At 39.3% G+C, this 72,089-nt stretch overlaps 1 long non-coding RNA gene across 1 annotated transcript; it reads left to right on the plus strand.

The window, feature by feature from the left end:
• The first annotated feature begins 1,601 nt into the window (after positions 1-1,601).
• On the plus strand, positions 1,602-13,040 carry LOC144218675 (uncharacterized). Its single transcript, XR_013331218.1, has 3 exons — positions 1,602-1,676; positions 1,772-1,885; positions 12,953-13,040. It is a non-coding gene; the product is annotated as an uncharacterized LOC144218675 (long non-coding RNA).
• Positions 13,041-72,089: the final 59,049 nt, after the last annotated feature.

The following is a 72,089-nucleotide window of genomic DNA, read 5'->3' on the forward strand; positions in this document are numbered from 1 at the left end:
TGCAGAAAACTTCCTTTCATCATATATTAAGAAATGGGGGGCAGGATTGGAGAACTATGACTGGGTGTGAATGAGGACATAGATCCTATAGATGTGGTCATTAGATCAGCATGGGTCTCAGATATCCAGGTTCAGAGGGCATTGAGGTGAAATCAGAAGTCTTAATAAACTCTTGTTTCTTTTATCCCAGCCTTTTTATCTTTATTTTTGCTATGATTGGAAGGGCACTATTACTGTGTTCCAACTTACATTTTCCTCTGCCTGACATGCAGGTGGAAATCCAACTAATAAAAATTAGTTTGATGGGGGAAAAAAACTGTTTTTATGCCTAAAAATGGAAAATAAATGTAAAAGTAAGGGAAGCAGCCTTATAAAAAATACTGTTTTAGCTCTTTTGCAATACACATTGGAAAATATGATGGTCTGGATTATTTGAGGAAAAACCTCTAAGCCAATTGTTTAAATATGGACAGTGGTTGAGAAGATTAATTTCTGGTTAATAATGTCAGAGGTTATTCTCAAGATTCATGGATAAACTGAATATTATCTTTAAACAATCATTAAGATGTCAGATTGACACAACAGGCATTTGACAACCAACACCAAGTTGCTGCTGCCTTGAGAGAACAAATGTAATTGCCATGTCCTTTGGGTAGATAAGGAGGCCTCTGGTCTCTTTTGATTCAATTTGATGAAAAGGTCACCTGAATCGCTTTAGTCAGAAAGTTCACCAAGGCCAGTCTTAGAAGGAGACACAATTGGTGATTATGAATGTCATGTAGGGGCGCCTGGGTGGCTCAGTCGGTTAAGTGTCCGACTTTGGCTCAGGTCATGATCACACGATTTGTGGGTTCAAGCCCTGTGTTGGGCTCTGTGCTGACGACTAGCTCAGGGCCTGGAGCCTGCTTCAGATTCTGTATCTCCCTCTCTCTCTGACCCTCCCCTGCTCGCACTGTCTCTCTCTCTCTCTCTCTCTCTCTCAGAAATAGATAAAACATTAAAAAATTAAAAGAAAAAAAAGAATGTCATGTAATTCTAGGATTGTCCAAAAGGATTCTGTTTGCCATTGCCTCTTCCTGCCCAATCCCTGATGCCTGAAATCTCATCACCGAAGCTTCATCCAGTTTATTTAAAACTTTGACTTTCATCAAAATCAAATAGCCATTGAAAGAGTAACATTAGAGCTGTAATCAAGCATGTCTACTGGTGTTTTTCAGAGGTCTGCAGACCCAGGGAAATTCTCACATAAATGTATTTCTGCAGCCATTTGTATTTTTGTGTTGTAAAGTCAAAACTCTTTTGCACTGGTGATTGATATCCATTTCTTTGGAAGGAAGTGAAAATTTTTTCTTTTAGAGAGAATTCTTATGTTTTTCAAGTTTAGAGATATAGAGCTGCATGCCAGTGTCATGCGATGGTCTGACTGTAGGTTTTGCTAGAAGGCAGAGGAAGGTGTCTGGGAGAAAAACAGAGGAAGTTGTCTGGGAGAAAAAGGCAGTGAAGACATTTGTCCTTCCTTTGATGCTGAACACAGGATGGCCTTTGAGGTAGAGCTGCATTCTCTGACTGCTGCAGATAGTGGGCTGAAGGCAAATGGAAAGCCAAGCTGGTGGTGAAACCAAGAATACAAAGGGTGTATTCTTGTAGGAATGTAGGACAAAGGGTGGGAACAGAAGGTAGGAAAGGAACCATCCATCATGGAGGGCCTAAAAGCAGATCCTTGGCATTGTCTTTCCTTTTAAAAAAATCATCAATGCTGTCTCTCTTTCAGCAAGCTGTTTATCTTGGGACTTCTGCACAGCCAGCTGAATGGAACATGGGGCCAAGAAAGTGGAAAGGCTGAATCACCAAAGATTGTGTCACTTGTCCAAGATCACACAGGAAGGTAACGTAATACCAGAATTGACAGACCACAGAGTTGTCCTGGCTTCTTGCTTGCAGCTTTGGCCCTCAGATGTTTCAGTATCTTCATTTCCATCTCAGGCATGCACTCTGTGCCCCCAGGATTATCTGGTCAGATCAACAAGGAAGGGTTCCACACTTTCAGATGTTCTTAACATATTTCTCCCTGCCTCTCACTTCCTTGCAGATTTAGATTCTTACTCTTCTTATTTCATTGTGCATTTTTTTCTTTTTAAGGGTGGAAATACTGTATAAATCATCTTTGTCTTCAAACTTTATATAGAGATCATAACTGAATAGGTGTATCAAGATCCTCCTCTTTGGCCCATCTAACACACAGAAAAGACCTATTGCCTTATGACTCTTCACTTCCACCTACAGTGTTTCTTAACCTTGAAAGCCGCTGATACCCTAGGCCATCTAATGGAACCTATGGACTTTTTCTCTGGATAATGTTTTTTAGTTTATTTTTTATCTTAGAGAGAGAGAGAGAGAGCATGAGATGGGAAGGGGCAGAGAGAGAGGGAGAGACACAGAATCTGAAGCAGGCTCCAGGCTCCAAGCTGTCAGCACAGAGCCTGATGTGGGGCTTGAACCCACAAACCATGGGATCATGACCTTAGCCAAAGTTGGATGCTTAACTGACTGAGCCACCCAAGCTCTCCTTTCTCCGGATAATGTTTCAAAATGCTTGACGTAAAACACAAAGAATGACGTAGTTTCACAAGGGAAGCCAATTTTATTGAAGTATAGTTTTCAAAGCATTAAAACACCAACTTTTTGATATAGCCATATATGTACAGATCCTGCATCTGTACTCAAGTCACAAGACATAGCAAGCTGGGTCATTACGGTAGTTTCAAAATGGCATGAGAGTAAGTGGTATGTGAAGATATCTGTAACTACTGCAATGTGATAAAAAAGTATCTGTGATTCTGTTCCTGGTGAACCATAGTAATGTGGTTTGTTGCTTACATTCATAAATGAAGGCAACAATAAATTCCAGTTTGAGGTTAGTGAAAATAAAGTTGTCTATCTTTTCGTAAAAATTGAAAATTTTTATTTTATTTTATTATTTTATTTTCAAGAGAAAGAGGGCTCCAGCATATCAGAGGCAGAGAGAGAGAGGGAGAGAGAGAATCCCAGACAGACTCCATGCTGTTAGCACAGAGCCTGACCTGGGGTTTAACTGTGAGATCATGACCTGAGCTGAAAGCAAGAGTTGAAGATTTAACCAACTGAGCCACCCAGGCACCCCCAAGATGTCTATCTTTATTTTTAATCCAAGTTCACAGACTCTCTGAATTCTATCCAAGGACCCCAGATTGAGAACCCCTGGTCTGAAAGATTTGATGAAACATTGGGCCTGCTAAATTTTCTTTTTGGGATAATTATGAGGACAGGTTTGCAAAGATTCAACTAAATTTTTAAATTCTTTCTCCCAAATGCTTTCCCCCAAATTTTAATTTTTCGTTTGTAAAGTTATACCTAAGCAACCTTTGATATCATGCCAGGAAAGTGGCAAGATTGATTCCAGTCATAACCCTATTTCCCTCCATTCTCTTGATGTGTTAAACATCAGAGAAGCTGAAATTGGTGTTGCTGCCTTAGCCAAGGTAACTGAATGGCCTCTGTCTTGGGGGCTCAATTCCCTACTTCCTCTGGCAACTCTTTAAGCAAGAGAGTGTATATAACACGCCGTTCCCACATGTTTATATAGTTTTTCTTCAAAGAACTTCTTAAAACAGATGTTGCCTTTCCATAAGAGAAGGCTCTGGATGTATCCATGAAAGCAGATCCTGCTATTTCTGACTGCATTTTGGGGAACAAAATCCAGTTCTACTGATGTTGGTTTTTCCATTGGAATTCTTGGCTACAGTGTAACATAGGTATAAGCATATGCCCACCTAATTTTGTTTTCAGTCTTCCCAAGAATCTATTTTGAGTATATTTACTTTATATTTTTATTCTAACCATTCCTACTAATCCAAACATTGTTCCACTTATTTATTCTTGCTTTATAAGAAAAGTTCTCTTATTGGGGGATATAGTCCTCGATGCCACACCTGCCACTGTGTGAGTCAGAGGCAAAGGACAAAACTCCAAAAGGTATGGATGGGCCCATAGATTCTTGAATTTTATGATTATGCAAAGTTGTTCCTAAGAAATCAAGAAATTTAAAACACTTAACAAATACAATACTTCCTATAATCACATATTTAAAAATAAACCATTTCAGGGTGCCTGGGTGGCTCAGTCGGTTCGGCTCAGGTCATGATCTCACACTTTGTGGGTTCGAGCCCCGTGTCAGGCTCTGAGCTATCAGCACAGATTTCAGATTCTGTATCTCCCTCTCTGACCCTACCCTGCTCACATGGTCTCTTTCTCTCAGAAATAAATTTAAAAAACCATTAAAAAAATAAAAATAAGCTATTTCACTAGAATATATATCTTGCATAGAAATTGGATGCTGTTGTTTATTTAAAAATACCACTACATTTTCTTTTAACCCTGACTCTAAGTCAGCGTTGCTCTTCACCATGGATGTGGGTGTTGTTTCCTGTTGTGTGTATTACCACAGCTCTCCTCTTGGTGTCCTTGTGTTATGACTTGCATGCTGTTGACATTCAGAGACAATATGTCCTGTTATTCCACACTGCTTTAGTGGGCCAGCACTCAGAGGCTTGCCAGGCCTATGCTGGTAAGTGTTTAACAACAGGCTCTCCAGGGGAAATAAAGGCCAGAGTTGTAGCGTTTGCCAATTTTTGTGGTGTATCCTCCCACCATGGATGATTTCAAGCTGCTAAAATGACTTCAGTGAATACAGAGTTGGGAAAAGATGAGCACAAGCACAAGTGAGCCAGGGCAAACCAGCTCCAGCACCTCATTCTAGATTCACTGTGGTTAAGAGCTGTATTTGTCTATATCTTCCCCCACACTCCCTGCTCTCTTTTTATTCACACTCAATCCATACAACAATACTAGAGAGAGGTGGGGATTCGGGGGTGGAGAGAGAGATTAAGACACAGAGAGAGACAGACACATAAAGAGGAAGATGATGGTGGTGAGAGTTGCTTTCCCTCTTGAAGCTTATTTCTGGCACTGCAGTTTTGGTAACAGTCAGTATTATATAGCCTCACCATAGGCAAAATTTATGTTCTGTTTTAATGTTGTTCATTATTGCTGATGTCACCTACTAAATGACTCCAGAAGCTAAATGTGACATCTGTTAGAGATCTAAGTCTTAACACTGACATCGATCCAAGTCTCACACCAGTCCTTTGTAGGCCACACGTGTTCCAGTTAACTAGAGAAGCCATAAAAAATTTCTTCTGACGAAGCAAGATCTATGGCTCTTTTTGGGTATTCATTAAAGTATTATCTAGAAGGAGATATTCTTCAAGAATCCATAAAACTTCATCTTTAAATTACTTTCAATACAGTAGAACCCTATTAGGTGAAATCAGGGTGCATTATGTCTACAGAACTTTCCCAACCTACCAAATCTGTTGAAAGGAAAATGGTGTTGATATAGCATAGACCTACATTGGCTCTTAATGGTCACCACCTTCTTCCCTAAATGTTTGTAAGCTCCTTATTCTAAAATTATAAAAAGGATGCTGGTCAATGACTTCTCTCTATTCCTTCTTTGGAAACTGGGTTGTGACCCAATCATCCTGTTTTTTCTCATGGACAAAACACTGCCCCAGATTCTAAACTCTAATTATATATTGTATATTAAGATACAATTCACATACCATACATTTCACCTATTTAGAGTGTGCAGTTCAGTGGTTTTTAATATATTCACAGAATTGGGCCGCCATCAGCACCATCAATTTTAGGATTTTTAATCACCCCTACAAGAAACCGTGTACCTGCTAGCTATCATTTCCCATCCTGCCCTCCCCACAGACCCAGGATATTACCAATATTTCTGTGTCTCTACATATTTGACTGTTCTGCACATTTCATGTAAATGGAATAATATAATGTGTGGTCTTCTGTGACCATTTTTGTTGGTAGTGGTGGTGGCGGGTTTTTTTTTTCTTAGCATAATGTTTTCAAAGTTCATCCTAGTAGTACCATGTATCAGAATTTCATTCCTTTTTGCAAAATGATTTGCAAAACTTTTCTCCCATTCTGTAGATTCTTTCATTTTCCTTGATGGTGTCCTTTGCAGAACAAAATTTTTAATTCTGATGAAGTATATTGAAAAAAATTTTTTTTCATTTGTTGCTTGTGCTTTGTGTCATTTCTAAAAATCCATGATCTAATCCAAGGTCATGAAGACTTATGCCTGTGTTTTCTTTTGACATTTTATAGATTTAGCTCTTATATTGAGGTCTCTGATTCATTTTGTTTTTTATATAGTGTGAGAGTGGTCAACTTCAGTCTTTTCTGTGCAGATGTTCAATTGTCCCAGCACCTTTGGTGAAAAGACTAGTCTTTCCCCATTAAATTGTCTTGGCACTCTTGTTGGAAACCAAGCGACTATCATTAAGTCAAATCTTGATTTAACTAAGTGGGACTTAAGAAACCCTAGGTCAACAATCAGGGATAGCAATAAGTCAACTTTATTGCCAGTTCTCCAGATATCATTGAGGTAAATTTGAATCCACATACCATAAAGGGAAGGGTAGTATCTTCATGTTAACCAGAAAGAAAGCTCTAATGGAGTGCTCCAGAATGTTGTTTTGGACTTTGTTCTGTTTAGCATTTTATTGATGACTTGAATGGGGATGCATGCTTATTAAACATTTAGAGAACTCAAAGCTTGAAAGAGAGTTATCCAATACTACATGTAATGAAATTAAAATTCAAAGTACTCATCAGAGGCCAGACAACTAGATTGAAATGAACAAAATGAAGGCAACCTGAGATAAATAGGGGAACTTAGTTTCAAAAATTAATTATATAGGGGTGCCTGAATGGCTCAGTCAGTTAGTTAAGGCTCAGGTTATGATCTCAGGGCTCATGAGTTCAAGTCCTGCTTCAGGTTCTGTGCTGACAGATCAGAGCCTGAAGCCTGCTTCAGATTCTGTGTCTCTGTCTGTCTCTTTGACCCTACCCTACTTGCACTTTGTCTCTCTCTCAAAAATAAATAGTTTAAAAAATTTTAATTAATTATATACGTATTGGGTTTTGGAGACCTGCTTGGAGGTTTTAGTTAATAGAATTATGGGTTCTAGATTTGGGAGTTGACAGTCCCACTGTAGTCTGTATTAGTTCCTCCATATATTCAGGGAGACCCTTACATGGGCCCTGAAATTCTCTTGATACTACCGTGTAAAAACTTGGCAAGAAGCTTATATACTTAGTAGGTTTTTAACTATTAATTCTGGGCAAGGTACACCAAGTCCTAAGTGCTCTTAGTAAGAAACAGGATAAGTATGTGTCTACATGCATATGTATATAAGTATACATACATAAACATGCATACATATACACTATATACACCCATGCACACATATGCATGCATATACTTATGTAAATACATAAATAGATTATATAGTTTCTAAAAATGTTTTGTTCAGTGTTTTCTTTTTGTACAATAATTATATGTCTAAAAGTTTTTGGTGGATGATAGTTTCTCTGTGTATATTTCATTTGCTTCCTTTATAGATGTGTGTGTTTTCTATATACAGATTAGGGATAAATATTTAACCCATATAAAGCTGAAAAAAAGGTAAAATGAAACTTTTACTAGGAGTTAGTGTGAGCCCTAAATTTCTCCTCTAAATAAGACTATAAAAATAACCAAGTCATTTTTTTCATCTCTCCCCAATACCACCATCATTCCAGGGTAGTTTTGTGGTGTTTCTTTAACCTAAAATAAGATCATGGGCATCCCTGTTTTGTTTTATGACTCTTCAATAACCTCAGGGACATGAAACTTTAATAGTTGATAAGCCTACACCAGATTGAGTGTGGCTAACTCTAACTTTATCCCTAATAGGGCTTGAAGGGAAAATTAAATCGTGAATATCCCTGCCTCTTGTATCCTTCAGCTTAACTAGAATTTATTGTTCAATTCTAAGTGCAAAGACACCAGAATAATACTAACAACCTAGGGAACACTTGAGTAAAAAGAGACTGTTAGACATATAGAAGATGTCAGATGAGGAATGTTAGAAAAAAAAAAAAAGAAATGGTATACCTTGGAGAAGAAAAGATTTAAAAAGATATGATGGTTATATTCAAATATTAAAGCAGCTATCATGTTTTATAGAGGAATATGTAAACCTTTTCTTTCTGACTCTGGACATCATTACTAGCTAGGAACAGTGGATTTGTATTATATTTTTACTCAGACTAATGATAACTATTCTAACAACGGCAATTGTATGGCCAGAGAAAGGTCTACCTTGTAAGGAATAAACACCAACTCTGAGCACTCTAAAGGAAAAATTGGAAGTCTACCTATTGGGGAATCTATAAAGGAGATGGGGGAAATGATAGCACAAGATCCTATTCAAATATAAATGCCTACAATTCTCCCTGTCTATTACTGCCATAAAGCTGTAAGCACATGGCTCTAAACATAGGTTTTCTTGTTCTCAGTAACTCTAGGGACTCAATGGTAATGTTATACTCTGCTCAGCTCTAAGATATAGAGCTGGGCGTCTCTTTTCTCATTTAGTCATGGTCCATATCATCATATACCATTTCTTTCCACAATGATATCAAAAAGCTTAGTCATCCTCCCCCAACCCATGTTTTAAAATTCACAGAACATCTGGTTTTGGTTTTACATTACATTCATTGGAGAAGCCATTTTCATTTTTATAAAATGTTGAACCATACTTTCAGGTTTTCTACCACTGCTTCTTCTTCAAAGATGCAGCTGAGCCTATGCGTGGGAATATAAGTCCTAAGAGCATCCATTTGCTGGCGATAGTAAAGGTTGGGTGAGCCAAATACCTGCTTCTTCTTGGAAGGTGTTACTGCATGAGAGCAAAACGCCACTATAGAACATCCTTTTTTGAATGATATGCAAGTTAGTCTAGACCAACAATGACAAATATAGTAGCAGTACATGTGTCAAAATATGTATATATCCTGGTATCAGTCTCATGTATAACCTGACTGTGAACAGAGTATAAAGAAGAATATACCCATTCTTTCTGATCCCTGGGCTTATTTCAATTTTAAACAAGGAAATTTGTGATCCTAAGGGTTACAGCAGAAGTGGTAGATATAGACACACACACATCACACATACTTGGCAATTCAGTAACAGTGTGGCTTTTTTGTTATTGTGTCTAAAATTTGAAATACCAAACTCAGAGATAGATAAATATAAAGGTTGATAAATTACAGAGTAAATTGATAAATAATAAAGTAACAATTCTTATCTTTGCCTTTTTTCATGCAACCTAACCCTTCTCTCCTAAACATGCTACACAGATGCTAGTTACAGATTAACAGCAGGAAGGAGGAAACTCTACTTATTTTTCAATGCTGTCATCATGAAAACTATAACAAAATGTGTTGTATATCTGGTGGCAGAATCAATATTGGTACCTGTCCTTCAAGTGATTTGGTTGAAAGGGGTATGTCAGTTTGTCACCTTTTCCTATCACACACACAAAAGTGTTGAGTAAGAGACCTTTTTGCATCTTTAGCCAATGAAGGGAAGAGAGTTGGTATGTCCTAGGCAATTATTCTCAAAGGATGGGTGGAAGTTTCTATAAAAGGTCCAAGTGATTCCTTCCTTCAATCTGAAAACAGCTTCTGCAGAAATATTTATAATCCACAGGGCATGAACCAGAGAGAGAGGAGATTATGCTTTGAAATATGGGAATATAAATATACATTATCAGTTTATTGGTGACTCTTAAAAAAAGAAAGTATTTTTGAAAACTCTTGGGAAAGCAACAGGGTGAGGCACAAAACTTGAATTCTCTGTTGTGGAACATGTTACTTAATCTCATGGAGTCTTAGTTTTTTCACCTGGAAAGCAGACATTCTAAATGTTACAGGGTAGGATTATTAAGAAGACTTTAGAAGCTAATATCTATAAAGTATTTGTCATAATTTTAGATTCTATAGCTGTTCACATATCTTTAAGTAATAGAAATAAATCTTTGATTTAAAAAATAAATTGGAATTCAATGTCTTGTATTTTGACTTTCTTATGGTTGAATATATCATTTTTAAAGGGAGCACATGCATTTGGAGTTCAAAATAAAAATAATGTTGTGTGGTTTTTAGAGGCTATGCATTTACAAGTATATACACATATTAATAAACACACATATAATTCATTTAATAAGCAGAAGAATACAACTCAATAACCACTGAAGCCCTCCCCATGAATGCCTTTTTTTGGTATTGAACTATAATTGACCTACAATGTTATATACCTTTCAAGTGTACAACATAGTGATTCAATAATTCTGTGCATTAGGCTGTGTTCACCATCAGTGTAGTTACCATCTGTCATCATACATTATTGCACTATTATTGACTATATTCCCTATGCTTTACTTTTCATCCCCATAACTTATTTATTTTATAACCGGAATTTTGTACCTCTTAATCCCCTTCACCTATTTCTCCCATCTCCCCAAACCCCCTCCTCTCTGGCAAACACTAGCATTAATGTCTTTTAATATCCACAAATTATCACATCACAAACTCGATGAGTTTGGACTGCGAAGTGCAAAATTTCATACCATAAACTCTACAGTCCCACTGGAGGCACAGAAAAGGCTTACATCCTGCTCCATATGGTAGACAGCCTTCTCAGGCAGCTCACTTGGAAAGGGTAACATTGGCACTTCTGCAAAGTGGCCATTAGGAAGCTTTTGCTTTGCTGACAGGGAGTGCATCTGGGGGAGTTTCAATTTTAAGTGATCTCAAATTAGTCCACACAGTCAAAAAAGCTGGAGAATGTTCAGCAGGATAAATGGGTATAGCTTTGTAGAAAGAATGTTGGAATCAGACAGAGCTGATTCAGGAGATCGGAGGTCTTGCAAGTTATTCAGCCTTGAGGGTATTGCTTAATTTCCCTATATTTCCATCCTTTTATCTCTCAATAAATGACAGGTTATTTGCCTAAAATAAAAAAGACATCTTACTTTTAAACACTTCCTTCTTCGCACAAACTTCACATTAAGCCAGGAAGGGCTCTTCCCATCAGTGTTTCTGACCTCCTGTTTTGGATCAGCTTAAATATGACCTCTTCAGAGAGACCTTCCCTGACCTGTCTTATTATTTTCTGTCTCCTATCACTTGTAATAATTTAAAATCATTTCATTTGTTTGGCTATATTGTAATTTGCTGAGCTATCTTACTGAAATATAAGTTCATTGAGGGACTGTAGCTATCTTGATCACCATCATACTCTGAGTGCTCAATAAAGTGCCCAATAGGGTTCAGTAACAGGTGTTGCAGGGATAAATTAGCATTTGTAGGATTGTTGTACAACTTCAGTAAGATAATTTATGACATATTCCAAGTTCTTGAGAAAGTAAATCTTTTTAAAAATTATTTTTAGGGGCAGGATTGGCATGAGATACATCTATTTCAATATGGTAAAGTAGCTGTCCTTAGATTGTGAAAGGAAAGTATAACCAGACCACTATCCATATGGAGTGAAAGTCATTGCTGACACACAGAGGGGCCAAGTTATGGAGGAAAACTCCCCTCAAACAGACAAGATACTTTCTATTGAAAGATATTCCTAGCTCTAGAAGCACCAGCAGACATTTTTGACGTTTTCATTTGCTAGAGACTGGCCAGGACAAGATGTTACCCTGAGCATTTGCTCAAAGATGGCATTTTCTCACCCCACTTACAGTATGGCAAAGTTGTCATTACAAATCTCATCATTCCTCCCTTACACAAGTTTAAGAGAGGTGGGATTTTCCTCTTACTTTTTCTTGGTACAAAGAAAGTTGCTTCAATGAGCCTAGTCTGTATTTTCAATAAAAACTATTATAATTTAAAACCCACTGGAAAAGGGTAGTTAAGCCATTGACGGATGCTTCTACTTTATTTTTCCAATTGATGACTCCATTCCAGGTCTCTTTAAATAAATCCAGGAAGATTATGGGAGAAAGGAAGGTTCTGCAGATGTCTTCTTAAAATAGGAAGAAAGCCAGTAAAAACTAATGATCTAACAACAAACAGCTGCCAATTCTGTGTCACTGAGTCATCTTCTATTGGGAAGTGTTTGGATTTCATTAGGCTTTTAAGTGCCGCAGGCTGATTTATTATTTTCATTTTTATTTTCTTAGTGAGTTGTCATGAAACTTCACATCATTAATATGAAGAATAAAGTGCCAAAGAAACTATAATTTCCTATATGAGTACAGTAATGATGATAATAATAATCACTGAAGGCTCTCACATTTATTTATATCAACTGAATTCCAAGATGGTACAGAAATCATCCTTCAGAATATTTAATCACCTTTCTACTTCATCTTCCAATCTCTACTCTCATTCTGATCTTTTGTAGCTTTTTTTTTTTTTTTTTGATACTCAACCTACATTCAACTTCTAGGCTCAGCCTTCTTCCTAACATTGTTCAAACCATCACATTCCTTTTAATTTTTTTTGATGGGAGTTTTCTGTGAAGTATTTACTATGCCATCTATAAGAATGCCATCATGAAAATCACAGCTAACTTTTGACAAAGGATTAAATAAAGTTACATGGAGAAAATAAAATAAGGCTGCTTCTTCCAGGACACTGGTCAGATGGGAAGTTTTAAGTACTACTTGAATTTTCGTATGTTTTCTCCAATTAGGAAAGTTATCCTCTCCTATATGTCTTCAATTAATACGTGCTACCAGTTCTCCAAATGGTCAGGCATTTTATGTTCATACATGCCTACTTTCTCAGTGATGAAAGATGCTGCTAAAGTAAATTATTTCATGATTTTTGGGAAATCCTCTATAAAGCCCTTTTACTCATGATGAAAGATCTCAAAGAGAAATGTGTTGTGCCCCATAATCTAAACAGCACGATTAATTACTACCTCATGTCTCAAGAGTTGAAACACTTAGATTATGATTTTTTTGTTTGTTTGTTTTAGGTATGCAACAATAGAAATACTGGATAGATAACTTCAGAGAATATCGAAACATAAACTCGTGGAGATTTCAAACCTTCTTCAGCAAATGCAATATGATTCAGGTGAATGTTTAGGCGAATGTTTTTTTGAAACTATGACTTGAAGTACGAAGTCGATATAGGCTTCAAAACGCACAAGCACACACATCATGGCTAAAACTAAGGTTTCATGATATCATACCCTCATTGGATATGAGAGGTGAGTGTGCTTGTCAGGTTCAAGGGCATAATAAAGAGTCAGCGTGTTTGAAGCAGAGTGAAGGAAGGTAGTCGGAGATGAAATCAGAGGCATAAAGAAGCCCAGGTGATGGAGGGTCTTGTAGGCCACTGTAAGGCTTTCAGCTCCTATTCTGAGTGTGTGATGAAATCTGAGAGATTTTTAGATGAAGAGGGACATAGTGTGACTTGGCTTCAACAGGATCATCCCAACAGCTGTGTCATGAATAGGCTGTAAGGGACCAAATGTGGAAGCAGGGAAACCAACTAGGAGGCTTTTCTGATACCATGGATGAGGAATGATGGTGGTCAGACCAAGGCAGTGGTGGTAAAATGGGTAAAAACAAAACAAAATAGTCTGTCTCTGCATATATTGTGAAGGTGGAGCCACCTTGTGAGGTTGGATGCGTGATATGAGGAAAAGGCATATGAGTCAAGGATGACTGCCAGGCTTAATCTGAGCAATTTGACAGATGGGGTGCTACTTACTGAGACTGGAAAGATAAAAGAAGAACATATTTATGGGAATAAAACAGTTTAGTTTACATTTGAGCTGTTTCTTGGATATCAACCAAAATGTCTCAAAGGCTAGAAATACTAGTCTCAGATTCATGAGAGAGGACCCGGCTGGGTGTACATATTTGGGAGTTGTCAAAAAATGTTGATGTTTAAAGAACCAGTACAAGAAATACCCAACTGCCAAATGAGTCAACATTAACGAAGAAAGAAAAGATCGTAGTTTTGATTTCTCCTGAAAACAACCTTACGACAAGCACTGGAGTGAATACAATGTAACTGAAAGGTGGTACAAGCACCGCTAAGGAAGTGGGGAAAGGAAAACAGAGCAAAACGAATTAAAGGAATAATGGGAGTGTTTATAAGCTGGTTGCCACCAAGGACAACTGGATTTCAATTCTAGTGGGGCCCCTCTGAGGGACTGTATAGAACATCCTTCAGAATTAGGCTGCCAAGGAGACAAGAATCTGCAGTATTTATTCATCCATTCCTGTCTTCATTCATTGAGGATGCTGCTGAGGCTTTTAAATCCCTGGCTCTTTGAGGCCCAAGGAGCTGGAGGAAGTCCTTTGGCAGAGAGACAGATGAACTCGGGGACATGGGGCAGGGCATCAAAAGGTTTGGCTCCAGGTCTGAAGACTGAATCCTGTTTTGAGACTCAGAGCATGAGGAGGATCCACAAAGGAGACTGAGAAGGAGGAGCCAGTGGTAGGAAGAAATTGAGAAGAATTGTGGTGACTGAAATCAAGAAAAGTTTAGAAAGGAGTGATATTGAGTCCTAGTCACTGGATTTTATATCATAGAATTTGAGAACCATTTCATTGGAGTGGCCCAGGATGAAAACCCAATAGGTTTAGTTAGGTTCAAGAGAAAAGAGAAGTTGGAAAAAAAATGGTTTGGAAAACTTACTGGAGGAGTGTTGTTGTAAAGAGGAGCAAAGGAAGGAGAAGGAGATTTGAGAAGTTGCAGGATATTCTTACTGTGAAATCCACACTAGGGGGGAATGAAAAGGAGACAGCTGATAGATGTTGAGATTTCTGGCACAACAAAGAGGCAAGTATCCATTGGTTTGACAATGCCAATAATGGAGTCTATATCTGGTCTATGGCTATATACCTTGCATGCATTTCGCTGATCACCCTTCTCCCTCTAATCCTAGAGAATGAATATGACCAAAATCATATTTAAAACTACTATTAGAGATTTTGGGGGTTTTTTAAATGTCATTTTAATATGTAGTAACTCAAGAGTTTGAAACACAGTCATTGTGCTTATAAATTAACTTAGCAGAGATAAAGATTATCCTTATCCTTAGCAAAGGATATATTAAAAGCACATAGAGCATTTTATATGAACTTAAGAATAAGACCACCATGATGTGGGCACGTGTGTTATATGTACATACATATGTGTGTGCATAAAACAATTTCCAATACAGGTAAATAAGTTCTAAAAGGCATATGGTATTATTAACCTTCTTCTTTACCCTGTGTTATTCATTGTCTGTATGCTTCTGGAGTCTGTCAATTGATTTTACAAATTAACCACCTCTGATGACTTTGGAGTTGCTTAACAACGATTTGACTTATCAGAAAGAAATTCTGCTCACGAGCCCTTGATGATAAGGTAGCATTGACATGTGGGTGTTTATGTTGTAAAACAAATGGGAAGTAGTGACATTATAAATCTTATAGATTGGAACAAGATTGTTATGAGCTTGTACAAAACATAAAAGGAGAAAAAGTTGCTTAGGAAAACAGCAAAGCCCTGGCTTCTCCATTCAAAAGCTTTATTCCATGTAGTTTTTCTTTAATGGCAACTTTCTTTCATACCATATCTGAATAAGGAACTTTATAATACATTTATTTCATAAATACTTAGGTTTTTATGACAGACAATACTCTCAAATGCCATTCATGGAGAATTTTCTGATATACACAGAGATAATGTTCAACATCAGCATGTCTAATATTGATCTGACAAAGTGATTCGAGTTCATCTTTGGAAAACAGAATCACAGAAGATGAGTCTATTCAGTTTGAAACTTAATGGAACTAGTTATGCAGAAAAGATACAAAAACAGAGTTGAAGTGGTGGCCACACCACAGATGAGTGCCTTTCAGTATAATGTTCATATTGAAAAATTAAACATTAGTTAGCATGCGGATGTTAGACATCAGCACTGTGTGTGTGTGTGTGTGTGTGTGTGTGTGTGTGTGCCTGTGTAAAACTAGTTGGAAGGTTATACAATAAATAATAGCTATTTTCAGAAAATAAATTACCATATGAAGTTATAAGAAATAATGTACTACTTAAAATTCAATTGCATTTTTCTTTTCTTTTTTTTAACGTTTACTTATTTTTGAGAGAGAGAGTATGAGCAAGGGAGGGGCAGAGAGAGAGAGGGAGACAGAGGGACCCAAGCAGGCTCCATGCTGTTAGCACAAAGCCTGATGCAGCATTCAAACTCACAAACCATGAGATCATGACCTGAGTGAACGGTTAACCAACTGAGCCGCCCAGGTGCCCTTCCATTTTTCTTTAAAAATATTTGAGTAGTACTGAAGGTGTTTATTTCTTCTAGGGGGAAAATAGTCCCCTGCTGAAAGTCTGTCTTACATTTACCATTTGCCTTGTTGTCACTGGCCCAAGGACCAAGCAGCTAACGTGGGTGCACAAGATCAGTGGGCAGAAGCATGTCAAGGGGGCAGCCCCTGCCTGGCACCAGGTGACTTCTTCCAAGCAGGAATGCGCAAAACTTCCCAATTTTTAAAGAGAAGCCCCTTTGCCCCTCTCCAAATTTGGGTTTTCATATGAAATACCTTAATTTTAAATTATGGCTCCATTTTTGGAAGACATTTTTCAGTCGGTCCACATAAATCATGTCTGAAGAGCAGATTTCACCCACAGGCAGCCAGTTTGCAAACTCTGCTCTATGCACACCATGCAAAGGCAACACGGCAAGCTCTGGGCCTGATTTTACCTTTTACGTGCCGTGTGAACTACCATAGATTCTCAAATGTACAGAAGGCATTCTCTGTCAGTAAGTTTCAGAAAAATAATTTAATGGTTAATTAAAAGTCATACACGTACAAGCCTGGAAAGAACACAAGGAGAATCTTCCAAGGTGCTGGAAATGTTCTAGATCTTGATGACATGGACCATGGGACAAGCATTTCCATATATAAAACTTCATGGAGCTGCACACTTAAGATTCATGCACTACAGGGGCACCTGAGTGGCTTATTCGATTAAGTGTCCCACTTCAGCTCAGGTCATGATCTCATGGTTTGTGAGTTCGAGCCCTGCATCTGGGTCTATGCTGATAGCTCAGAGCCCAGCCTGCTTCAGATTCTGTGTCTCCTTCTCTCTCTGCCCCTCCCCTGCTCTCTCTCTCTGTCAAAAATAAATAAACATTAAAAAAATTTTTTTAAAAAGATTCATGCACTTCACACACTCATCTGTGTGTGTGTGTGTGTGTGTGTGTGTGTGTGTGTGTATGAATGAGGAGCATGTCAAGGGGGCATGATATATATCTATATCTGTATATATATAGACATATATAGACATATATATATATATATATCTCCATCTCCACTAACAAACTACCAACTTTGAAACTTTAAAATAATAAGATGGCAATTTAAATGCAGGAGTAGACAGGGCAACATCTTCTTCCTTGGGGTGTGCACTGAGACAGAGACAGTCTGAGCAACATGAGGGTTATATTTAGTGGGAAAGAAGACTTCACAAAACAAAAAGATGAGAGCTAGTCCTGTCTAGATCCCCCCAGTATTTTCCCTTTGTTCAGCGGCCAGTAGGCTCTTCCTTTCGATTTGAGTGGAGGCTCCTTTCAGATATTTCATTAACATTTTCTCCTGAGTCACAATGGACCAGGCATTTGACTGATTGAAAGGTGCACTCAGGCACAGGGTGCAAATTCTTTTAATGCTGGTAAAGGGTACATATGATTTCAAGCATTTGTCTATAAGAACTGAGGGCAATGAGCTTCCTAGGACACTGAGGGGGTTGAATGTCCTTGAAAAATGTCCTGCTGTGGATGTTTCAGCCCCTCTGGACGAGTATCCCATCTAGTACATTAAGAAACTCCATTGTGGTCCTCTTGCAGAGTAGAGGTGAGGTAGGGGATAGGTAGATGATCTGAGTGCATGCCTGTCTCCTCACCAGGTACAAGGAACTGGTATCACCCCAACACATTTCCAAGTGGTGATCTCAAGACAAGGAGGAGATCTGAAGATCCCAATTCCAGGCATGTTATTGCTTTCACTGGCCCAAGCTTCAGGTCTCCTGGGGTGTATGACTGCAACATCAATTTCGCCAACATTCATGAATCCCTGTGGGGCACACAAAAATGGGCGAGCCACAATCCTTGCTGTATTCATTTGCCAGAGCTTCAATAACCAAGTTTCATAAACTGGATAGCTTGGAAAAACAGCATTTTATTGTCTCACAGTTCTGAAGCCCAGAAGTCTGATATCTAGGTGTCAGCAGGTGAGCCTTCTTCAGAAGGCACCAAGGAAGGATCTGTTCCAGGCTTTTCTCCCAGTTGTTGGTAGTTCCCTGTCTTGAGGCAGCCTAATGTCAGTCTTCACATGTGTCCTCCCTGAATTCACGTCTTTGTTCAGATTTCTCCCTTCCCCCTTTTTTGAAAGTTTAATTATTTCTTGGAGAGAGTGCGCGCGCACAAGCAGGGGAAGGGGAGAGAGAGAGGAGAAAGAATTTCAAGCATGCTCTGTTAACAGAGAGGAGCTTGTTGTGGGGCTCAGTCCCACAATCCATGAGATCATGACCGGAGTCAAGATCAAGAGTCAGATGCACAACTGACTAAACCACCTAGGCACTCCAGATTTCTCCCTCTTAAAGGACACCTGTCATATTGGAATAGAGGTCCACCCTAACACGGGATGACCTCGTCTTAATTAATTATCCCTGCAATGACCCTATTTCCCAATAAGGTCACATTTTGAGGCACTGGGGCTTAGGATTTTAATATATGAATTTGGATAGACACAATTCAGCCCTTACTTGTCCTCCAAAAGGTTTATGATTCAGTTAGGAAGAGAGGCACATACGTCACTGGAATTTGTTATAAATCACTAGTTACTAGGATGAAATCACACTGGAGTTTGTTCCCAGAGCAAGAATTTTTCTAGCAATATCTACCTATCAACTGTTTGTTTCACAGTTTGTCAACATGGTAAAAAAGAATACTGCTTTACAGACACTTGAGTATAATACATATACCCCAACCATGACAAAAGTGACATTGATGAAAGCATTGTGGTTCAGTTTATCGCAGTCAAGGGGGCAAAGCCTTGAACAACTCAACCTGTGGCTACATGAAAAGACAGGATGGACTTTGGTGATGACTTGTCGATGTAATCAGCTTGGACATCCACTTGGATGATTCAAACTTCAAGCGAACAGGGCAGATGTTTGAAAAAATTATTCAGAACATTAATATAAATATAGGTTTAGACCTAGAAATTAGAAGTCAGTGAAGATGGTTTTGACACTTTCCTCCTGGATTTTTCAGGCTAATGATGATCATCATAGAAATGTAGATATCTATCTACATATATATATACAGTGTATATCTCTCTCTCTATATATATAGTGTGTGTGTGTATATATATATACACACACACACAATGGAATATTAGTGATCAAAAAGAATGAAGATATCTATCTATATATATAGTGTGTATATATATATATACACACACATACACACACAATGGAATATTAGTGATCAAAAAGAATGAAATATTGCCATTTGCAACAATGCAGATGGAACTAGAATATATTATGCTAAGCAAAATAAGTCAGTCAGAGAAAGATAAATATCATATGATTTCACTTATATGTGGAATTTTAGAAACAAAACAGATAAACACAGGGTAAGGAAAGGAAAAAGAAGATAAAAACAGATAAGGAGACAAATCATAACAGACTCTTAAAATACAGAGAACAAACTAAAGATTGTCAGAGGGATGTTGGGTGTGGAGATGGGCTAAAAGTGTGATGGGCATTAAGGAGGGTACTTGTTGGGATGAGCCCTGGGCATTATATGCAAGTGATGAATCACTAAATTCTAGCCTGAAACCATTATTACACGGTATGTTAACTAACTTGAATTTAAATAAAATTTAAAAATAAAAACAAACAAAAAGAAATGTAGATTTTTAAAAAAGACTTAGGGGCACCTGGGTGGCTCAGTCGGTTAAGCGTCCGACTTCGGCTCAGATCATGTTCTCATGGTTTGTGGGTTCGAGCCCACGTTGGGCTCTTTGCTGACAGCCAGCTCAGAGCCTGGAGACTGCTTCGGAGTCTGTGCCTCCCTCTCTCTTTGACCCTCCCCTCCCCACACTGTCAATCTCTCTCTCTCAGAAATAAATAAAACATTAAAAACTTTTTAAAAAAGACTTAAGTAAAGTTAATATGTAAAATAGAGAATTCCAGGTGTGGTGGTGACGTCTTATCATAGGGACATTGAAGTGAACCCTGCATCTGCAGCTGTGACCATTGGGCCCATTATTTAACTTGCTCCTATTATTGATGGCTTTCTACTAAATTAGAATCAAGTAGTACATCAGCCAAATGCTGCTTCATTTCTTTAGTCACAGCCTATTTCCTTGGGTACATTTTGTTGCCCACTTTCTTGCCACTTAGGCTCAAACACCGGTGACATAAAAAGTTGTGTCTGGTGGGAGGGATGCTAGCTCAGGTGTTTCACCCTACACAAGAATCTCAAAGCAAAGTTGTTTTCCAAACCATTTCTATACTGTTCTATGTGCTGCTTTAAGACAAACAGCCAATGTGATGATGACAGTCCCTTGCTGAAAAGGGTTCAGTGGCTTCCTATTGCCCTTGAAGACAAGCACAAACTCTGATATGCGCTCTGAAAAGTCCCACAGGAGCTGGCCCTAGTTCACTTGTCTAGACGCAGGGAATGTTTTGTCTTTCAGCTCCCCAAACAGTCAAAGCCTCTGAGCACTGGCTCCCCTGTTCCCTGTACTTCTGTATTTTTTTCCTCATCTCTGTCTTCTTAGCCACTTCTGTTCCCCCAAGTGCTCATTCCACACCCTGCTTGCGGCACCTGGCACTTCCTCCGGAGTAGCACTTACCACGCTGCACCATCATTGGCTGCCAACTTGTGTGCATCTTCCCCTTGACTCTAACATTTCCCATGGGCTGACACTGATTCTTTCTTGTTCAATTTTGTCTGCCCACTGCCTGGTGGACAGAGTTGGTACCAGACGGTGTTTGAACAAATAAACAAACGAAAAAAAATAAAGAAATAAACCATCTGCAACGCCCCTGGGAGATGAGTAACTATCCATATTTATGTTAAATATTTCAAATACCCTTTCTATTCAAAAACAAGTAAGACTAATGTATGTCTTGAAGGTCAGAAGGGTGGTTACGTTGGGAGTATGGTCTGAAAAGAGGCACAATGCAACTTCCCGAGGAACAGAAAAATTTCCTGATCTTGACCTGAGTGTTAGTCTCATGGGCCTTTGCATATATAAAAATTCATTGAGCTGTGCACTCGGGATCTGCCACTTCATTGCATAAGAAAATAAAAAGGAAAGAAAAAACAATTTTAGACTATTTTTATCTTACTCTGCCTTTCATTAGCCCAAGAAAGTCTGGGTTCTGATTATAAAGCTAGTTTTGTAATTCTGTTTAAGATTGCAACCAAACCTCCTAGGACAGGTACCGTGGGCCAATGAAAGCCTTTCCTTCTACCTCTGGGGCCCAGAGCAATCCCAAGCCCACTAAGGGGCTATGCTTGGTCTTGTCTGAACACCCTGTGGGAATCAGCTGTTCTCCAGGCCAGCCAGCACATGAAATGCACTCTTCCCCAATTCTAAACCCATAGCACCAACCAGATTGCCCTTCCGAAGCCTGTTTGCAAATGATGGTTTAGCAAACCCTGGAATCCTTTTTATTGTTGGTCACCCCAAACCACACTCACCTCCAACAGTAATGAAGATGGCCTCTAACCAACGATGGAATTCCCCAGATTCCCCAGTTCTCACACTGACTTCTTCAGGGGGACTTCCAATGAATTAAGCAAAATTTTTGTGCAATTAAGCCATCATTCTAGCATATTACCATTCAAAATTGCTTCGAGAAAACATTCCGTACTTCTAAAGGTATGGAGTTAATTTTCCTCTTGTAAAGTGAATTAAATGTATATGTTTGTTTATAGAATTATTGAGTACCTTCATTTATAGTTACATTTGCTCCTCATTCAACTATTAATTTTGTCTGAAAATATACTTTTTATTCATTCTGATACCATATTTGAGGCCAGTTGCAACACTTCTTTTATATATATTTTTTTCTTTTATTTAATGTTTATTTTTGAGAGAGAGAGACAGAGTGTGAGTCTCATGGGGGATCTGGACAGAGAGAGAGGGAGACACAGAATCTGAAGCAGGCTTCAGGCTCCAAGCTGACTGTTAGCACAGAGCCCAATGTGGGGTTCAAACCCACGAACCATGAGATCATGACCTGAGCTGTAGTCAGACACCCACCAAACTGAGTCACCCAGGTGCTTCCCAACTGAAACATTTCTAAATTAACTTTATTCTACCTTTCTCCCCCATCAAACCTATCTGTATTTGCTATACTTCAGCCTTGTAGTACCCCAAATCCCATCTTTGTCTCAGCCATTTAGAGGGCTAAATAAGCTCTGCAAACTGACTACATATTGTCATTGCATATTGGTCTACAACATCATCCTGGCTTTGTTGAATCCTAAAGTTATTCAGTGTGGAATAATATCAAAATCAATTGCAAACTTGTAGTTGTCTTTGAGGAATATTTATTGTTGTTATGAGATGATGTACAAACTATTGGTACACTATTTATGAAGGCAGGAACATGCTTTTCTCTGAAGATCTGATCTTTTCAAGTGCTCATAAAATTTCAGACTTGCTTTTCAGCTCCATAAATACACATATGGTTGCATAGAGTTAACACAGATCATCCATCTTGCGTTTCTTTTGGTTCAGGCAGCCATGGAACTAAATTTCATATAACCTATATAAGCCTGTGTATTTAAATCAACTTTAATGGGGGGAAAGTAGTTCAACTGCTTGATAACTCAGGACAAGAAAACATTGTAACTTGAATTTTAACAATATATTCAACAAAGCTGAAAAGCCCTCAGAAAAGTGAGCTGCAGATATTTTGGTTCTGTGGGCAGTAAATACATTAAACATTTTTCAGAGGTTTCTATGGTCTGGTTTGAAGCCATGCTAATGAAGGTTCTTACTTTTAAACTTTGAAAGATAGGACATAACTGAATACTGAGTTATCTGTTTGTGTCAACACACACACATAATACAGAATCAGTACTAGATAATGTAGGTGCATAAGAAATTACTCCGGAACTTGATGGCTTAATGGGTGAAAGTAATATTTATGTTGCTCATGAGTCTGCAGTTTGCGCAAGGCTCAGCGAAGAAAGGGAATACAAGGATGCTTAGAAAAACAGGGGGGAAAGCATTATTTAAAAGCATTACCATTTGGCCATATTTTTACCATTGTAACAATTGCCCTCTTTTCCATCACCCTGTCTCCCTCCCGAACTCAAGCTCATAGCCCGGTTCTGTGTTCATATGCCTAGGGAAGTATGACTGGATGGGAAACAGAAGGAGCTAGAAAGTCTCTAGCTTCTGTGTTTTCAACTGTTTGAACCCTTTAAGGAACTCCCACTGGGTGCCTGGGATACAAACATCAGACATAGGGAATCCCTCTGAGGGAAAAACATCAAGATTAAGTGAAAGAGGAATCCCTCCTCGAAATATCAGTTAGGGTCCTGTGAGGAAAACCTAAATCTCACAGCTATTATAATTTTGGAAGTTGGCTGTCCAGGTGCCAGAGGGCTAAGAGAGCAAAGGGGTGCTCTGAGGTGATAATCTGGAGGCAGTATCATCAGGGCCTGTTGGAAGGGAGGGCCTCCTGGAAGTGGGGCTCAGATTCGGGTGATGGGAGCACCACCCAGCCATGGCTGGCTGCTGTGAGGGGGGCCCGCGTGGCAGACCCTGGGTGCTGGAGGACCCTGGGGCTGAGTCTGAGCCAGCTGCTGCTGCTGGACAAATCACCAGCCCTGGGCAACACCGGCAGAACAGGCAATAAACAGGAGGAAAGCCACTTCTCCCTTCCTCCTGCCTTCCAGGTCCTTCTGCTGCTGCCAATTGGCAAGACCAGCAGGAAGGCAGCTGGCAAAGAAGTCTGGGAAATACAGTTTCCAGAGTCCAGTCCCAACATCACAGAGCAAGAGTGTAAAAGGGGCGAGTCTGGAAATGAGAGGCAAAAGGTAAAAAAAAAAAAAAAAAACCAACCCAAAACCCAGCATATTCCTATACTTGAAGAAAAGGTACAACTGGATTTAAGAGGAAAGAAATTGGGAGTTGGTAAGAGGCAGATTTGGGTGGGTCCTGGGATTTTGTTTCCTAGGTGGAAGCATAATTGGAGTTGGGGCACCTGGCTGGCTCAGTCAGTAGAGCATGTGACTCTTGATCTCAGGGTTGTGAGTTCAAGCCCCATGTTGGGTGTAGAGATTAATTTAAAAAAAAAAAAATCTTAAAAAAGAAACAAAAATGAAAGACAAAGAATGCAATCAGGGACAGGTAATTTCTTAGTAGAGACATATGGAGGTGACTACTTGAGGACCAAGTACGCCTCTACCATCCCTTAATGTCACATTGTCACCAACCCCTGTCAACTCAGATATACCCTAGAAAGAAAAGCGTTGTCTCAAGTTAATGGAGATTAAACTCACAGGCAGAGTGAGGTGTTGCTATAGAAATGAGTTTGAGCCTTAGAAAAAACGAAGAAAGTTGATATTTCAAATATGTCTAATGATATTTCAAATTAGTCTATAAACTAATAGTTACATCCTCCATAGTATATTTTCAATTGTGTAAAAACTGCAGACACAGGAGAAATGTTGGAAAGTTAATGCCAATTATTTTTGCAATTATTATTTCTAGAATCTAGTATTATGACTGGTTCTTTTTTCTTATTGTTCTTATTTCTCCCTTATTTCCTAGTTTTCCATAATAAACATGTATCACCCTTACCATACAAATTGTTTTTTAAACGCCTGTTGATATAAATGTTAAATTGTGGTTTACTATTATGCCTACTATTTTTTATGATTTCCTATTATTACTATCATGCCTCAAATACATTTCTGAATTGGCCTGATAAAAAGACTAAAGTTCCCTTTTTATTCTCATATTTTGTGTCGAGGAGATAAGAAACTAGCAGTTCCTATGGCTTCAATTCCTCAATGTCATCTCCTAAATCTCACACACATTCTGAAGAAGACAAAAAATAAAAAAAAAAAATAAAAAAAAAAACCCCAAGGGGCGCCTGGGTGGCTTAATCGGTTAAGCGTCCGACTTTCGCTTAGGTCATGATCTCGCGGTTCGTGGGTTCGAGCCCCGCGTCGGGCTCTGTGCTGACTGCCAGCTCAGAGCCTGGAGCCTGTTTCAGTCTGTGACTCCCTCTCTCTCTGACCCTCCCCTGCTCACGCTGTCTCTCTCTCTCTCTCCTAGAAATAAATAAAATATTTAAAAAAAAAACCCAAAAAACGGTGGGGGTTGGGGGAGCTTAGTCTTCATTTCCTATTTCATTTCGACAAGAAAATATTAATTCCAATGATTTTCTAGTTTGAAATTTTCATAGGCTCTTTCTTTCACCCGTTGGCGCCATAGTCTGGCTTGATTACAGTAGCATATGACTGATGTTGAAAATGTGGCAGAAATGATTTACCGAAAACCTTAGAGAACATGTTCCAAAAGTTCAGACAGTGTCCTGTTTGTGTCAGCAAAACATGGCCAATGGGACAAAGTCTGGAAGATAAATATGATTAAAGGAAAGAAACAGAAAAGAAAGGTCAGGCACTTTACTTCGCACATATTCCTTTTCACCATAATACTTAAAGAGTAAAAAAGCTTTTATATTAAAGAGAAAAAGAAGAGAAAGATTCAGTTTATTTAACTTTTGTTGAGGCTCGACTCCCAGGACAAACAATGACCTGGGAATTTATAATCTGCATCTGCCTTTAGGCAGTGTGTCTTGAAATCTGTTGTGAATTCCCCATTTTAATGGTCCAGGAGATAGTCAGAGATAGCAAGATGCCTAAGATGCCTGTAAAAAGAAGGTTGTCTGTCTGGCGGCAGACCACAGTGGGCAGAGTAGTCCTGTTGACCCTTGATGGATATACAACATGAGCAAAATTACCTTTGCTGGTTTTTTAAAATATTTTTTATTTATTTCTGAGAGAGAGAGAGAAACAGCATGAACAGGAGAGGGTCAGAGGGAGAGGGAGACACAGAATCTGAAGCAGGCTCCAGGCTCTGAGCTGTCAGCACAGAGCCCGACGCGGGGCTTGAACCCACAAACCATGTGATCAGGACCTGAGCTGAAGTTGGACGCTTAACTGACTGAGCACCCAGGCACCCCACCTTTGCTGTTTTAAGTCCCTAAGATTTGGGGGTTGTTTGCCATTACAGCACAGCCTCGCCTATTGAATATTACAATATCCATCAGCAAAAACATTTTAAGAATCTGTGTTTGTGTTCTCCATCGGGTGAGAAAGGGCTGCTGTATGTTATCACTCAGGGCAGGGGTTTTGATATTTTGATAACTTTCCCGAGTCAATATTTGTAATACATTTTGCTTCCATTGAGTATAGATACTTCACCTCTGGTGTGCCTTTTGGAAACTACTTTTAATTTTTTTTTAATGTTTAGTTATTTTTGAGACAGAAAGAGAGAGACAGTCAGACAGAGCATGAGCAGGGGAGGGGCAGAGAGAGACACACACACACAGAATCCAAAGCAGGCTCCAGGCTCTGAGCTGTCAGCACAGAGCCCGACATGGGGCTTGAACTCAGGAATCACAAGATCACGACCCGAGCTGAAGTCAGATGCTTAGCCAACTGAGCCACTCAGGCACCCCTGGAAAATACTTTTAAAGCTTGTGTTGTCATTTATTCCTTTTCCCTTAGAGTTATTTCATAAAATCTATTTAATGAACGCTTCAGGTACATTCCCATGAATACAGATTTCTGCTTTTTCAACCATTACGTTTTAAAATTTAAGTGTCTGTATATAATAAATCTAAGCAAATTTCTCATTTCGATATTTAGGTAATTTATCTGGCAACCACACAATAACTAGAATATTATACTCTTTTTTCCTTTAATAAATCCCACAAGGAACAGAACCAGGAACAGGAAATTAGTGTTTGAAAAATCAGCCATTGCGTGGCTGTGAACAGAAAGCTCTCCCAAGATAAGACTATTGTGGCTGTGAATTAATGAAAAAATATTTAACTCTTTTCTTTAGGTCAATCTTTCCTCAAAATCTTGTAAGGTGTTCCAGACTACTAATGGTCTCCCTTTTTCAAACTTGATATTGGTTTTTTTTTTCTTCCTCTTCCTCCTTCTTCTTCTCTGTTTTAAAAATCATTCCATTTATTCAGGGGCTCCCATCAGTAGGGTGAATTTAGGAATTGTTTTTGTTGGGTGTGGCTCTTTTTGAGGGAACTGGCAAACCAGGTGGCTTTGAAGCTGCTGTTTTTGCATCAGCTGGGAGCAGTAACCTCATCCCTGCTCTATGACCAGATTTGACCTATGTGAACACAGCTTGCCTCTATCACAGGATAAGGTCGCAGGGAAGAGCTGGGCTGCCGGACCCTCGCTGAGGAAAAGGGAAGGCAGGGAGAGATAAGAACTGTGGTTTCAAGTATCCTTAATGGGAACTCTCACAGTCATTTTTCATCCGGGGCTGGGCGCTGTCAGGGCTTTGATTACAGCCTCTCCTTCCCTGGGAATCCTTTTGTTCAGTCCCTCTAGTGTCTGGACTTTGGCCAGGCCGTTTTTTTGTGTGTTTTCCAGGTAACTCTGGTCTGTCTCAGTACAGCCTGGAGTGACTCACACGTCTGTAACTGATAGACCACTGTCTGACTTTTAGCCATCCAAAGTTTCCTCACATATCCATACCCTGAAAGGCAAAGGTGAGGTTTTCTTTCCTTCTGTTTTCCTGGCTGTTGTCTTGCTGGTTTGGAAAGCCTAAAATGCATTTAAGCCAGGGGATCGGGAATGTTCATCAGTATTTTTATTGGTTGTTTTCTTTCTTTCTTTCTTTCTTCTTCTTCTTCTTCTTCTTCTTCTTCTTCTTCTTCTTCTTCTTCTTCTTCTTCTTCTCCTCCTCCTCCTCCTCCTCCTCTTCCTCCTCCTTCTTCTTTTTTAAGTGATGCCTCCTGGGGCGCCTGGGTGGCTCAGTCAGTTAGGTGTCTGACTTCGGCTCAGGTCATGATCTCACGGTTCATGGGTTTAAGCCCTACATCGGTCTGTGTGCTGACAGCTCAGAGCCAGGAGCCTGCTCCGGATTCTGTGTCTCCTAATTTCTCTGACCTTCCCCTGCTCACACTGTCTCTCTTTCTCTTGGAAATTAAAAAAAAAAAAAAAAAAAAACCATTAAAAAAGAATAATTAAGTGATGCCTCCTGAAAGTAAATCAACAGGTTAAAAAAGAAAAAGGCAGTCAGAGAAAGACATGACATTTGTTTGTGCTTTGTGATATACTGAAGGACTTGTCCCGTTGAGCTGCAGAAAGATTTTAATTAGCTGCATGACTGAAATGCCCTGTCAGTGTGGCACATGAAAGGCAGGCCATGAGTCAGCAGCAAGGGAAGAAGCACAAAGAGGTGCTGAGGCCAGCCGTGGACACAAACCGCCACACTGCCTGCTTCTGCCTGCCTCTCCACGCTGCTGACAAAAGGTAATGCAGCAAGGAACATTTTCCAATTCTTGGGTTTGTGAAGGTGGCTGAGAATGCTAATGAAGCTCTACCCAATTTTTGCCTATTCCTAATGCAGTTCCTAAAAGTGAGAATTATGAGAAACAGATTAGTTTTGAGTTCTACAACAAAGCAGATTCTTTTAGGGATTTCAAGTAATGCAAGTAGCCTTGTCCTGGCAGGGCCGCAGACCAGCCCACGGCCTGCCCTGAGCCCCCTTCCGGGTAATGGAGCAGAGTAGGTTGTGCAATGGGGCTGAGTGCACATGGTCAGAGGGGTCCAGAACCTTCATGAGATGTTCACGCACCACATTCTGTACAGCGTCCCCCAGAGCATCATCGGCACCAGTCCAATGTTGGCACCATTTCTTCAGCGACATAGTGACCACCTCCTTGTAAGTCTTGGGTGTGACCTTGCGCTCAGCCAAAACAGCTAACATAAATACTGGGTGTTGTCAGGGAGGCTACTGAAAACATAACAGGGAAGCAGCTTCTTCTTGTTCTAAAACAAGAGGTCCTTCCCCAGAGCGAGTCATGTGCTGCAGTGGGTACCACGTTCCGAGTGCCGTTCAGGAATGGGGCTGAGAATGAGAGACAGCTGTGGAAGCAAATTAGAAAAAGACCACAACTTTCCAAACTGAAGAGACGAAAGCTGACAAGAGATGTGCAAGAGGTCCCTGAAATAACACACGAATGCAACACAAATGAAAAAGATGGTGGCCCTATGTTGGAGGTTGTCAGGTCATTTTACTGGTTTCCAACACAAAAACTCCCCTCAAGCCAAGAGTGTGCCCACTGTTTCACAAACATGGCCTGCTCTTTCTTGTTACCATACTCACATTACTTGTGTCTTTGCCCTTACATATGTCTCTAGACCCTGCTGCCATGTTTAAACCCCACTTAGTAAAACAGGCCAACCTAAACCACCTTCACCAGAGGTACAATTCCCATATCCTTTCTGGTCTTCTCACTTGCTTAACAATAATCCACTGTCAGGTAAAGTCTCTCACACTGTTGTCTTGAATTATCAAACATTACTTTTTTTTTATTATTTAACTTTTTACGTATTTTCTACACAAATGTGTAAATAATGACTTTTTGACTAAAATATAAAGCTGTGTATATGAAAGAAACCATACTTTCTTTTTTTAAAAAAAGTTTATTTATTTTGAAAGAGAGAGAGCCCAAGTGGGGGAAGAGCAGAGAGAGAGAGAGGGAGAGAGAAAGAGAGAGAGAGAGAGAGAGAGAGAGAATCCCAAGCAGGCTCCACACTGTCAGTGCAGAGACTGACATGGGGCTTGATCTCAGGAACTGCAAGATCCTGACCTGAGCTGAAATCAAGAGTTGGACACTTAACCAATCGAGCCACCCAGGTGCCCCAGAAGCCATATGTTTTAAACCGATGTCATAGCATATGGATTGCATGAACTAGGTGGCTGCATAAAGTAAAAAGCCTCAGGAAAACAGTGTGACAGGGTGTTTTTTGCACTTAAGCTATAGAAGTTTGGAGATTAGGGAAAGAGTCTGGGGTCATTAAAGATGGACTCTTCCTATCTTTCTGCTCCACCATCCTAATGCCCAGCTTCTGTCTGATGGATTACTTATTGAGGCAAGATGGCGGCCCAAGTTTTAGTTATTTTGTCTGCAGTAGGTGTCAGGAAGGAGGAAGAGGAGAGGAACAAATGTCCTCCCAGATGAGTCAGCAACTTTTAAAGATGGCTTCTCAGGAGTCCCTCAGGATACTTATATCTCACTGGCTGATACATTGTCACCTGTCTATCACTGGCAGCAAGAGAGGTTGGAAAATAGCCTTTTAACTGGCAGCATTGCCATCACATATATGATACTTGTTTAGATACAAAGGAAGAAAGATGCTGGCAGTCTGTGCCACATGATCTGACAAATAATTTTGTGGTACATCCAGGATGCATCTGAGTAGTTAAGATATCAAAAAAAACCCTGAAAATTCTAATGAGTTATACAGAAGTAACTGATGGCTAACAGAACAAATTTCACCTGCAGACACATTGTATACAGCCAACACAGTGTTTATACTTTGTTGAGCCAACATTTAAAATTGGGACAATGTACATAAATTCCAGGGCAGAATGAATAAAGAGGTCTTTGAGTGACTATAGTTATTCCTCAAGGCCCCCCAAAGTGCCTCATGTGGGTCCACAAACCAGTCCAACAATACAATTGTGACCACCCAGTTTCCTCCATGTTCTAATCCCTCTTGTGCAATGACCACAAAGTCTCCCCATAACTGCATCTCCAAGGAGCCCACCTGGAAAGCACCATTGTAGCCAGGGATGATCCTAAGGCAACCAGTAACCTGGATGTTAGAAGGTTCTTTAAGATATCACTCAAAGTGGAAAAACGTGTAGCCTCCATCCAGCTGTCTCCCAATTTATTACTTCTCCCCCAGAGCAGCACTGCCCACGTCTCGTGAAGTCCTGCCTGTGTTTCTGACCTCCACCTTGCTCACACTCTCACGTATCTAATTAAAGGGCTACATCAGCTTTTGGCTCCAGATTCCCTAGCTTCCAGGGTATCGATGCAGTATAAAATGCCAGAAAGAGAGGAGTTGCTGTGCCTCCTCCCCATGCTTTACTTCCTTCCTCCCCTCAGACTGTGCCTCCAAACCAATTCTTCCCTCCTTCACTTATAAATGAAGTGGGCCCCCAGCACCCCGGTGGATGAAAATAGATAACTGACGTGGTCTGAGGGACACTGTGCAAAGCCATGTTGGAGCTCCTCCTCAGCAAGCTCAGTTGTCTCATTACTCAATGAATCCTCATCCAATCTGTAGAAAGCCTGGGTCCAGAGAATTCACTTGAGTGATAAAGAAATGTAATCACTGATTGCACTGTTTGTTTTCTAGAAAGGCAGAGACAGAAGAAACTTAAAGGCAGACCAAGCCCTTAGATTGCCTGCTCAGTGTGGCTTCCCCTGAACCATAGTCCCCTAAGCATGAGCAAGATGCACTCCATAAAAACTCAGAAAAAAATAAAACATGAAGAACACTTACTACAACCATGGCACCAAGTGTGGGGAGGCTTTTGCTCCCCAAGAGCTCATATAAGCCCAGAGAGCTGTTTAACTTAATAATGCAAAGAAGATAGGATGACTTTCGCTTTCCCTGTTCCTTCCAGACATCTGATAAGCAGGGATTAACTTTTATGTTCAGTTATGTGAGACCAAAGCAACTTCTCATGGTTACCATGGGATACCTTCTAAATATGTGCCTGATATGATTTCCCCAAATTGTTATGCAATGAAAATGACATAGCTTCTAAGTATGGTGTTTTCTCAATTGCATGCCCAGAGAAATGTGGTATTTCCTCCAAGGATTGTATTATATTGGGCTTGGCTATGTGTCAGTGGGTTTCCGTAATGGAGAATTAAAGCCTTTCTATCTCTGGGGACACAACAACCAGAGACTGATTAAGTTGGGGTTCATAATTTGAATGATAGCAACTTATTTTTCTTAACAAAGGAAATTTGCTTTCTAATGGAAAGCATAAGAAATTTTCTGCCTGGAAGATAGTTATTCATGCCGGATGTGCTCACCATACTTTGTACAGCCTCTGCCTATTGAACTTTTATATAGTGATTATTTGTTCAGTTGTCTGTCTTCCCTACTGAACACATTCTCCTTGAGGGCATAGAGTGTGTTGTTTGTTTTTATATCCCCAACATGTGATGCATTGGAGGCATCCCATAAATGACAGTTGATGAATTAATGGATGACACAATGCAGGGGTCTATATTTGGTAACAGTACTTCAAAAGAGGCCTTGGAAGACAGACAATGCCCAGGAATAAAATTTGTACTGAATAAAAGTCTTTACCACACCCACAATTTTTCCTCCATGATTAGAACATAACAAAGATTTAACTGGAACTTTATTTCCCCACAAGTATACACAAACTCAGAAAACAGACTTAGGATTGAGAATGGTTGGCCAGAATCCTAATAATCTGTTAAATTAGTCTGGCTATCTTGTCACCCTGTAGGTAATTATATTCATAGAAGAAAAGATTCCTCGCCTTATGTTTCCCCTGTTCCTCTGTGTTTCTACCATTTCCTGCACTTGCCTCAGCTATTCCCCTGCATTGTATAGCGTCCTGGTGACAGTGATTATTGTGGTATTGCTAGAAAGTGATATGAAAATGGTATGAAGGAGGAAGTAATTTTGAAAACAGACTATTCAGCCCTGTGTGTGAAAAGTTTTAGGGAGATACTTTTTAAAAGCATTACTCACTTCTCATCTCCCTTTCACATGCTGGGTGTGTCTTCTTTGAACTCTTTTTTAGAGATACATAATAAACTTCCTTGCACATAGATCTCTCTCTCCCTTTCCTCTTTTTTCGCATCTTCCTTTTCACTCCCAGATATTCTTTCCTGTCCAAGGGGAAGCACAGATCCCCAAAGCCTGTTGATTTCCATCAGTTTCAACAGGGAAACCCTGTGTGGAATTCAAGTTTGCTTTCTTATTCAGGGGAGAGAGTTAGGGACATTCTGTCCAAATCGTTAATTGCCAGGGAGGGGACACACACCTATTCATTAGTTCTATCTGGATATGCTTGAGTTCTACCTGGGCCCATCTTCAGAGTTGTGGTTGCCATGGCTTTGTAGGTTTTTACACATTCAGCTATCAGAAAGTCTTTCCTCCTTAATGCTTGCTGGTGATTATAGCCTGCAGCCATAACCCAGTTTCCCACTTGCCTGACAGTAGTTCACCCTAATGGCAGGCGAAAGAGCTCAGCATGATGCGGGTAGGGTGGGCACTACACGGTCAGACAGTGTGCGGCTCAGATACTGGCCTGTAACTCTGTGACTTTGAATATGTTACTTACTCTCTTAGCCCTTTGGTTTTCCTGTCTGTAAAATGGGAATAATATCCACTCTGTTAAATTGTCATGGATCTAAGTAAGATGACGAAAGTAAAGTGCCAGGGAAGGAGCACATGCTTTATAAACAGTGCAAAGTAAATCTACTTTTGACTCACTTCCTTCCTCTCCCATTAGTAACAGAAGCTGAAAGAGGAAGAGGAAGATGGGCACACTACCCTGCTCACTCTTTCTGTCTCCCTTTTCTACAATTCTCTTGATATAGGCGCTCTGAAGGTCTCAACAGGATGCCCGAGGGACAAAGAAAACAAAAAAGAGTTCTTAAGCAACAACGTTTAGTGTAACGGTAACACCAGTCCTAGAATATTCCTTTTCATCCAGATTTTTAAAAAAATTGTAAATGAACTTTGTATATTCTTACCACGTAACTTAATGATCTCCCTCAAAAATCCTGGATAAAAGCACTAATTTCAAGCTTTGAAATTGTGTTCTTAGGGCCACATTTTCTTAAGGGGACAAGTGGGTAGGTTGAGGGGGCAGGGAAGAGATTACCCTGAATCCAAAGGTTGGGTCAGTTTTAATCCTCAAGTTGATAACATTTGCTTATCTGGTCACACTGTTTGCTCTGTTTTACCAGCAATTTATTTGACTTCCTGGCATTACTTGTGGAGTGGCAGGACTTACAGAGCAGCCTAGACATGAGACTACCTTAAGGCATCCAGAATGTAGTGAAAGATACAAGAGAAACACCAAGCAAAGCCAATATAAATGTCCCTCCATTAGCAGATATCCAAAATCCTGTGGGGCTGGTGTGGTGTGTTAGGCCCTCCAGTTTGGCATTACTGAAGAAAGCAAAATGTGCAGAGACAATTTTTTGTTTTGTTTTGCCCACAGAGTTAGTTCTGTCATATACATATGTTAGCTCCAGCTGTATTTCCTAAATGCTGAACATATTGTTCTGGTGGTTTATATTCTTGGCATCCAGCAGCGCTGTGCTCTCCCAAGTGCCAGGAACACGCAGCACAGCAGTAGCTTTTCCCTAAAAGGCCTGTAAAGCCATGACTGGTTTATTCTCCCCAAAGATCCAAGATACTTGTTAAAGCACAAGTTCTGTTTCCACTGACATGGCTCTGAGTTAAATGTGTCGCAACACATTCTTGGGGAGACAGAGTTCCTTTGACTAACAGCCTCCATGTTTGTCAAAACTACTGTAGGTCAAAGGCTAGCAGCCGTGTCTGGCAGCACAAAACCAAATCTAGAAAGTTTAGTTTCTCTTAAAAATGAGAGCTCGGCCAGTGAGTCCAATTCCTGCTCCAGCTTCCTCTCTTCGCTTCTCGAAGTCGGAGTCCCCGCTGCCTTAAGCAGAAGCTTATAGACTACACTGGATGTGTAACAACAAAGCTGAAACCTCGGTGATTCCTTCACTGCAGGAAGGGGATGCCTAAGCCTGCTTTGAAATAGCTCTTAAGGAATGTGATGGAATTTTCAAAACATTTGTTTCTATTTACTCTATTTTTAAAATACAAAAATGAGATTTTTCAGGCAGTCCAGTTTAAGACGTTTAAAATCTCCTAGAGAGCAGAAACATTAAAAAATGCATGCTAAGATTGGATGCCGCGGGAGTACAGCGAGGGACATTAACTCAGCTTGAGAGAGAAGGGAAAGCAATGTTGAGCAAAGAGGTCAAGACCATTCCCCCAGGGACCCCAGATAACCCCACAAACTGAGGAACTGGACACACACTATCCGGATTGCCTCATTAAGCACCTTCACTTTGATGGGGCGCCTGGGTGGCTTAGTCGGTTAAGCGTCCGACTTTCACTTAGGTCATGATCTCGCGGTTCGTGGGTTCGGGCCCCGCGTCGGGCTTTGTGGTGTCTGCCAGCTCAGAGCCTGGAGCCTGTTTCAGTCTGTGACTCCCTCTCTCTCTGACCCTCTCCTGCTCATGCTGTCTCTCTCTCTCTCTCTTTCTCTCTCTCTCTCTCTCCTAGAAATAAATAAAACATTAAAAAAAAAAAAGCACCTTCACTTTGAGCCGTCACCAAGATGGGAGGTTTATTAGGCAGATCTTCTAGAGGACCTGAGACCTACATTAAAGTATAGAATATAAACGGAAACTGATGGGAATGCTTTGGGAAAGGCTAGGATGAAGTTCTCCCTTGAGGAGAATAATTCTGATGTCTCAGATCTATGTGTGTCTAACATACTAGTTATCAAAGCATCTGACACTTCAAAATACACTTGTGTCCTACCTCTGATTTTAACCTAGAGGAGAAATGAAATGCTTTGTAAGGATGGAAGTCAGGAAAAAGACAATCAGTTCCAGCAAAAGTATTTAAAATGTTGATACCTTTGGGGCACCTGGGTGGCTCAGTTGGTTGAGTGTTCAGCTCTTGGTTTCAGCTCAGGTCATGATCTCACAGTTCATGAGTTCAAGCTCCGCATTGGGCTCAATGCTGACAGTGCAGGGCCTGCTTGAAATTCTCTCTCTCCCTCTCTCTCTACCCCTACACCACTTGTTCTCTCTGTTTCTCATCTAAATAAATAAATAAATAAACTTAATAAAAAGAAAATGTCTATACCTGTGGATATAGAATTTTAACTTAAAGACATTTATCTTAAGTAAATATTAAAAGAATATTTAGTTATAAGAATATCTACCCCTGTTTTCTCTTTTTTGGTGAGAATAAAAAACTGAAGCCCATCTAAATATTTGTTCAATAATAATACATTGTATGGTACATTCATATAATATAGTAATTTATAGCCATTAAAAAGTGACATTACAGAAGAATAATATGGAAAGGTGTTAATGACATATTGTTGAGTGGGGAAAAAAAGCAAGGTAAAAGAGCATATGCTGAAAAATATATGACTAAGAGGGTAAAAAGGTAAAATATCACATTTTGGATAAAGGACTTCTATCCAAAATGTACAAAAATCTCACAAAAATCCAACAGTAAGAAAACAAACAACCCGATTAAAGACAAGTATTGGTGGGATGTGGAGAATTTAGACCCCTTGCACACTGAAAAAGAGTAACTATGCTGTGGAGACAACCGACAAACACATCCTCAGCCACGTGATCAAGGTCAACATGAACAGTGATAAGTCATATTGACAGTATATGCCCTTGATATGATGTGGTGAGAATGGCACTTTACTTCCCCCCAGTAACATAACTTCAGAGCTTTGTTGTTACACATCCTTTCTGGTCTATAATGGCACTTACCTCTCCCCAAGCAGTTCTCTTCTCCTCAAAAACATAATCTCAGGAGAAAAACATCAGACACATCTTAAGTGAAAGACATTATATAAAACACCTGACCCATACTCCTCAAAACTGTCACCAAAAATGCAGAAGTCTAAAAAATAGTTACAGTCCAAGAAGCCCAAGAAAAATGGCACTAAATGTAATGTAGTATCATAGGTGGGATCTAGTAAAGAAACAGATTATTAAGTAAAAGCCAGACAAGTCTGAATAAATCATAGGTTTCAGTTAGTAATAATATCTAATATTGTTATCAGTAATAACAGTATATCAATATAGCTTCATTAGATATGTGGCATTGGTAACATATATTAATATGTAATATTAATTATGCAATATGTAATGTTAGTATGTAATAGGAAAACTGGTATGGGTTATATCTGCACTATCTTCACAACCTCTTCAACTTTTCTGTAAATCTAAAACTATTATAAAATAAAAAATTAATTAGCTAAAGAGTTATGTGCTATAATTTCCCAAAATGTGTATATAGGTACATACATGGCTAGTTGTACACATGCATACATAAAAAAATAGTGAAAGGCTAGATATGAAAACATTAAGACTGGTTATTGCTAGTGGTAAGATTAGAGTATCTTTTTTCTTATTTTGCTCATCTATATATTTAACTTTATAATACAAAAAGAAAATTGAAAGCCTTCATTTGGGACAGAATACTTCACCGACTTAAGTACAAAAAGAGTTATCTCTCATATTTACAATTCCTAAAAATTCTTAAGAGGCTCACAGTATGGAGCAATTCTGTCAGGGGGGAAATTTAAAATTACTTTTTGATTCACAACTTTCTTCCCAGTGTATTCTTTGATAGTACCTAAGGATAAAGGTAAAAATGAATAATTATTTCTGAACTCAGAATTTGATAAACATAGTTACAAAGAGTCTCAAATTAACCTTCAAGAGGAATCCCAATTCCCCATTTTAATTCATTCATTTCCATCATTCTAATTTCTTATGTAATTTAAGATGTTTAAAACCTCTAGAGAGGTTGGCTGAGGCTCCAAGAAGCTGCTGTTAAATGTCCCATGGGTTCAATTCTGGCACACCTGCTAGAACGTCTCTCACACCGTGAAGTAGAAGATAATGGTCGTAAGCAGTATCCATTCTGGTGATGTCATTACCACCTTCTCCAGTGAGAGGTAATTAGCTACTTTAAACAGAAATGTATTCTTTCATTCCCATGATGGCTTGGTCTATTCTGCTTTAAATGATTAGATCCCTCTTTGCCTGAACTTATTTGGGTTAAGCTACCTGCATTTTTTTTTTCATGGCTCATTTCACTTCCTCATTTTCTCATTCTATAAATACTCAGGGAGGGTTTACCATTTTTCAGTTACTGTGTTAATAATTGGGAAATATGAGAGCATGAATAGTAATAAATAGCCCCATTTTAAGGAGATTCTAGGAAATAGGAGAGGTCACAGTGAAATAGATAAATTACTATACTCACAAAGTAGAATAAATACTATTGAAAGAGTTCAGATAAGGTAAAATGAGCATTCAGAGAAATACCACATCAAGGTAGAAGGGCACAGGGAAGGATCTGCCAAATGGATAACTGAGAATCGAGTCCAGGTTAACATTCCAGAGAGCTGGGATGAAGAAGCCGTTTATTCTCCTTTCTGCATGTTTCCACATGGAGGAACCTTAGCTAAGGGAACACTCCTGGTCTGTCTCCTCACTGGTTACTCCTCTCAGAGTTAAATAGCGAGTTTGAGAGTGGAAACTGAGCATGCTAAGCTTAACCCCTTCTGGTTTCTCTTCAGCCAGAGCCCATGTGCATGACTCTTACATTCTGGTCTATCTTCTGCCATTCAGTGAGAGATCTTTAAAGCATCTTTCTTCAAGTACCTTTATCAATATTATAAATGATCGTTTAATCTGTGCCTGACTCCTGAGTCTATCAGAGAAGACTTAGTAGCTCACAAGAATCCTGACAATAGGCTTGGACACATTGAGATAGAAGAAGGGGTTGTCGGGGGGAGAGATAACCAGAGGCACAGACACAAAGTTTGGAAGAACACAAAGCGCGTCAAATTGGCAGAAATTGAGCATGAATAAAGGGACATGGAAGATGAAGTAAAAAAGGAAGGTTAACGCTATGAACTGAATGTTTATGTTCTCCCAAAATTCATATATTGAAATCCTAATTCCCAAAGTGCTGTTATTTGGGGTCTTTGGGAAGTAATAGTTCATGAGAGTGAAGTCTTTATGATGAGATTTGTATCCTTAGAAAAGGAGACAGAAGAGAACTTGCTTTCCCCCCTCTACCGTCTCTGCCATGTGAGGATACAGAGAGAGGGTAGCTGTCTACAAGCCAGGAAGCAGAGTCTTATAAGAAGCCAACCATGTTGGCAACCTGATCTCAGACTTCTAGCTTCCAGAAGTGTAAGAAGTAAGTATTTGTTGTTTAAGCCATCCAGTCTATGGTATATTTGTTATAGCAGCCTGTGCTGACTAAGACAGTGGAGATTTTTTCCTAGAGAATCTTAAAAGCCAGATGTGGAGGTTTGAATTCATTCATAGTTAATAGAGAGGTTCTGGTTTTATGCAACCGGCAGGGTATCTTGCATTTGACTAACACTCGCAAAGTACACAATTATAAACTCTGACCCAAAAAAATGGAAAACAACTGTTTGAAGACACTGAGCAGTAATCAAATGCAGGCAGAAACTGGGGGAGCTTTGATCCTTGACAAAAAAGGACCCACACTATTTGAGATCCACCCATAGCTTTCTCACTGGAGGCACTTTCCAGCTCCACTGGGCTGAAAACAAAACCATACTCTTATTATAGGAATCAGAAGATAAGAGAGTTTGGGACTGCTAGTGCGGCTAGAAAGTGAGGAGTGAAATCCCTGAGAGAAGGAAATTACAGAAAGGGAACCTCAAAGTCTGCATATAAACTAGTCTTAATCTGTGGCTGACTGCTGAACTGTTCATGTGAGAGGTGAGACTCCAAGAAACTCAGCAGGAAGAACAAAGAAAAACCACCACAAGAATGCTGAAAGAGCTAATAAAAGATTGTAGCAGCTGCCCAATGCAGGAGAGCCAGAGTTTGGAGTTAAAGGGGCTTAGCAAAAATTCAATTTATCAATAATCTCTCAAAAAGCCATGCCTTGGAGAAAGGACCATGTTCCAGGACTGAGGGGCAAACCAACATTTGTTCAAGATGATATGCTAATAATTTAATTCCTGACTGGAACAAAATTCAACAGGAACAAGCACTTTCCAGAAGAAAATGACAGAATTAACATTCTCTACTATGTTCTAATCACTGTGTTCAGTATAGAATAACAAATGATTAGGCACAAATAAAAGAAAATGTGATCTAGAGTCAAGAGGAAGATTAGTCAAAAGAAACAGATTCACAGATAATGGCAGCATAACAGATGTATTGAGGAATTGCTTATAGGACCTGGAAAATGATTGAAAGTGGTACAGAGACAATAACAGCAATGTTAAATAGCACTTCCATTCCTGGAATGGAAAGAGGAATTGATGGTATCATTAATGACACAGAAAACCTTGTAGGAAGAAATGCCATGGGAAGAAAATGACACGCTTATTTATGACCTTTACAAAGTCCAAGATGTAGATGAGACCCACACAGGTGGAGATAGATGATAGGCAACTCAATATGCAGGTCTCTTCTTTTATAAAACTTACAAAATGCCAGTCCTGAAAATTTATGGTCTTTATATGACTTGTTTTCACCCTATGCTACATGTTTTACTGTAAACTTTTTAAGGGGCATCTAGGTGGCTCAGTCTGTTGCGTGTCCAACTCCAGCTTAGGTCATGATCTCACAGTTTGTGGATTTGAGCCCTGTGACCAGCTCGCTGCTGTCAGCACAGAGCCCATTTCAGATCCTCTGTCCCCCTTTCTCTCTGTCCCTCCCCTGTCCATGCTCTCTCTCTCAAAAATAAACATTAAAAAAAATTTTAAGCTTTTTAACATACTCAAGCTATAAGCAAGAAAAACAAATGTGAAACCATGGTAGTGAGTAATTGGCAGGATGGTTTGCCAAGAAGATTTTTGGTCCAGGCTCCCATGTCTGAGCAAAGGTCCAAGGCCAAAAGCCAGCAGACCCTGAGCTTCAGCCCTGCTATTCTGTGCAGACTGGCACGCTGATGTGACTCTTCAGCTGCCTGCCCATATTACCATTTGTCCTTCCTTTTTCCCTGCCTGGATTTTCTTTTGATTCTCTGAACCCACTCCCGAGTGAACCCAGAAGAATGGTAAGACTACTAGCAGAAATTAAGAGGCCAACCTTTCCTCACTTGCCTTTCTCTCTCCCCTTCCCCTTCCCCTTCCCACAGCAATTCTCACATTGAGGGATCACTTATGCACTTAGCTGTGACATGTACCACTGGAGTGATTTAGCTTTTACTACCTCCTATTCAAGTTTTCATTCACGAACCATTTTTTCTTTCCTTTTTTCTTTAATAAAATGACTTTTATTATTTTCTTTTGCTAAAGTATTTGTCATTTTAATTTTTTTTATTTTTAATTTATTCTCAAGTTAGTTAGCATGCAGTGTAGTTTTGGCTTCAAGAGTAGAATCTAGCGATTCATCACTTATGTGTAACACCCATCCCAACAAGTGCCCTCCTTAATACCCATCACCCATGTCCCCACCCTCATCAACCCTCAGTTTGTTCTCTGTATTTAGGAGTCTCTTATGTTTTGCCTCCCTCTCTGTTTTTATCTTATTTTTCCTACCCTACCTCTATGAACACCTGTGAAGTTTCTCAAACTCCACATATGAGTAAAATTATGTGATATCTGTCTTTCTTTGACTGACTTATTTTGCTTAGCATAATACCCTCCAGTTTCATCCACATTGCTGCAGACGGCAAGATTTCATTCTTTTTTTTATCACCAAGTAGTGTTCCATTGCATATATATACCACACCTTCTTTATCCATCCATCAGCCAATGGACATTTGGCTCTTTCCATATTTTGGTTATTGTTGATAGTGCTGCTATAAACATTGGGGTGCATGTGCCCCTTCTAATCAGCATTCTTATATCCTTTGGATAAACACCTTGTAGTGCAACTGCTGAGTCATAGGGTAGTTATATTTATAATTTTCCGAGGAATATCCACACTGTTATCTAGAGTGGCTGCACCAGTTTGCATTCCCACCAACAGTGCAATAGAGTTCCCCTTTCTCCACATCCTTGCCAACACCTGTTGTTTCCGGAGTTGTTAAGTTTAGCCATTCAGACAGGTGTGAGGTGATATCTCACTGTGGTTTTAATTTGTATTTCTCTCATCATGAGCAATGTTGAGCATCTTTTCATGTGTCTGTTTGCCATCTAGATGCATGAACCATTTTTCTAATTGCCCTGGAATCAGTCCTATTCTAAACCAAATTGTGAAGTATAAAGATATTTTTGTCTCTTCCATGCTCTATTTAACAAGCCTTTCCCAAATTTTGGAACCTATTACCACAGGTGACCAGCCCAATCTTACTGCCCTCCGACTGCCCAGTGACCGGCTCTGGTGCCCTCCAAATCTTCCATTGTCCATTCTTTCTCCCCTTCCTGGGTCCTCTCACTTCTGAAAACTTGAGGTTCCAGAGTGTTGCCAACTTCTGTAAAGAGTTGAAGGAAAAACAGGTTGACTGACCTGACTCAAATAATAGTGTAACTACTGAAATCTAAGCCTTACCCAGAGCACTTAAGTTTTTTTAAAAGCTCTCATGCACTTAAGTAAATCTCTAGGCCCTGTGACAAAAAGGCAAGAAAAAGTCCACATTTTATTTTATTTTGTTATAATACTAAAATAAATAGTGCTAACCTATGCTATTCATTAGAGTAAATCCTGTTTCATGAAATATTGTTTAACATTTCAGGATAAAACCCAAATATGAAATAATGAAATAATAGTATACTTATTTTACATGTGGAAAAACTACCAGACAGGTCTACTTTACCTTCATCATTCTCTTGTGTCCTTGCTTTCCTCTCATGGGAGAAATATTATGATAAGCAAGCATGTGGAGGTTCACATTTTCTCCATCTGCTTCACATACTTCTGCTATTTTAATGAATTGGCTGTCTTATTCCCTGTTTTTCTCTATTCAGGACTATTTTTACCCTATTTTCACTCTCTTGACCACTAATAAATAAATAAAACAAGTCAAAAGGGCCTACACTTTCTCCCCTATTCTGGTCCAATTTAAGATTTAAATCTAGGGGCACCTGGGTGGCTCATATAGTTAAGCCTCTGACTTTGGCTCAGATCATGATCTCACAGTTCGTGGGTTCGAGCCCTGTGTCAGGCTCTGTGCTGACAGCTCAGAGCCTGGAGCCTGCTTCGGATTTTGTGTCTCCCTCTCTCTCTACCTGTCCCCCACTCACAGTCTGTCCCTCTCTGTCCCTCAAAAATGAATAAATGTTAAAAACAAAAAGTTTAAAAAAAGACTTAAATCTATAATTATGGAGGAATTAGACAAAAGCTTGGAGAGCAGTGTCTGGGTCATTTCCTTACCCTGAAAGTAACTTTTCATTATGTAGATTGTTTCTGACCATTGGAATGTCTCTGCCCTCCTCCCTGTTCACCAAAATCCCTTCCATTCCACACAACCCATCTCCATCCTCATTTACCCTTCCAGGAAACCAAGACCAGCATCTTCTTCATCATTTTTCATAGAACTCCTTGCTAGTATCACACACTCTACACCCTACCTTCTAGCATTCCCAACTTGCTCCACACACTGCTTCCCCAATGAGACCGCATGTTTTCAGAGATCAGAACATTGTCCTATAAATCTTAAATCGTCATGAAATTCAAATAGTAAAAACTCAGTGACCTGAAGGGTTAAATTCTTTACATTAACAATGAGATCCAATGGAGAGCACTGAATGCTCCTGGAGAGACTTTAAGACATGTCTTTTGCCGTATAATGATCTGATTAGTTTTCCAAAATGCAAACCCCAAAATACACACTGAGTATAAAGCTTGACAGAATCAATGAACATGACATTGACAGTTTCAAACTCCAGATCTAATCAGTGAAGGAGTTCCACCTCCTCTCATTTAGCAAATGTTTCTGGAACATTTCCTGTGTTCAGGTACATGGTGCTGAGGGAAAGGGTGGAAGATGACACAATCCTTGGGCTCTAGGAATGCAAGTCAGAAATAATTATACAATCAAGAAATGACTAGATTCAGATGTTTTCAGAAGTGAAGAGAATAGTAAATAAAAGAAAAAGTTAGAGAGGGCTAATGAGGTTAACCCACTTCATCTTAATCACTATTATCATCTGTTCATATTTAAGCTGGTGGCCAAAGTACACAAGAACATCGAATTCACCACAGTGAGTTAAAGCATGCCAAAGAGAACACAGAAAGCATATACTTTTGTGTGTTTAAAAAAGAAAAATCAGAATTGAGATTATTATAGACTGGATAAATAGATGGCACTGGTGAACAGGGAAATAATGCTTATTCGTGGTATCATTTGAACATCAGTATAACACACTGAGAGAAAGAGTAATTGCATATATCCAAGACAATTCTCATGACTGAAAAACACATTAAATTGCCTTTATCTTTGAGTTGATTTACTTTATATGTTTCTTTAAAACAGAATCATAACAGGCCAATGGAAACAAATGAAATAGACCATGTTACTCTGTCTTTTGTTCCTTTGGGAATAAGCTCAAATCTTCACATATTGATGAAAGCTGTCTGGCCCTGTTGCTGCTGAATCTTCACATGCATGTGTTGATGGAGTTTGAAATCTCTGATCGTGGGCTGAAATCAGATAGAAAGTAGGTCACAGCAATCACAAAATTCTAGGTGGGGAACAAAATGCTAGCAGTATAATTACTGACTATTCCACTTACTTTATAGTATGTTCATTTTAGTAAAAAACTTGGAGAAGTAAAACCCCATGATCACTGACTTTTTGAGCCTACCTTACAAGAATATACACAGTACTATACTATTCCCTGATCTGGAATGGTCTGCCTTTACATATTCCAACAGCACATTCACTGACTCTGGTCAAACATCACTTGCTCAGAAAGAATATCCCAGACCACCCTATCTATAATTTCAGCACCTCTCTCCTTTTTTTTTTTTTTAATTTTTTTTTTTTTTTCTGAGAGAGAGAGATAGTGTGAGCACGGGAGGGTCAGAGAGAGGGAGACACAGAATCCAAAACAGGCTCCAGGCTCTGAGGTGGCTGTCAGCACAGAGCCCGACGCAGGGCTGGAACCCACAAACTGTGAGATCATGACCTGAGCTGAAGTTGGATGCTTAACTGACTGAGCCACCCAGTGCCCCCCAGCACCTCTCTCCTATCACTCCTTACTGTGCTTTTAGTCAGGATAATATACATTATGGTGCCTGAACAGTGAGTCCTCAAATGTCAATGGCTTTTTAAAAAGTTTATCACCAATGAAAATCTACTGCTGATCTGGGCAATGCTTCTAGTCAGTTCTCCTCCATGAGTTTTCATCAATATGAGCCAACAAACTTTCCATAGCAAGGGAAAGTGAGGTGGAGAGTCAAGGACAGCAAATAAATGCTTAAATCCAGACGTGACACAGATCACTTCCACTCATTGGCCAAAACCAACTGAAATACAAGTGGGTAGAGAAGTCTCATCTCCCTATGTATCTGAGTAGATACAGTATATTCTGGCTCATCACAGTTTATTTTTCTTTATAATACATTTCACCTAACATTTTGTAATAGATTTTATTTGTTACTCTCTGCCTCTTCCCATTAGAATATAAGCACTGTGAGGGCAGGGTCTATGTCTGTACCTTCACATCTTAGAACAGAGATTCTCAATAAGTATTTGCTGATGAACAAATAGGAATGGAAATGATATGCTTTGTACCATAAATTACGAGTTTGAATGCCTAAAGAACCTGGCTGTTAGTACAATGAGGGAAACAAGCAAAGGTGGAAACTTGCCTAAGTGGAGAACTTTTGCCCCACTGAAAACCTTCCAGTCCTTGATGGACTATGAGTCCTGGGTAGCCACAGTCTATAGTTTTTCCTGAGAAGTTAAAAATCTGAATTTTTAGATGAAGTTTATGATTTTTTCATCATGTGTTTTAAATTTTCAAAACCTTTCATACCCAGCAAACATAATGTCAATCTGTGCCTTTGCTTTAGGTGGAGAGACTGCAAATGTATGTCTTGAGATTAACAAAGGTTGAATTAAATGGAGAAGGAAAGAGAAGAGAGATAGAGAGAAAAATGGAATCCCCATATCCATGTCTCCATCACTTAAACTGCAATTTGGAGGGATCTCTGCTCTGTCTTCACCTCCCACTCCTGCCCTTCTTTACACAGGAATTTAGAAAGCTACCTCTTTATATTAATAACATCAATTTCATTTAGTTATTGGCAAGTCCTGTGAACAATAAGAAGGATCAATCCTGCCTTCACTGATGTTATGGTGTGAGTACATGACAATATCTAACTCAGTAAGAAGCCCTGGGGAAAGTTCTCCAGGGTTAAATTATTTAGAGTAAAGAACTGTGGGGATTAAAATGGCACTGGCAGAATAAAAGACCTAATACCTATTTCATAAAATAGATGAGATTTAAACTGGGAACTCTTTCTCAGTAACCAATAATTTGTCCTGATTACATAATGAGTGTTTCTTTTTCTTTGCCCTAACGTTGAACTTTGTATATTGAGGGGCTGCCAGATACATTTTCACTGTAAAGAAATGTTGTTTTCCATTGTATCATCCAAGAGGCTTAAATTTAGATGAAAGTGTTCAAAAATCAAATTTCTGTATTTCTTTGGATCTAGCATTGGGTGGTTTAGCAAGAAGTGTCAATTCTATTTTTCTTTTCCAGAGGGAATGATCACTGAGCAAGGTCAATCAAACTTTAGGTGAAATTATTCATTTTGGTGGCCCTAAGCCCACACCTGGGAGTTTTCCAGCTATGGAATCAATGAAAAATACCCTGGACTCTCCAGTCAGGGACACAGTACTGGATTCTTGGCAAATCTGTTTTTCCAAGGAAGCAATTGAATTAAAATAAGCCTGCCCCTCCTCCTTTGTAGATAATTCTACCATCATGGATCTGACATCTAAGTATCCCTACATGCTATTTTCCCTGCATACAGCTGCCATTTCAGATCTCTGTTGGTATGTCTGTCAGGTATTGGCTTTAATTCTAGGATGATTGGGGAAATCAGAAATATCTAATACTTATTTCCCTGCCCAGTCTCATCCTCCAGTTGAAATTCTCACAAGAAATGGACTCTGGTGAAGTTCTGACATACTTGTAATTGGCCTTCTCACTAGGCTATCCCACACATCACTGAATAGCACGAGTTTGACTATTGCCTTGAAATAAATAATTTCTCTAATCCATTGTTTTTAAAACAAAATAACCAAGACTGAAATAGAAAATCTTGTTCTTACAGAGGTAAATGAAAATCTAAAAATCTCTGGAGATAGTGCATGAGGAAAATAAAATCACTTTCATAGGATTTTGGAAAATATTCATTTATGCTTGTGAATATTGGCTTGGTTCTGAAAATATTTATACCATGGCCTCTCCAAAAGAGTTCTCTCTGAAGTGGCCACATATTTTGCACACAAAAACACAATTTCAGCCAATATGGTATCTTAAGATTATGCTTTGGTATTCCCTTTTGCACACACACAAATATGGCCTAGCAAACAGACAAGACATCTGGCTAGATAATCAAATCTTAAATATCCTCTAAACTGCTTCTGGATTAAAAAGTCCTGGAAGACCTCATGAAAGCAGGCACAAAACTCCTCAGCAAGAAGAGGGTAGTGGGGATGGCATGAAGACAGAAATATCTTGTAACATGAGAAAAGCTTATGAACCAAAATGCTGAAATATACAAAGAACTAAAATGCTGAGAAGGACAAGCCAACAAAGTCAATACTGGGAGATTAATTCAAGCCAGGTAAGATTAGAATAGTGGGGAAGGAAGAGAAAGATCTGAAAATGAGTGTGCTTAAATTCTTCAAAATGATAAATTATGAGCAATAATTATACAATAATAAGAAATAATGAAACAAAACAGATAGAAATAAGACAATAATAGGTGAATGAGAAAAAGAGCCAATTAAAAATCTCGAAAATGAAAAGCATAGTTATGCAGATTTAAAACAATCCAGCAGACAAGACAATAGGTCTAAACATAGATAAAGAAAGAGTTTGTGCATTGGAAGGTTGCCCTGAGAAGTTCACCAAGAATGAAACCTGGAGGAATAAGATTAGAATTATGAACAATGACATGGAGTATGACTTCTTACAGAAATTCTATGGGAAGAGAATACAGGAAATAGCAAAGAGCCCTATGAGAAGAAATAAGATGGGAATGCACCTAAACTGAATTATGAGTCCTCAGATTCCAAGTGCATGTAATATACCAACCAGGATGAGTAATGCTGAATCTATACTTAGGCAAAGAAGCTAAATTTAAAAGTGTTCAGAATAAAAAATATACATATAAAAAACTATCAGAAAGAAAAAAGACAGGTTATCTATGAAGGAAACCTAACAGCGGGTTTCTGGAGAGAAACAAAGCCACAACGTATAGATGCTAAAAATATAAGAGTAGAAACCAATACAAACATTAAAATAGACTCCATAGCTTCCAAAGAGCAGATTTAAAACAATAATAATGATGACAAAGAAAATAATTTACTAACAATCCAGCAGGAGGGAGGAGAGCAAACAAAGCAACAAAGCAATATATTAGAAAGAATAATTGCATTTCCATATGTTACCAACAAATAGTCAGAAATTGAAATCTTAAAATAATCCTATTTATATTATCATCAAAAATATAAACTACTTAGGGAGAAGTCTAACAAAAGATGTTCAAGATCTACATGAAGAAAACTAAAACACATTGCTGAGAGAAATTAAAGAAGATTTAAATAAAAAGATATGTGACCATGGATTGAAAGAGACAATTTCTTAAGATATTAATCCTCTCCGAAATGATGTATAGATTCAACACAATGCCATTCAAAATCCCAGTGGGGCAGCACTTCCCCAAATTTGAAAAGATACTTCACCAAATGTAATATATGGACAACAAATAACCACATGACAAGATGCTCAACATCATGGTCATGAGGAAAATGCATATTAAAACCACAATGAGGTACTACTACTTGTCTATTAGAAGAGCTAAAATTAGAAAGGCTGGTCATACCACATGTTAGTAAGGGTGTGGAGTAACTGGAACCGTCATACACTTCTGGTGGGGACAGCAATGATAAAACCACTTTGGAAAATAATTCGGCAGTTTTTAAAAATTTTTAAAATACATCTGCCATATGAGCCAGACATTCTAATTCTAGGTATTTAGCTAAAAGAAAAAAAAATATGTCCACAAAAAGACTTTTACTCCATTCTATTAGAATGGCCCAAATCCAAATCACCAGCAACACAAAATGTGGTGATAATGTGGAGCTACAGGGGCTCATTTTCATTGCTGGTGGGAATGCAGAATGGTCCAGCCACTTTGGAAGAAAGTCCAGCAGTTCTTTTAAAAAATTAAATACATTCTTACATACAATCAGCAATCACACTCCTTGATATTTGCCCAAATGACTTAAAAACTTAGGTCCACACAAAAATCTGCACATGATGTTTATAGAAGCTTTACTCATAATCGCCAGAACTTGGAAGCAACCAAACTGTCCTTCGGTAGGCAAATGGATAAATAAACTGCAGTCCATCCAGACAATGGAGTATTATGCATCGCTAAAAAGGAATGAGCTATCAAGCCATAAATAAACATGGAAGAAACTTAAGTGCATGTTACTAAGTGAAAGAAGCCATTTGAAAAAGCTACATACCATATGATTCCAACTATATGACATTCTGGAAAAGACAAGACATGGAAGGGATGGTTGTTAGGGCAGTAAATCTAGTCTGTATGATACTATAATGGTGGATACGTGTCATTATGTACTTATTAAAACCCATAGAATGTACAGCATCAAGAGTGAACCCTATTATAAGCTATGGACTTTGGGTGATGATGTGGTGTCATTGTAGGTTCACCAATGTAACAAATGTTGCTCTGGAAACTATGCTTTCTGTTTCAATTTTGCTGTGGATCTAAAACTACTCCACAAAAACTAAAGTTGGTTAAAAAGAAAAAAAGGCTTGTACATACATGCTCCTATCAGATTGATCTGTAATAGTCAAAAACTAGGAGCCCCCCAAATGTCCATCAACAAGTGAATGATATATCTGTGTAATGCAATACTATTCCGCATTAAAAAGAATTATTCAACATAAAGAACATGAAAAGCTTCAGAATAACTATGCTGATTGAAATATGCTAGACAAAAAAAGCACATATTATATAATTTCACTTATATGATATTCTAATATGACAGAAAGCAGATCAGTGGCTGCCTGGAATGGCATACTGGACAGGAGGGAAGGATCTCCAATGGACATTAAGTAACTTTAGGGATAGGTTTACTATCTTGACTATAGTGATGGTTTCACAGATAAATAGAGATAGATGATTGATAGATTGGTAGAGAGATGATAGATACATAGATAGATAAAAGAAAATAGGTGTCAAAACATCAAATAATGCACTTTAAACATGTGCAGTTTATAATACGTCGGTTACACTACAAAAGAGCTCTTTTTAAGGTGGCTTTTTCCCCCCAAAATGAAATAAAGAAATACTAAAGAGAAAATCAAGAATATCTAAAGTTGATTCTTTGGAAAGATGAATTCATACTTCTGGCAAGATGAATCAAGAAAAGTCAAAGAAAGAACAAATAAACTCTAACATTTAAATCAGAAATTTGGAAAAAACCACAATTTTATACTAATAATAGGAAAACTTAGTTGAGAAAAACCAGTTTTTAGAAAACTATCAACTGCCAAACTGAGTTAAGAGGAAGGAGAAAATAAAACAGTAACTATTGGTTATGGTTGAAAAGTATACCCCTCCCCCCACAAACCTCATCTCCAGTACCTTAGAATGTAAGCTTATTTGGAAATAGGGTCTTTGCAGGGATAATCAAATTAAAATGAGGTTATTAGGGCAGTCCCTAATAACATGCCTAGTGTCCTTATAAAATGGGGATATTTGGACAGAGAAACAGAACAGAGGAAAGACAACGTGAAGACACACAGGGAGATCATATCCCAACTAACAGAGTTATGCCATTTACACACCAAGGAATGCTATGGATTGCTATCAAACACCAGAAGCTAGAAGAACAAAGAAAGATTCTCCCTTAGAGACTTTAGGGAGAGCATTGCCCTGAAAATACCTTGATTCTAGATTCTGACCACCAAAATTAGGAGTTAAACGAGGAGAGGGAGAGAGGGAGACAGAGAGACAGAGAGAAACGTAGGGAAGAACAGAAGTGAGGAGATGGAGAGAGAAAAAGGGAGGAAGAGACAGGGAGGAGAAAGAGAGAGAAGGATAAAGGCAAATCGTTTTTATTTTTCTTTTTTACTTCTAGGAGAGACAGAGAGAGAGAGCGTGAGCAGGGGAGGGTCAGAGAGTGAGCGAGATACAGAATCCGAAATAGGCTCCAGGCTCTGAGCTGGCAGTCAGCACAGAGCCCGACGCGGGACTCGAACCCACGAACGGCGAGATCATGACCTAAGCGAAAGTCGGACGCCTAACCGACTAAGCCACCCAGGCGCCCCAGGCAAATCGTTTTTAAAATGTTGAGCATAAAAAAATTGTATGTAAGATAGTGCTCTAAATACCATTTCTTTTTTATAAAATAATGTTTATTTTGAGAGAGTGAGCATGAGCAGGGGAGGGGCAGAGATAGGAAGAGCAGGTCTGCACTCTCAGCACAGAGTTCGATGCAAGGCTCAATCCCAGGAACCGTGAGATCATGACCTGAGCCAAAATCAAGAGTCTGATGCCTAACTGACTCAGCTACCCAGACGCCCCATATCTTTTACATAAAGATCAAAAACACACAAAACAAAACTTTATGTTGTTTATAAATACAAATAATTATATATGTAGTAAAAGTGAAAGGAAAAAATAAATGAATGAAATAAAAGAAAAATTAAAGGAAGGATATTCAATTTCAAGATAGCATTTCCTCTGAGGAGGAAGGGAGAGGGATGGAAAGGGCAGGAGTCATGAGACTCATTTGACTGTATCTGTCAAGTTTTATTTTTATTTTTATTTTTTTAAATATTTTTTTTATTTATTTCTAGGAGAGAGAGAGAGAGAGAGAGACAGCGTGAACAGGGGAGGGTCAGAGAGAGGGAGTCACAGACTGAAACAGGCTCCAGGCTCTGAGCTGGCAGTCAGCACAGAGCCCGACGCGGGGCTCGAACCCACGAACCGCGAGATCATGACCTAAGCGAAAGTCGGACACTTAACCGACTAAGCCACCCAGGCGCCCCAGTCAAGTTTTATTTTTAAAAAGATAATCTGGGCTAGGTATTTTGGCTTTTTTCATTACATTATTCTTTGAACATCCTCAAAGTTTAAAACAGTTCGCGTTTTCTTATTAAAAGAAACAGCTCAAAAACTCCTCAAAGTATATTTCTCAATATTATTAATAATTTTTTGATCTCTCACATCACCGTGAGAGCCTTAAGACATTTATAAAATATATTTGTAATTGAATGTAATTGAATCTACCCAGTTTCTTTCAGTGAATCATCAGATTACTACATTTGTTGAGGTAACATTTATTACGTGTTTAGTTTTATCCTCATGATTAATATAGTGGTTTTAATTTTGCCTTAATCAAATTTTTTCCTTTGTCAGTATGTTTTATTCACTAGGAGAAATTCATCTCTGTTAAATGCTTTCTTTAAAAAAAAAAACTAAGATAACTTCTTAAGAGGTCTTATATCCTCCTGGGGCCGCACACTGAGCAATTCATTTGAGCATCTCAGTTTTTCCTATTTTCCTTAAGCCTAGGTGACCCAGAATCAAAATCATTTGCTAACTATTTATACTGTAATAAACATATGTCTTTAGTCCTTTGCTCATGAAAATAACTGGAAGAAATATGAATCTTTGCATCCCACTACATTTTCCTTCCCTTACATCAACTCAATGCACAATTTTTTAGACCTAACTGATTAATAGTGAAAAACTGCCATTGCACTAAGAAAATGGTAGAGTTTTCATATTATCTTTTCTAATGATTTTCATATTGTTCTTGCTCTAAGACTCATGACTTCCAGGAGATCTAAGTATTAGGAAGAAAAGAAGGAAAGGAAGAAGGAAGGAAGGGAGAAAAGAAGGAAGGAAGGAAGAAAGGGAGGGAGGGAGGAAGAAAAGGCTATAATCATCCTTCATTTTAACCTCTCTGTCCTTTCCTCATCAACACCAAGAGTGTGAATCATCTTTGGTATTAGCCGGTATTCAGAAATGACTTCTTAGTGCTCTTCTTTGGTCTCTCAAGGTTTTATAACCTTGAGTTTCTTTTTCAGTGCTTCGTTCTCTGTCCATCTGTGAACATAGCATCTTGAGTCCTCATAAAAGATTATCAGCTCCCTCAGTTTTTTCTATATCTTTCTTATACTCCATTCTTTAACAAGAAGTAACAAGATCATCTTCATGGGTTGCACTGATTTTCTCACACCATTATCTACATTTGCTTTTCCCCCACCATGTAGACAATCGTCTATAATACCCCTTTATCTGTGTTTCTCTGCCATATTCTGTCTGGCTCAAACAACTCTTTATAAACCTGATTAAATTCTTTGGTATCTCCGCCTTCTTGCCAGAATGGAGCACCCACCACAAGTTAACATCAAGTCCCTTGTGTATTCTGCCTCAGGGACACAAAGACGCCTCTGGAGATCCAAAGACCCAGGAATCTGCATAGACTTCACTTCACACTCTCAGATCATAGATTCAGTGGGGTAGAAGCTCTCCTGTAAGACTAAACAGATGGATAAAGACTTTATATGAATCTGTCTCCTATTGTAAGTTAGTTTTCTGTTACAGAGCCAAAGCACAAAGGTCAGAAATCTTACATTGGTGTTCATGGATTTTTTTAATATGTAAGTGGTAAACATGAAAGGCCTGTGTTACCAAAAATACTAATTTGTAACCTGAAATGATGTTTACAAGTGACTGATGCTTCATATATTGATAACATAAAAAGGTACTAAAGAAGTATTAAACAGTACTTAAGTATGAGACAAGGAAAGTATCTCTGCATTTCAGGCTGACATCCATGAACAGTGTATGCTCCATATTGGTTCTTCCTAAACGCTCTTATACGGCTTCTCTACTGTGCAAAACACTCATCCAAGCTGGCCTAAGCAGTGGATAAGAAATACCAAATTCATGCTTCTCATGATCTATCTGTTGTGTTATCTGGGAAGTTACTTGGAAACAGTAAATTTCATTATTTTAAAACTGACCTGTCCTCAGTGACTTCAGTGTAGGCCCCATTTGACAATCCATGAAGATGATGTAACCAAAAGCAGCTCATTAATATCATCCTAAGTCTTAAATTCTAAGACACAGTAAATCAGATTTAGATGAGTTTCCATTGAACAAGGCAAGAGAATGATTTTTTAATGATGTATAGAACATGTTATTACTTCAGTGCTTGTCACAATGAGTTACAGAAAACTCACCTTTAAAAAATGATTGCTTGGACTCTAAATTACTCTTAGATGGGTCAGAGCTGAGTTTCAAAGTTAGTTTTTAAAAAATCTTCCCTAATGCATAAATATAGCCTGCTAATAAAGAAAGGTATTTGTGTATAGTTCTATATTCAGCAGATTGAAAGTCAGTGCCTTAAAACTTTAGATCAGTGCTGTTCACAAGACATTCTGCAATGATGGAAATGTTCTAATATCTATGCCATCTAATACAGTAGTTAATGTGTATGTATTAATGTATTAATTAATGTATTAATATGTAGCTAATGTGACTGAGGAACTGGGTTTTTAAAATATTATTTAGTTTTACAATTTATTCTAATTTTACTAACTATATTGGCTCATGGCTGTCATATTGGACAAAGACATGGGGCCATACATTGCACTAAATTAAATAAATTAGGTCTGAATCATTATTTTATTAATGATAGTAGTAATATAACTGAGAATGTAAATATCACAGCAACATTTACAGGTAATTTCACTATTCCCTCTGACTTCTTCCAACAACACTCTGAAGTCAACAGGATAAGCATGATCACCCCCATTACGTGTGAGGAAACTGATAGTCTCAGACATATTACATGATTTAAATGAGCTGTGATTCAAACTACTTTCTACCAAACTGTAAGAGAAAACATGAATGAATATGGTGGCTTCTGTGGAACTTACCTGTAGGCTTACCTCATAGGGGTGCCAGGATGGCTCAGTAGGTTAAGCGTCTGACTCTTGGTTTCAGCACAGGTCATGATCTCGCTATTTTATGAGTTTGATCCCCTGCATCAGGCTCCATGCTGACATTGTGGAGACTGCTTGGGATTTTTTCTCTCTTTCTGCTCCCCCTGACTTGCACTATCCCTGTCTCTCTCAAAATAAATAAATAAACTTAAAAAAAAAATAAAGTGAACCTTGATAAACTTGTGGTGTGTGTGTGTGTGTGTGTGTGTGTGTGTGTGTGTGTGTGTAGAGAGAGAGAGAGAGAGAATGTAAATCCACAGATCAACATTGGACATTTTTGCAAGTAAAGAGCTAGGTCCAATTTTGCTCAAGCATATTCCACTACCATCACAGACCAACTTTTTTTTTTAATCATATTTAGATTTTTTGTTCTATAGAAGTAAAACAAACATAAGGTTGTATGTCTCAAAATCTACNAAAAAAAAAATAGAGTGTATTTTTATACTTGTGTGGTGTGTGTGTGTGTGTGTGTGTGTGTGTGTGTGTGTCTGTGTGTAGAGAGAGAGAGAGAGAGAATGTAAATCCACAGATCAACATTGGACATTTTTGCAAGTAAAGAGCTAGGTCCAATTTTGCTCAAGCATATTCCACTACCATCACAGACCAACTTTTTTTTTTAATCATATTTAGATTTTTTGTTCTATAGAAGTAAAACAAACATAAGGTTGTATGTCTCAAAATCTACAAAGTACATAGATCTTTATTTTTGTCCTAAATTTGAGATTGGTGATAATACCAACAAATCACACTCATTAGCAGAATTTAACATATGTCAAATTACTTACTGCCTTTAAGGGGGTGAGTTTTTAGGAAATGGAGTTCCTTTCTTTCTTTCTTTTTTTTTTTTTTTACAAATAGTTTATTGTCAAATTAGTTTCCACATAACACTCAGTGCTCATCCCCACGAGTGCCCTCCTCCATGCTCATCCCCCTCCCCCCACATCCATCAGTTTTCAGTTTTTGTCAGCATTCAAGAGTCTCTCATGGTTTGCCTCTCTCCCTTTCCCCCACCATTTCCCCCCTTCTTCTCCCCCTTGTTCCTCCGTCAAGTTCCTCCTAATCCTCCTATACGTGCAAACATATGATATTTGTCCTTCTCTGCCTGACTTATTTCGCTCAGCATAACACCCTCAAGGTCCATCCATGTTGCTACACATGGCCAGATTTCATTGTTTCTCATTGCCATGTAGTATTCCATGGTGTAGATAAACCACATCTTCTTGATCCATTCATCTGTTGATGGACACTTAGGCTCTTTCCATGTTTTAGCTATTGTGGAGAGTGCTGCTATGAACATTGGGGTACATGTGCTCCTATGCATCAGCATTTCTGTATCCCTTGGGTAAATTCCTAGCAGTGCTATTGCTGGGTCATAGGGGAGTTCTATTGTTAGTTTCCTTAGGAACCTCCACACTGTTTTCCAGAGGGGCTGTACCAGTTTACATTCCCACCAACAGTGTAGGAGGGTGCCCGTTTCTCCACATCCTCGCCAGCATCTAGAGTTCTCTGATTTGCTCATTTTAGCCACTCTGACTGGCGTGAGGTGGTATCTCAGTGTGGTTTTGATTTGTATTTCCCTGATGAGGAGGGATGCTGAGCATCGTTTCATGTGCATCACAGACCAACTTAATGATTCTATGACATGGGTGGGGTCCAGCAGAAACCCCACGCATAGTTGCTTCCATCAGTGCTCTGCAAGCCATGGAGTTTCTTTTCTCTGCCTTTCCCTCTCTCAGACCTTTCCATTGTTTGTGCCACTCCCTTTCTCTGTGTTTTAGGCTATGTCAAGTCAGAAAATTTCTGCATTGAAATGGTAATTCTTATACAACAATATGATAAAGCATTGGTAACAGGAACAGATTTTCTTTGTCTTTGGAAAATGCGCTGGAACTTATAAGAAGGAAAATCCATCTTCTTTTAAAAATTAGCATAATGAAATATATTAAATTGAATATGGATGGTGATTAATAGCTTAGAGAAAAAATGAATTGCACATTCTAGTGTCTAGTCAGCTTGCAGACATATTAATGAAGGCCCTATAAACCTGTTTTTGTGATAAGCCTGTGCAGCAGACGCTCTGCTAGAGATGGGACCCATGTCACCGCGAAAGACCCCAGTACTGCTGAACAGCTTATATTTTATACATTTACATTGGAAAGGCAAACGTTTAAATTGGCCCATCTAAAACCTAAGCCTGTGGTTTCGTGGATTCTAGATAATTGAAAACAGGACTTCAGTGCACTAAATCCACCGCTGCTGGGCTCTTTGCCATAACACGCTCCAATCTGAGAACACTTGTTTTAAACGAAGCCTCTTCTGCAAAGGCAGGAGGAAAAGGCAGCCCCTTCTGCAAGGCAGAGAAGAAGAAAAATTATTGTCAATATATTACAGCAAACATACTTGTCACTTGCTAAAACACACTTTGCTCAAGTTGCTCCTCTGCTAATATCATTACAGCTATCCAAATAATAGTTAAGGATCCTGAACCTCCTGACCTGCTTCTACAAACAGTAGAGGAAGAAAGTCACCTGAGCCTGTGAGACTGGGGTCAGTAACTGCCCATTGCCACGGGTGACTGCAGGTCCTTAAACCCAGGGGGCCTGGCTGGAGAAAGCTTTGGGAGTTACATGCTGGCAATCATTGTTTTTACCTCAGATGGCTGCCATGCACCTCAAATATTATAAAGGTTATTAAATATTGAGAAGAATAGTACATATTCTTTAGGCAGAAAGATTTTGTTAAAAGAATTCTTACAAGAAATTTACAGTTTTGATTGTAAACATGGGCAAAACAAAAAAACTCCATGGAATATATAAATATTATCCATGCTGTTTTGGAGAGAGAGATAGAAATCAATTGCCAAATGAATAAATTCTTTCTTCTCTAGTTTAATAAAATATCTCTGCTTGTTATCTATTTTATTGATTTTTATGGATTCCATTTTAATGAAAAATATAGAAGTTTTAATATTTTGCAAAGATTGAGTCTTTTTTATAAACTTTATTTATTTTGAGAAAGAGAGTGTGAGTGGAGTGGCAGAGAGAGAATGAGTGTGATTGGCAGAGAGAGAGGAAGAGAAACCCAAGCAGGCTTTATGCTGTTAGCATGGACCCCAAGGCAGGGCTTGATCTCATGAACTATGAGATCATGACCTGAGCCAAAATCAAGAGTTGGAAGCTTAACTGACTGAGCCATCCAAGTGCCCCATGAGTGTTTTTAATGAGAGATGAGAAAGAAAGAAATGAGGAGGAGGGACAGAGAGAGAAAGGAAGGAAGGAAGGAGGGAAGGAAGGAAGGAAGGAAGACACTAACACACTAACATAATTGTGGTTATATTTGGAATTCTTTGTATACCTTTCCCAAATCCTTTGCCCCCCTTCCCTCCCCAGATGCAATTATTTTCATGAAATGGGTATTCTTGAATTGATATTCTAAATGTTTTACTAAGTATGTACATACCCATAAATAGTATTGTGGTGTTTTAAACTTGACATCGTATTGTAACTATCCTTCTGCAACTAGATTTTTATTGTTCAATTTTATGTTTAAGGAATACACCAACCTTGACAACATAACTCTAGTTCATTCCTTTTAATTGCTTTATAACATTCCACTGTATGAGCACACTATAATTTATCAATTTTATTCTCCTATTGATGGGTATTGAGGTTATTTTGATTTTTTTTTTGTTACTGCTAACATTCCCACAGTGAACATCCCTGCACATATCTCCTTGTGTACATTGAGAGGGATTCTCTCCTAGAGCCTGGAATTACTGAGTTCTAGGATACTCTCATTTTCAGCTTTGCCAGACCTAAACACTGCCAAATGCTCTCCAAAATGGTTATCTAATGTTTTCCATATTTGTCTTCTTACAATTGAATCTCAACACATCAGTGACCCTATTAAAACATGTCACATCATGACAGTCTGCTCAAAACCTTGCACTGTGTCCCCATTCCACTCCAAATGGCCTAGGAGGCCTTAACTGATCTTACCCCACCCTCGTCCTTATTACCTCAATGGCTCTCTCTCATTTGCTGCTCCTCAAACACACCAGGTCTCTCCTTAATCAGGGTCTTTGCTCTGCTGTTTGCTCTACTTAACATGCTCTTCTCCCAGACTGCATGCAGCAAAATCCTTTACCTTCTTCAAGTCTTCTTAAAAACATTGCCCCAATAATGAGCCTTTTTTTTTAATGTTTTATTTATTTCTAGGAGAGAGAGAGAGAGAGAGAGAGACAGTGTGAGCAGGGGAGGGCCAGAGAGAGAGGGAGTGCCCGACTGAAATAGGCTCCAGGCGCTGAGCTGGCAGTCAGCACAGAGCCCGAGGCGGGGCTCGAACCCACGAACCACGAGATCATGACCTAAGCGAAAGTCAGACGCTTAACCGACTAAGCCACCCAGGCGCCCCAGTGAGCCTTTCTATGACTACCTCCTCCCATACCCAATCCCTGTTTCCTTGAGTAGTTTCTTTCTTTCATAATTCCAATAGCCTAATGATACATGATACAATTTGTTAGATGTATTGTCTACTGTCTCATCCTCCCCCTAGAATGTCAGACCTTTTCCTATTGTGTTCACTGATGTATCCTAAGTACCTATGACAGAATCTGATGCATGGTAGGCATTCAATCAATATCTGGGAGAGGTGAATTGTGTACATGTGTGATTCTACAATATGCTTTGCAGGGTGTTATCTGAAAAGAACATGATATTTTTATTGGTACTGTATGGGACTGCGATTTGAAGAAAGACTCAGGTTCAGTACTTTACTCAGAATATGAGTGCTCTAAGGAAGAACCGGGTCTTTCACCATTGTATCCTTAGTGCCAAGATTAGTGCCTGGCCCAGCCCAAATGCTCACGAGGTGCTTGTCAAGTGCGTGCATGAATGAATGAGCAGATTTATTGAGAAGCTTACTCTAACACCAGGAAGCTGATTACATGGGAAGTTAAGTTTGTTAGCAGATCTGTGATTCAGACATGCCCATCAAACAAAACAAACAGCTGGTACTTCCTACTTCTAACTTCATCCTATGGGCCATAAATTGCCTGTATTGGAATTCTTTTCCTCTTTAAAGTTTCTCTATAGGGGTGCCTCTGTGGCTCAGTCAGTTAAGCGTCCGACTCTTGATTTCGACTCAGGTCATGATCTCACCGTTCATGAGTTTGAGCCCCATGTCGGGCTCTGTGCTGATAGCGAAGAGCATGCTTTTGGAGTTCTCTCTCTCCCTCTCTCTCTCTCTCTCTCTGCCCCTCCCCTGCTCATGCTCTCTCTTTCTCTCTCAAAACAGACAAATACATTTTTAACAAATGTTTCTCTATATAATCCTATTGGGGAAGCAAAAGAATGGAAATTTACTCATTTGAACATAATCTAATAGGATGTTTCTCATATTTACTTGATGATAAGAATCTCTCAGGAGAGTCTGTTAAAAATATAGATCCCTGGACCCAATTTCTAAATCCGAGTCTCCAAAAGAGAATCCTGAGAACAACCCCCAGAATTTTTATGATCAGGTGAATTAAGGAAACAAAACCTTAGTAAATGGGGTCCACTGGCAGGAGAAAGAAGAAAATAGTACATGAAATGTCAACATGAGAACACTGCCTGCTATAAACTGTGTTTAAAATAATAGCAGAACAGGGGCGCCTGGGTGGCTTAGTCGGTTAAGCGTCCGACTTTCGCTTAGGTCATGATCTCGCGGGTCGTGGGTTCGAGCCCCGCGTCGGGCTCTGTGCTGACTGCCAGCTCGGAGCCTGGGGCCTGTTTCAGTCTGTGACTCCCTCTCTCTCTGACCCTCCCCTGTTCACGCTGTCTCTCTCTCCTAGAAATAAATAAAACATTAAAAAAAAAAGAAAAAAATAATAGCAGAACAGCTAGTAGACGGGCGAACTGCCTTCTATATTTGAACTGAGTCTTAGAGTCTCTCCTCTGTGCCTACCTAACATGGTCATCGGGGTCTCAGGGAATTTTGGGGTGACTCATAACCCTGTGTTTATGAATTAGTCATAGCAACACAACTGGAATAAGAGAGGCTGCATGTTGATCTTAGATGGCCATTCCTAGATGTTTCTAAGAACCAGTCTGTATTCTGTTCACCCCCATGTCACAAGTCAGTGAAGAAGACACAGTGGGAAATAAAGGTCTGGGCCACTCGCCCAAAGGAAAAGTGACATTGTGAGACACCAGAAGAAGAGACAGGCCATTTGGGTTTTTGGAAGAAATATGGTCCAGGACTATTTTATCATTCTCCTAGCACAGAAGCCTTTTTTCACATGGAGGTCACCTGGGATATATTTAATATCTTCTACCAGACAGTAACATAGACATCAAGGTTCTAAATAGCATTCAGCTATAATCCCTATTTGAGAGGAAGAGGGATTTACTACCTCTACGGTGTGTTTGTCTTCCATTGAAGTTTCTGGTAAAGTTGGTTCATGGATATAATCTTTGTAGTTCAGCTCTCAAGCATGTGTATTACAATTCATTTTTCCAGAATCTTTCCAGTAGAAGACATTTCATTAAAAATTACAGAAAGGGAACTTGGTGAAAAGAGACCTATAATTTAATCAAATGAAAACCCTCTCCATTTTAAAATTTGGCATCCATCTTAGGTTCTCGTGTTTTGGGGTCATTTTTAGTCATTTCATCTTTCTTCCCCCTATTTTGGCAAAAATTGAATTTGGCTGATTGGGATGAGAGGGGCGAGTGCACATTAGAGACCTTGTGGGATTTTACAACTCTTGGCCAAAATCAGCACATATTTATTAAGGAGTGGGCATGAATCTTCCCATCTGTTAGTTTTGTCAGACTGCTGACAATAGCATTCTGATTTCCAAGTTGAATACATGCATTTTTAAATTTCTTTTCTCCATTTACTCTGATCAGAGGGCTGTCTTAGTGTTCAAAGACTGACAAATGATGCTTTTGTTTTCTAATTCAGCACTGGAAGTAATGGAATCATCCAAAATTTCAGGCCGGCAGATATTTCCACAGATATATATACATAAAATCTGCTCAATGCTACCTCCTCCTAGAATTGATCTTGATTTTTGGTGGCTCCTCACATCCCTGTTGCAGGAGAAACCCATAACCTGCTACAGACAGACACCCCTGGGTTCCAGGCAGTGGAAAGGGGAGATATTTGCATCTGTTGCCTATTTTCTATCACACGGAAAGTGCTCAACTTCATTTCCTGGGTATAATAGGGTAGGCCAAAGATTCACTTTGATTTTACTTCGCTTTGTTTTCAGGACTCCATTAATTAACCCATTCGTCTCCTCTCACCCCAACTCCGTTCCCTCCCTTTCCCCACCCATTCCCATCTTAGCCTTGCTGATGCTGGCCTGCCTGCAAGTCTCAGGTAGTCTCCCCAGCCCCTCAGAGGAGGCTGAGGGGCGGTTCAGAGGAGGCTGAGAGGAGGCTGCTTCCCTCTTACATGCTCTGGTAGGGGCCTATAAATCTCCTTCACAGAGTTTTGCATAGTCCGAATTGTTTAATATTTTTTCCTGCAATTTCTTATTTAATATTTGTGGTAAATAGCATTCTGACATAGCTCCCAAGATTCCCACGCCCAAATATACAAGCCTGCTATAATCGCCTCCCCTTGAGTATGGACAGGAGCTGTAAATAGAAGGGGATGTCACCCTAATGATTATGCACCATCATATGGCAAAGACGAGAGAATTTTGCAGATGTAATTAAGGTCCCTAATCAGCCGATTTTCATTTAATTAAAGAGTTATTATCCTAGGCAGGCTGGACTGAGGGATGAACCCTTTAGAAGAGCACTGAGGTGTTCCCTGAATGCTGTCCTGCTGACCTTAAAAAATGCAAGCTACATGAGTTTCCCAGCTGCAAGGAACTGATTCCTGCCAACAACCACGGAGCTTGGAGAAGAACTCAAAATCTCTAGTGAGATAGCAGTTCTAGCCAATACCTTGATTGCAGCCTCATGAGACCCTGAGCAGAGGACCAGTAAAGCCCTGCCCAGACTTCTGATCCACAGAAGCCCAGGATAAAAAAATGAGTGCTGGTTTAGCCAGTTTGTGGTAATTTGTTGTACAACAACAGAAAACTAGCACCACATCCCAGAGTCAGTGTCTCTTATTCACTGTGTGCCCAGTGCCTGCCATAGCATCTGACACCGGGAAGCTTGCTAAGTATTCACCAAAAGACAGACTGACCTGAATGAATGGAGCAGTTCAGCAGATCACGAGCTGCCAAGAGCACATCAGACTTTAAAGGGAAACTTTACAAGGATCAAATGTAAATCAGCTGTTCAAGTGAGCCGGCAGATCACCTTGTAAGTGGTGCTTCTACCTGATGAAAGCAGCCAAGTGGGAACAGAGATGAGGGCCTTTAATAAATCTCTCTCATATTTGTGTCTGGTCTTAGGTCAGTCTGAGTTTTAAATTCTTCTTCAAAACCTTCCTGCACTGACTGAACCTTTTGAAAAGTAGCTTACCGCTCCCCAACCCCACCTCCTCTGTCACCATCCCCATCACCCCCCAGGAGACCACCTGCTCAGCCACTTTGGAATCAGCTGCGGGTCTGGACTATGGATCCTGGGCAAGTTACCCAAGCAAAGCCCAGCAAAGCTCCAGAACAGCCTTGTGACTCGATGAGCAGTGGTGTTTCTCCCTGAATCAGCCCAAGCCTGGCCACATCTGAAGGAAGGCAGGGCCACACCCTGGCTGCATGTGGACACATGGATCTCGCACCATCTCAGATGAGACAACACGTCTGCTGATTCACTTGCACCTGGGGTTTCCTGGCTGGACATCTGGAAAGGGCCTCCTTTGCTAGCTCAAGTTTTATTTATCTAAAGCAACATTTTAAAAATCATTTTAGATTTCTTCAAAGTGTCTGGACTTGGTGTGGAATGCGGTTTATTTTCATCCACATTGCAACAGACCCTATGTCTTAACTTGCTGAAATTCTGGGTTGGCCATTGGTATGCAGGCTGACACCAACTTTTACTGAGTCGCAATGCACAGCTGTTGAGGAAAAGAGAGAAATGAAAGGGCCATTGCGTGCTAGTGCGCCAGGTACAGCTCATGCTCAGGTAACCTGAATATACCTCGCTGGGCCACACAAATCCACATGCCTGAGGTGGTGGTTACCAGAGAGATCAGAGCACGTACTCAAGTGGAGAGCTTCAAAATGTATTTAAGATCATAAAATAATGAAATTTATCTGCTGTGCTTAGCAGCTTACAAAATGTTTCATATGAAAAAAAATGTTGCATTAGGTCATATATCCTCACAACTCACAATGAGGTAAAGGGCACACGGAATCTTAGCACCGTTTTTCCCCCCATGAGATAAGAGGTCAAGAGACTCCCAGAATACTGTGGAAAGAGAACTGGATTGCAGCTTGGGATGTGTTGAAAAATAATAGCCTTATAAGCCGCTAATTATTCACCTGGAAAACACAGTTACTGATTCCTTCCCAACAAACTTATTGTGATGATAATAAGAATGTGAGTGTAGACTGACTCAGAATAAAATGTGCAGTTAATGTTCTTGAATCTAAGGCTCAGAGATGTTTGGGAATTTGACAAGGGTACTTAGCTCATAAGGGAAGGAGTTGGGACCTGAATCAGTCTTTACTTCCCAAATCCTTGCTGACCCCTAAACATGGACTCATTAAATGCTTAAAAAAAAAAAAAAAAAAAAGGATCTACCCTGGTGTGTATGTTCCCACTGGACCGTAAGACCTTTTTAGTTGTAAGACATTTTGGCAGCTGTTCCCAGCTGCCATCTCTTAAGTTCCTTTTCTATTCAGCTGATCTCAAACCCCTTTCCCCAGAAATCTCTTTTCAGATGTTCAAGAGACATGGTAAAATGAAAACAGCAGATTCAAAAAGCACATTTAGTAAAAACCATACCATTCTCATGAAAGAAAAATGAAATAACTATAGGAAAAAGGTACAGGATAAATAGTGGTTGTCTTTCGTGGGGTGAGAAGCAACTTTTATTCTAATGCTTGCCTTTCTAGAGTTTGCAAGCTTCCTAAGGAAATATGCATTGCCTTAGTAAGAGGCAAAATTTTTCCCATTCTCTTTAACTATCTCTAAAATCACTCTGGAACAAACTCAGATCTTTTGTATCTGGGTTGTAAATTATGAACCGCTATGTCCTTGCCATCTACAATCTCAACATCTCCTCCCTCCCACCCCCATAAAATCTGCTTCAGCTTCACTTTTCTACAATAATCCACAGGCTCCTGGAGCCTATGGCTTTCTAAAGAGCTCACGTCATGGAAACAGCTGTCAGCTCTTCCACTGAAAGTGTCAGATCCTTCCCACAATTAAAGTAATAATTCAGATACCCACCTCAGAATACACCCAACTTGCAAACCTAATTCTTAATTAAGCCCCTTAATATTTGCCAGGTTGCTTACCCTAGTATCTGCTTACAAATTGTACATCATGATCTTTTTACCTCTTAGACTGCAAACTCCCTGAAGGCGGGAATTGATTCTTTCCATCTTCCATAAATTTTGAGAAGACCACATTTTTCTCTGAGCATCTCAGTCTGTTTATGGATTGTGAGTAACTTACGCCTTGGCAAATTAGCAGATTGAAGTGTTGAATCTACACATGCACAGACTTGTACATTTAACCACTATTAATTTTTAATAAAAGTTTTAATTTTTTCCCTTTTCAAAATTCAGGGTAGTATTTCTCACTGAGGACTTCTTTAAGCCAAATTTAACATTTATAGCTCCAAATGTTTTTTGGAAGTCAGGGAACCAGGCAGCCAAGTGCATTAGAAAGAAGAGTGTCCCAGATTTTCTTTTTTCTGTGTCATGTTTATTCCCCACAAACACAGTTGAAAGATGTTTCTCTCCAAGATTTTAAGAGATCATCTATCCTGCGTATGGCAATTTCACACTTGGAAAAGAGTCTACTGTAGAGGAAAAGGAAGATTTAATGTGAAATTGTCTGGTTAACCCACTGCTGTCACTTTAGCTGCTTCTGATGATGCCTCCTCTATGAATCTATGCACAAGGAAGGGTAAAGCCGTTAAGACAGAGAAGAAAACAGCTGATGCCTTAAGTGTCTGCAAATTTTACAGACTCAGCAATGACCTCTTACTAAAGTTCGTACTGAGTCATGCTTCTTAAGAAGCCCCTGGCCAGAGCTCCTGCCATAGAGAAGCAGTATGCAGTCCACCCACCTGCATTGAAGATGTGTTCCAGATTGTGGTAGGAACCTGTGTGAGTTACTGTTTCAGTAGGAGGAAGAGTGGCTTCCCAGAAACCAGGCGGAGTGGGCAGTCACATAGGAGGCATGTTTTAAGGAAATAAAGACCCATCCTCCCACAGATCTCCAACTTTCACTATTAAAATCAATACTTTGGATTACAAAACTTTGGGGGTGTGTGGGTGTCTCAGTCGGTTGAACGTCTGGCTTCAGCTCATGTCATGATCTCACGGTTCATGGGTTCGAGCCCTGCGTGGGGCTTTGTGCTGACAGCTCAGAAGAGCCTGTCTTTGGATTCTGTGTCTCCCTCTTTCTCTGACCCTCCCCTGCTCACGCTGTCTCTCTCTCTCAAAAATAAATAAAACATTAAAAAAGAAGCTTTGGCCCCAAATGGCCTTTTGAAATAGGGGTCTGGAAACACACCAAAGCATAAGTGTCCTTTGAAATCTTAGCACTAACCATCATGCTACATATTGGTCGTCAGTCACCCTTGAAGAGTTTGAGAGAACTCACAGAACAAATAACATCTGGTGGAAGTCAGAAGAATAGAATGTTGCCTGAGATGAAGATGTCAGGCTCAAGAGAAAGCATCAAGAGAAGATCTTGTCAGTGAAGACAGCAAGAAACCCTGGAAAATATGATACCAAGTCAGAAAATATAAACACAAGTCCTACCTATCAGTCTTGTCTGGATCAGTCCCAGAGAGAGGCCAAGTCGAAGGAAACTATGAAAGAAGGAAAGTGCAGTTGGAGATATTGGAAGGGAGTTTAACTTTGGAAGAAGTAAATTATCTTAAATTATCTTGCGTGAGACCTGTTTAATCCATTATGGGGTGTGTGTGTGTGTGTGTGTGTGTGTGTGTTGTTGATGATAATGATAATGACAATAATGATGCCTGGAAACAACCCATCCCTCTCCTCACCATGAAGTCCATATTATCACCATTTTGCACAAGAGAAGAAGATCCTCTGCCCACATATTTTCCTTCTTAAAATCCTTTTAAGTATTTAAATTCTATAGTAAAATTTGTATTAAAACTTCTATAGATAGAGAGAAGGTTTGGCTGTCTATCTGTAGGTCCAGTAGGGCCTACTTAAATTCAACTTCCTATGATACTCTGAATGTTTCACATCATATCAGAGTCACTATTTATCTTACAAAGTCAGAGAGCATTTGGGTTTTCTTCAGCTATTATAGCAAACACATTGGGAAGCTATATGAAAACAGTGAATGTGGCAGCTCTGTTTTGCTCACTTTTACTCAAGTGTCTGCCTCTTGTGGGCACCAAGATTTGCCATCATCAATTAGCTCTATAAACCATGATGACAAAATCCCTTTTAGAACAGTTTTTTTTTTTTCCACCAGCACATTGCTTCAGAACCTCACAAAGTGACTCATCTAAGTGAGTCTGGGTCCTCTGGCCCAAAGGGAACAGCTAAGTGAGTGACAAATATTTCACACTCAGGAGAGAACAGGAAATTAGCTTTATGTTTATTATTGGAAGGAGATACTGAAGACTTGTGACCCAGTACTAGGAAATACTTGAGTCCCAGAAAATGTCACTCTGCCATTTGCCTAAATGTTGCTATTCAATTTGAAAGAGTCTCAGTTTATAAGTGGGGGTTGGAAGGTATTAGTATAAGTCACACAAAATTAGTTAGTAACAGTCATTTCAATTGTGATATTTTTTTTTTAATAGAAATCACAAATTGCTGGATGACAGAAATGAGGCCTCACTTTCATTTTGACTTATAATTTTGTATTTGTCTGTCTGGTCAACTAGAGCACAATTAACAAGACTCTCTGTCAAATGGCACTAAAGTCCACCATCTGAAACCAAGATGACAACAAAACCTTTTAAGTTGATGCATCTTATGAGCTTTGTAAGGATTTCAGGGAAACATCTTTGTAAAGGAAGATTGTATGCATGAAATTAATGGTATTCTGCCTATTCTTGCCTTCTAGAAAACTTCCATCATTAATACCATATCAATTATAATATCTCCACCTGTCCTAAACCCCCCCACCAAATTGGCTTTCTAAATATAGTGTTTCCATAATGCCAGACTTAACCAGATGACCTAACAAGGTAAACAGTAAAATATCATACAGTTCCTTTTTTAATGATTTTGTTGAGAAGATTGGGTTGTTTTAGTCTTTCCATCAAAGTACAATCCATTTCCTTTTTCTACCTGTTCAGCATTTGCTCACGAAACACTTCACTGCACAGTAATAGTGACTGTTGTCTATTGACTACATGTGACATTTCCAGCATGTCAAACAGCCAACCCTTAATTATTTTGGCTATCAGGGACAGAAAAAGTAGACATATTGAATCTGCTGATCATTCTGATTTAGACTTTTGCTGAGATTTTTAACATTCTTTCCCACCAAACCTGATAACAACATGTGAAAATGGGCCTTTTTTTTAAAAACCTTTCTTCTATTCTTTTCTTTAAAGATTCACTGTAGACAAACAGTAAAATGGCAAAAGCATGTTATCTTTTAGATTAGACGAGCAAACAGCCACAGACATCATCATGTTTGCTTTATCTCATTAGCATAATTCTATTAAATAATAACCAAAGGTTACCATTGCTTCCGATGGATGCCTGTGAGCTAAACAATTTTCTCCAATCCCAACACGAATTCTCTCCAATATTCTCCTTCAGTTGTAAACAGGAAAGCAGATGTTGGTCTTCAGTTTATAGACAATTGTAGTCAGGGAAGCCATCCTCAGTGTCACTGTAAATTGGTTTCCACACTATTCCCTAGGTCAAGAGCCAAGAACAGCCCCTTCTGCCTATTTGCAATTTAGAATAAAAGCACAACATGTTTAGCAACATGAAATTCATATTTTTAGTTGTCTATCTTCTAATTCCATAAATGCTGAATTCTTTAAAATGTCCATTTATGTGTCCACCTGTCAATGAAAAACTAAGACAAGAGTAGTCCCTCATATTTTAAGTAAATAAATACCTCTTATATGTTCTCCTTTCCCTCTGTCTTCTCCTCCTGAGCATTACCCTTACTCTTTTTCATCTTTCCAAAATAACAATCCCCAAAGTGATCCCTTTATAATTGAACCCCAAACATTCTTCAGAGCTGACCCTTCCTTCATCTCATCCTCCTGGGATTCTGTTAACTAAGTAAGGTAACCTGATAACCTATTGTTTTCTAGGGTAACACTGGTTTAATAAGTTACCCCTCATCGATGATATCTTTACATTCCAACAAGAATTTTCATTACCTTAAATCAACATTTCCTACATTGTGTTTTTGAAGATTAAAAAAAAAGCCACCCTGAATATAAGACTGATAGTGGAGATACATGGGGGTTAGGAAGAGTCCTGGAAGAGTTGATGGAAATGCTAAACCTGCCATTTTCCTTTCACACAACTAAGGTGCAAAAGGGTCACTCAGTGAAGTGGGCACATGGTTGGCTATAATTAGAGACACTTCCTATTTTCACACTTACAGAGTTTCTTCCTTATCCTGACTTTTTATTTTCTATCTGCCTAAAGTCCCTTCTACCATCTCCCAGTTCTGAATCCTTTCCTAATTCAGTTATTGAAGTTTTTAGAAGAAAACGAGAATGTTAGGGAACAAGATCTCTTCGATGTTTGAGTGGTGGGAGAGCAGAAGAAGACCAATTGTTCCAAATGACTTAAAAGATGTGATAACTTCCGCAAAAATAGCTGTACATTTAAGCAGTTAAAGCAGAGGAAAACACAACACGTAGTTGAGGGAGGTGAAAAGGAAAAGGAGTATTTCAGGAGTTTTAAAGACTGATGTTCCAGAACTATCCTTTAATATCTCAGTTCCTGAGGGCGTCTGACCTACCAGCATTGGCAATAATGTTCATCCCCAAAGACTTAAAAGATAATGAGACAAAACCTGCTGTGAATGTGTGAACTCGTGATGGCGATATTCCTCAGCCTGCACATTTGCCAGGGATTCAAGATCTGCTGGCTCTGCAGGGAGCTGTCCTTCTAATAAATCTCAACCGTCTGGGGAGATGCGATCCAGTGTTCGAGGTGATTGTATTCATAGCCCCTGAAAACAAAACAAAACAAAACAAAAAAACAAGTGCATTTAGTTCTACAGCAAAGACCCACCTTCACCCACCAGTGATATTATTTTAGAAATTAAAGGTGAAATTGAGAAATCTTACATTGTACAGGAAATCACTGCCAATTTCAGTGACCAGTTGCAGAGAAACACATTTAACGAGAGTTTTTCTAACAGACTGTTCTCCTCTCTGATAGCATTCCCGTCAGAGATGTAATGCTGATATCGGGCAGGTTGTTTTTACATTATACTTTAAAATTACATCTGGTAACTTAATCGCTGGGAATATGTAAACCCCTCTCCGGTAAGTGACTTTCTAAGCCGAAGCTTTAAAAGGACATGAAAAACAATGCCAATTAAGGAAATTCTCTTGTTTTCACACCCCAAAAGTGTGTTCCCCTAGTCGTTTCCCGTTGACACAATTGCAGATGTGCAAGGGTATAAATGAAGGCCTTTCGATGGTGATGAAGAATTATAAGAGATATGTGACAGGTCAGGAAAATTATCTCTGGCATTGTCACTCTCCGGTGAAAGTAAACGCTTCCAATACTTCTTTAGGGGCTATACGAGAACTATATCAGATATCTGATCAATGTATAAGGCACACTCCCAGTGACACAGCTCAGGAAACCCACTGCCTCTGGGCTCTCTCTGTGCTTGGCACACACAGCATTCTCATAAGAGGAAACCCATCTGTTCTTCACACATGATATGATCCCAGGGAGACCTAGCTTTGGAAGAGAAGCCTGGAGATAAGAGTCAATGGCTCTCAGGATTTGCCAGAGCACTCCTTTTATTCAATGCTAATGAAACCTGGTCTCGATACAGTTTTCTCCTCTAAGACAACTTATGCTGTAAGCTGTTTTAACACTGCCTGTACAAAAAGGAAAAGTTGAAGGAAAGGAAAAGGCACAGAATATGATGTCTTTTGTGTGTGTGTGTGGATTTTCCTCTAAGCAGTCACAGGTCACACCACTAATTGTTAACATAAGCAGGGGACATTTCTGATTAATGCTTTAACAGGACAGCAAAATCTAACAGAGGATTTGTCAGAAAATATAAGACACCCTGAAACAAATTATTTATTAGTCCAGAACCCTGTACAAGTCAGCTACAATAGAATAATAGACTTAGGCTGTGAAGACAGAAGTGAAAAATTAGGAAACATTCCCCCCCCCAGCTGGTTAATATAAAGCATAAATGATATGCTGCTTTTTTCTAGGGTAGAAATGTACACAAGGTAAATTGGAAGGCATAAATAGACACAGTAATGAGAATCCCAAGGCCTGGCTAAGGCCTCGCTCAGTTCATCTGCCTGGTCTTCCTTCCTTCTGAGGGCCAGGCAGGGTGAGGGCGGGGTGCATTTACATGGGAGAGAGAAGAAAGCTGTCCAAGCTATGCATAGAAATGGAGTGCTGTGCACAGCTGTGGTGCCTGGGAAGAGAGCTGAATAAGCAGGCAACAAGGGGAACATGGTGAGTCCTTATAAACCATGAGTCTTAAGAAATCAACTTTAGCCTCATTCTATTCTCTTAGCCAGGAGTTAAAAAGAGAGAGAGAGAGAGACTCTAAGAAAGAAGAAACAATAAATTGTTTGACACAAAAAGGAGACTATGGGGGCACCTGGGTGGCTTAGTCGGTTAAGCGTCCGACTTTCGCTTAGGTCATGATCTCAAGGTTCGGGGGTTCAAGCCCCACATCGGGCTCT

This window comes from Crocuta crocuta, unplaced genomic scaffold (genome assembly GCF_008692635.1).
Source record: "Crocuta crocuta isolate KB4526 unplaced genomic scaffold, BGI_CrCroc_1.0 scaffold229, whole genome shotgun sequence".
In the NCBI taxonomy this organism is placed as follows: Eukaryota; Metazoa; Chordata; class Mammalia; order Carnivora; family Hyaenidae; genus Crocuta; species Crocuta crocuta.